Raw genomic sequence first — 72,089 nt, forward strand, 5'->3', positions numbered from 1 at the left:
GACTTTTCAATGAGCGATGGATCATTGATGTAACTAGATGGCATCCAAGAACTCTCCTCCTCCCTTCCCAGTCAAATGAGTACTGCATACCCTATCCACGGCACTGTGAATCCATCAAACAGTGCACCGGGTACAAAGGATGAACTTTCACCATACTAGGCTCTGGAAGTGCAGGCTCAGGTAGGCTAAGTGGTCTATAGACAACAGGCTTAAGGTAGGACACGTGGAAGGTAGGAGTGAACCCGATGGACAGTTGCTGCTGGAGATGGTAAGTGACTGGATTGATGTGATGGGTAGTCTTGAAGGGACCAATGAATGAGTGAGAGCTTGTGAGAGGGGCAGGTCAGAGACATTCTCCAGATCATAGTAGTCTGGCTGGGTGCCAGCCATGGTTGGCTTGGCTGCAGTGGGCACAGTTGGCAGCTAGGATGTTCTCTTCCAAGGATTCCAACAGGGGAGAACCAGGGCCCTGGTGAACAGAACCTTCACTGTGGCCTCCTCTGTGGAGAACAGCAGGATTTGGTAGCAATGAAGCACTTCAAAAGGTGACATATTGTAGCTGTGGCAGAGGAGGTGTGTAGGTTGTTGGACAGCTAGGCCCAAAGTAGATTCTTCTTCCATGTGGAAGGATTAGAGGCAATGAGGCATCACAGAAACTTCTCCATTTGCTAAATGAATCTTTCTGACTGACCATTGTTCTGTGGGTGATAGCCAGAAGACAAACTCACTGAGGTGCAGAAGAAGGACAGTGGACTCACTAGAAGTGGGAAATGAATTGAGGCCACTGGTCTGACACAATGTCCTGAGGGAAGCAGTGGAGGTGAACTGTATGTTGGAAGACCAGTTCAGCTGTCTCAATGGCTGATGAAAGTTTTGGGTGGGCAATGAAGTGGGCTGACACGAGGAAATCTGCAGATGCTGGAAATTCAAGCAACACACACAAAATGCTGGTGGAACGCAGCAGGCCAGGCAGCATCTATAGGGAGAAGCAATGTCGACGTTTCGGGCCGAGACCCTTCATCAGAATGAAGTGGGCTGCCTTGGAGAACAAGCGCACCATCATCATGATCACCATGGCCTCATCAGAATGTGGCAAACCTGTGTGAAGTCCATGACAACATGGCATCTTGAGTGTTGAGGCTGGCTGGTTCGATGAGTGAACAAGAATGGTGGATGAGAACCGGGTTTAAATAGGCTGCAGGTGATGAGACTGGAATGAGCAGTAGGTGAATCTTATTGGCTGGGTGGAGACTGGGAGGAGCCTGCATGTGCAGACGGTGGTGTCATCAGGAGATAGGCAAGAAGGCAGAAAAGATTAAATCCCAAAAGGAAAGAAGATAAACTGATGAGATAAAGTGGGGGAAATTAGTCTGGAGGAAATATAAAAGGATGAGCACAAAATGAGCCTGGTCCCATCAATGTTGCTCTTGTTGTTTCAGATACCCAGATTGTCCAACTTGCTGCTCACAGCAAGTTGGTCTTTTGTTAGCTGGTACTTTGACTGACTTAAACTGAGCCACACAGACGCTGGGAAATATCCATTATTCACACAACAAACCTGCTGGACAGAGTCCAGGAGTACCCAAGAGAATCTCACTCTCCTGACGTGATGCTTTAAATTTCACAGAGTCATAGAAAGTACAGCACAGGAGGACAAAGATTTGGATAACCCGATAAACAATTAACTACAATTTCTATTGTTACAGTCACCTACTTAACTTCAGCATTTTAATACAATTGGGCGCATTTTCAGAATTATGCTATATTTACAATGGTGACACATCACAACTAACAGAACTCCTTTGAATATTTTATACTGCTGTCTGTTCCAAAGCCTCTGAGTACAAACTGCAGACAAAATATACCCCTTCTGTTAAAGTGCTGAGGGATGATGCCATGAAAATACAACTAACCAGAGGGATAAGTGGTGAAATACGTCTGCCCTGTGGTCGAGATACACCTTTAACAATGTGCTAATAGTGTAAACATTCATCTACTGTCCTTGCCTTTGTAGTTTCAGTGGGACAGAATCAAAATGTCCCACACCCAACGATTGGTTTCACTAGCCACAAAGTACCAGTTGAAAGTTTAATTGTGCACAGGTTTGATTTCCTGAAGGCTGGTTTTCATTTTTGTTAATCCATAATTATGCTATGTATAATTTCATAACCCCAGCATGATTCCTAACAGTTGGATTGGATAAAAAAATTACATTATCCGAAAGTTTGGCATTAAGTTTCCTTGATTCTCAGTGTTCCCATTTTTACAATATTTCTCTTTGGTTATTTTCAGAATTTCTTGCACCATTCCAGTTTATCTACAGATATTTACTATCTTCTCTTAGATGTTCTGACTATTTAAACCAACGTAGATACAATACAATCTAAGAGGTGGTTAGTGCCATGCTTTACAGTACAGCAACCCAGGTTCAACTCCCACCACTGTCTGTAAGGAGCTTGTATGTTCTTCACTAGACAACATGGGATTGCTCCAGGTGCTTTGGCTTACATCCACAATCCAAAAGACGTATCAGTTGGTAGGTTAGTTGGTTGTTGTAAATTGTTCCGTGATTAGACTAGGGAGAATTGTTGTTGGGTAGCGTGGTTCAAAGGGTCGGAAGGTCCTAATTCGCACAGAATCTCAATAAATAAGTAATGTATGGCCTCCGTCAGTTGTGGTCGACCATGGGTACTGCACCTCTGGTAGTCACTGGGAGTGGCTTCTCCAGGGTGCAAGCCAGGGCAGAGTTGATGTGGAGATCCGTATGTTGCCCCTGCAGTGGGACCCCCCCCCCCCCACACCATGCTGATGACAGGTCCAAAGGAACGATGAAAGTCGATACAGTTTGGTGCCAGCAGCATCGCAGGAGTTGCCGTGCCGGTGCTGGGTACAGCAGTCAGCCGCTTTCGGGACTCCGACTCCGGATTTTTCTTCAGGGTTTACTCCCAAAGCCTTTCCCGTGAGCGGGTTTAGCCACAAGGCAGCAGAGGTTTATAATCAGAGTTTCCATCTCCTAAATGAGTTACCATCCATAGTTAACGAGCCCCATCTGCCCGGAGCAACTGGTTTTAAGGCGCCAGTGGTCCGCCTTTTCCCCTTCTCCTGTCAGTGACAACAGCTCCGCCAGGCATAAGAACAAGGTCAGGAGTTGGACTTGGTTGTCAGAGGCTGATTGAGACTCATGCCATGAAGAGTATTTGTTTAGCAGTGGGAGCTCGTCCCCACCACCACCCTTCGGCTATGACTACCCTTGGAGTAAATAATACATTGACAGATAAATAAATAAACCCAATCAAGCACATAAATAAGATATTCCACAGATGCTAGACATTCAAAATGCTGGAGGAACTCAGCAGGTCAGGCAGCATCTATGGAGAGGAATAAACAGTCAGTCTTTCAGGCTGCAATCTTCATCAGGACTGGATAGGAAGAGCAGTCATCCCTTCTCTTCTCCTTACCTGCCCACCTCCTCTTCCTGGTGCCCCACATTCCCCCCCATCAGATCCACTGCTCTCTCCCATTAGATTCATTCTTCCCGATTCCCCACTCCTCCTCCACCCATCACCTTCTAGCACCCCTCCCCCACACCATCATTGCTCCCTCTCATCTTGTTGCACCCATTACCTAACAGTTAGTACTGGTTCATTGATAAGAAATCAAATGTACACATGATTGGTATCTCATTCAACTCACTGTTAAGGGCTGTTTCACATATTTGAAGAAATATTTAAATGAAGTTCAGTAGTCTGCATTTAGTCGCAAGCTTACAAATTCCTCAGTGATTTCCTCATTTTGAAACATTACAATGATTAATGAGTGATTCGTCAGACATTTTCAAAGCATTTAGGGAAATGATAGAGTTAAACCATTTCAGCTGAATGGGGTGGAGAGCTGCAGGTGCAGAATCTAAGAATCAGGACTGAAGTTAGAAGTGACTGATAGATATTCACTTCTATCTCAAGTTCATTAAGCTGTGGACCTCTTCTGGAGGTCCAAGACACCAACTTCTCCAAAGAAGGGATCCGGATGCTCCATGACTGCTGAACTAAGTGTGTAAATGCAGGAAAAATAAATGTGCTGGGTTTCCTAAAATTGACTCCTTCTACCATAGGCCACGAACTTATCAATCACCCCTCGAATGTCTTTTTAGTTTATGGGAATTGTACCAGTGTTTTCGAAGTACTTAATTCTTTATGTTTGAGAAATCCTTTATGCTTTGGAAATGGTTTTTATTTTTTAAATGGTTTGGAATTGGGAAATGTTTAAGGTGGAAGTCTCTGAATTTTAGATGTGTTTTAAGAGAGCTGTGTGGATTTAAATGTGTATCACTGAAAATAAGTGAACTGTGTTTTAAACTACATTGTTGGCTGGAAGTATCTTCTCCTTGGTAGTGATGGGGTGAATAGTGGGTACTGGCAGCTAAACTTGCTGTGGAGAATAAAAAGGGAAGTGAACTAGTCTTTGAAAATTGGGTAGTTAAGTATAATATCACTTTAGTGAGAATACTTGTGGTTAATTATATCTGACTGGGCTTACAGTCTTTCAGTTTAAAACTCTGTGGTCCACCATCAAAACTGTCACATGCAGTGAGTGGCACAAATCTAAAGCATCTCTGCAAATGGAAGTTGTTGATGAGCTTGTGTTAATCTGAAAATAAAATATAGCTAAGCAAAGAACTGGAGAGGAAATGGAAAAAAAAAGACTATATATCCTGGAATCTTTAAATCCATGATTTACAAATATCTGCTCAACTCAAGAGATTAAATGGCATATACATTCCTATGCTCCCATGTTTCTATGCTGTGTGTCATATCCAGGTGTTGAGTAGAGTTTACTTATCTTTAAGTTATAATAATTAACAAGACACATTAGTAATAAGTACAACTCTATTGTCAGTATGGTAGCAGAACAGTTAGCACAACACTTTACAATGCCAGCTTTCACTGATTGGAGTTCAATTCCCACCTCTGTCTGAAAGGAGCTTGTACAGTGCATTCATCCTGTGACTGAGTGCTCCATTCCAAGGACATATGGGTTAGGGTTGTGGGCATCCTATATTGGCACCAAAAGCATGGCAACACTTGCAGGCTGCCCAGTGCAATCTTCACTGATTTGATTTGAAACAAGCAACATTTATCACTACTGTATATGTTCTGATGTTCGTGCACGTGACAAATAAAGCTAGTCTTTAATCACTGCCTCCTATGGAACTCAGAATGTTGCCATCATTTTCTGATGTTCCTGCCACTGGCCTCTTCTCTTGCAAGTAGGTATCTGCGTTTATAGGCACACTGGAAAGTTAGAACAATGTTGTTTATTGCCTTGATCTGCTCAAACCATCAGGTTACTCTCACATAATTCAACTGGCATTCTATTTCAGGATTCTTTCTTGATTACTCGTGCTACGTGATCCTTATTGAAAGCTGTAATTAATGCTTATTTTTATAAGCAAATTATTATACTTCCTTCCTTTGATTAACTCTGTTTCTGTTAGGATGCTCCATGAGGTTTGTGACATACCAAGAGCCAAACCTCATATTGTGAGGTTGGTATGTTTTTTATTTAAATATGCATAATGTGGTTAGAAGGTGGTGGGTTGATGATGACTGTAAATTGGTGATCAGTAGATCAAAGTCAATGTCAAAGCTGAGTTCATTGCCATCTGTTCAAGTACATGGATACACAGATGCAATGACAAATCGCATCCAGCAGAATCACAGATACAATGCTGCTTCTAAAGATTCATATAAGCAACAGTCACAGGATAAATTTAAATTAAAATAAATTATATGCAATTTTTACAAGAGAAAAAATGAACAAAAATTGGAACTCCATTTTAGTTCAATGTGGTCAGAGTGTTGCTAAACTGTAGCAATTAGGATTTTGCCAGTTGGATCAAGAACTTAATGGTTGAAGGGAGAACTGCTCTTTAACCTGGTGGTTTTGGACTTCAGGCTTCTGTATCTCCTGCCAATGAGAGCTGTGCAAAATGGTGTAACTGAATGTTGGGGATCTTTGATGATAGATGTTGCATTCTTGAAGCAGTGACTCCTGTTCTTACTACTGATGGTGGGGAGGGATATAACCATGATGTATTCAGTAGAGTCCACTGTTCTCTACAGTTCTATTTTTCTGATGGATAGTATTGCCACAGCAGATCATGATGCCGTAATGGTATTGGGTTTTCTGTCCACAAAGCTCGTAACTCAAAAGGAGATTTTAAGCCCAATCTGATACACTGCAGATGTAGCAAGGTTATACAGTATCCACCTACTTCCCCATTTAGTTTCTGTAGTGAGATCTAGCTGCCAATACAGACTGCTTGCATGGTGGGTCTCCCCTCCCTACAGAGGAGGAGATACTTCCAGCTATTGAAGCAGCTTAAATACGGTTTATCCTATTTGCAATGATACATATCTAAAATTAGATGAACAGTTCTTAACACACACTGACCACTCATAGAGGATTTCTGACTTATAAAAGATTTCAAAATTACAAAAGATTTGCAAACTACGTGGATTTCCTGACACAGGTACAATTTTTACTAACTAAAACAACATAAAAATAAGTTGCAGACGAATGAGTCATCTGTCACAGAAACTGAAGTTTAAGCAATGATTTCCAGTTCTTCTTTCTGTCATCCCATCTTTCTGACATTCACCTTGTCATTCCTAACAATCCACAACGCTTCCTAATATTTTTACAGTTTGATACTCATCTGCTCGTGATATTTTTCAAATACTTTTGCTGAGACAAAGTAATTTACACAGATGGTCTAAAAGTCTATGAGGACAATGCCACAAATAACTTAGTTGTAGTTGTTTGTTTTAACATAGGCTAATTAACATAACCCAATTGCCTTGTGTTTTGGTAATACAGACATGGTCACTTCAGTTGCAATCCACATCTCTAAACAGCCAGCCCAAAACTCCTTTTAACTTCAAACAGATCACTGCTTGCAATTTACATTAAGAACTGAAAATTGGTTCTTGTTTACAACAAGAAATTAAGCAAAGAATATTTTATAGAAGTTTGACTTTGTCATAAACAATTCTGACCCTTTGGAAATGTTATGCTGCTGTTGTAGAGAGCTGAGGTTAGCAATAAGCTTCTCAGGCTCTGGAAATGAATATCCATCACAATGCAACCAATCAGAAAATCATGTTCTCACTGAGCTTGCAGCTCAATCCTCCATCTTACTGATTGTATTTTGCAACCAGGAATTTCCTCTTGGCTTTTTGCTGCATTGAGGGTAGGCCATTGCTTCAAGGACATGTCATTACACTGGCAATCAAGCCACCCAGCCTGTAGAGAAGTTTACATAATACTGCCTAGATTAGAGGTCATGTGCTATAAGGAGAGATTGGACAAACCAGGGTTGTTTTCTCTTGAATGGCCAAAGCTGAGGGATGGCCTGGTAGACATTTATAAAATTATGAGACACATGGATAAAGTGGACAGCCTGTATTTTTCCCCTTGGGCAGAAATATCTGATACTGTAAGGAATGTATCTGAGGTGAGAGGGGGAGAGTTGAAAGAAGATGTGCAGGACAAGTTTGTTACACAAAGATTGGTGAGTGCTGGATTGCACTGCTTTGTTGGCAATAGAGGCAGGTACAATAGAGGTGTTCATGAGCATATTAGGTAAACACATGAATATGCAGAGAATAGGGGATATGGACTGTGTGCAAACAGAGAGTTTAAATGCCATTACCTTAACTAGTTAGTTACATCATTCTGGACTATGTACTAATTGTTCAGCCACTATCCTGTAAAGAACTTTATCATGGAAATCAGAGTCCAATGATGAAGTAATAAATGAGCAACTCATATGATTATGCACTTATGCTACTATTGATTTACAGATGCCTGTGCAATTTCAGAGATCACTGAAATAAGGGGAGTTTCTGCAATTTGAATGTGTATTTACACACGGCCGCTTCATATCTTCACTGACTTTTCAATTTCTTCTTTTATTTGATTAAATCCAGGACCAATTAGTTTTTTTTTTACTCTGGATGTTGTATGTAAGGAAGAGTAGATTGAAAGTGTGAGATGTGGTTTATAAATTTAGTATAATTATCACAATGCTAATAAGGTTAAACTATAAAGGAAAGTTGCCATAATTTCCCTTGAGTTATGAAGTTTAAGGGTCTGTACAGTTGTGGTGTTTAAGATTATTCAAGGTTTTGATGAGAAAATGTAAGTGGCATAACTTTAAAATCAGAACCAGGCAATGATTCTAGGAAGAACTTTGTTTCAGGAATGGACTACAGGACTGGAGCTCCCTCTCCTTAGAACAACTACGACTGGGAAAATTTCTCATTCCAGACGCACAAGACTTCTGTAGGTAGGTTAACATTAAATTGCCAAGAAGTTACATTTCATGTATTTTTTGAGTTGGAGAATGATGCAGCACAGAAAGAGAAACAGGCCCTTCAGCCCACTGAGTCCACGTGCACAACACAGGCATTCTGACTTGTATTCCCAGGTGAAATTCCTCTGTCTTACACATTGTGTGGCTGGGAACTTCATGAGATAAATCTGAGCATTTTGTGTCAATCGATTTGAATTAAGTATTTCTTGAAGACACATTACTACTTACATCCTGCTTTTCAGGCAGAGAGTGAAGTGGATAAGTTGAGAAGAAGAAGGCAGGTACATCGAGTTTCTTCCTTCTGCAAGAGTTTTGCTGCTCTGATTGTTTACTCATTGTAGCACTCAGTAAACTCACTCCTTACACTCGCTCATTCACTCCCACCCAAACATCGACTTGTCATTCTGCTGTCGTTGCAATATTCAATGTTTTCCCTGGTATATTCTCATAATTAACCCACTGTTTTCCCTCCGTGTTGCTGCATACATTCAGTCAGGCACCAAAGCTTAGCTTAATTTCACTCTTTATTTGTACAGTACTTAACTGGAAGTGTACAATTGTGTTCTGCTGCTTCATGCTGTCATTTCCCAGCAGTCACATGGTGTCCGCTGGGTCCTAAACTCAGGTTAGCTTTGTGGTGCCTTTCCCACCATACACAGCAGAATATTCCAGTTCATAAGTAGCAGGGATGGTATATATACCCTGCTTGTATACTGTATTTAAGTTAGTTCTGTTTATTTTGTAATATGATTGTAACTATATTCTCAGGTGCATTATATTCTAATTATTATATAGTCTTAAGTTAACGTTATTGGCAATTAAATATAGTATGCCATACTGCTTAATTAAAGAAGCTCATTACCCTCAGTATGACAGAGAGATACAGGCTTCCTGGAGTTCACACACAACAAGAATAAGTGTAAAGCTATTATCATATTTTCTTGAAGATAGCAGCATTTTTCTTTTCACTCATAAGTTTGATTTTTGACACACATAATAAACACCCTTGCACTAAAGTGCTAAGTGACTCCAGTCACTTCTTTTTTTCTTTGGTTGTAACCCACATTTCTAGCAAGCATGTTCAAGGGAGCTGCAAATCACCACAAGAGTGCAGGGTCAAAACCTGTCTGTAAAATACAGTGTACATGTTGCTTTATCAACGTGTCACTTTGGATTCGCAGTTTCCAGCAGCAACGTTGTTTATTCTCTCACCTCATGTCTGTAAATGTTTTAGCCTGTCGTCTGACAGCAAGTAACAAAATGTACCGCTGCTGTGCGCTGAAGCTTTGCCAACTTGAAAGGTGACCCACCACAAAGGAACCTTGTGGAATTTTGTTTACAGAAACATCTTAGAGCTCATCAATTTGAATGTTTAAATTACACGTGCAGTTCTATTTATTTATATCAAAGGCAAGGCTAACACTATGTAGTAAGATATCAGCTCCAGCTCCCGCCAAATGCTCCCCATGTACAGTTGAACTGAAATTACAGCTTGCTTGACGGTAAGTGCATTGATGGAATTTAACGCAGACAATCGCAAGGTGGTGCACAACAGTAGGACCAGCCGGGGTAGGTTTTACACAGTGAATGGTAGGGCACTGTGCAGAATGGTAGAACATAGCAATCTGGGAATACAGGGCCATAATTCATTGAAAGATAGGGTCATAAATAAAGCTTTTGGCAGATTGGCCTTCATACAAGGGGTGATTGATAAGTTTGTGGCCTAAGGCAGATGGAGTCAATTTTAGAAAACCTAGCACATTTATTTTTCTTTTTTTTTAAGATTTAAATTTTAGTGAGTTCTTCTACAAATTCTTCCTGAACCCTTGAGTCAGTGTTGAGTTATTAACTTCAAACTTCCTGCATGTTCCCTCTAAGAGTTGAACTGCATGTGCATGTAACGAGAGCTGTATAACTCATCTCTTTCTACCTAAGGCCACAAACTTATCAATCACCCCATGCTGTGGACCACTTCTGGAGGTCCAAGATGCCGACTTCTACAAAGAAGGGATCCGTATGCTCCACGACCACTGGACTAAGTGTGCAAATGTAGGAGGGGACTGTGTTGAAAAATAAACGTGCTAGGTTTTATAAAATTGACTCCTTCCACCTTGGGCCACAAACTTATCAATCACCTCGTGTAAATCAATGTATTGAGTGCAGGACATGTGATATTGTGTTGAAGTTGTATAAGACGTTGTACAGGCCTAATTTGGAGTGTTGTGCAGTTTTAATCACTTACCTACAAGAAAGATGTAAACAAGTTTGAAAGAGTACAAAGTAAATTTACAAGGATGTTGCTGGGTCTGGAGGACCTTAATTATAAGAAAAGATTGAATATGTTGGGACTTTATTCCTTAGAATGTAGAAGATTGAGAGATTTGATAGAGGTATATAAAATCATGAGTGGTATAGATGGGGTAAATGCAAGCAGGCTTTTTCCACTGAGTTTGGGTATGAATACAACCATAGGTCATGGGTTAAGGGTGAAAGGTGAAAAATTTAAGAGAAACATAAGGGTAAACTTCTTCACTCAGAAGGCTATGAGATAGTGGATTGAGCTGCCAGCACAAGTGGTGCATGCAAGCTCAATTACAAAGTTTAAGAAAAGTTTGGATAGGTACATGGATGGTAGGGGTCTGAAGGACCATGGCCCCGGTGCAGGTCAGTGGGTGTAGGCATTTAAATGGTTTCGGCATTGGCAAGATACGGCGAAGGAACTGTTTCTGTGCTGTACTTTTTTATAACTCTATTAAACTCCAGCCACTTCCTCATAGAGATGCCTGGAGTCTTTTATCTCATTCAGACCTCCAGCTGATGTTGATCAGTGTTTGCAGAACATCGATGCTTCGAACTGTTATAAAGGAGAAACGGGCATTATTTTCCAATGGCTGCTACACTGAAAAAAAACTTTATTTGCAGCTGCAGCAATATAAGGTCCTAGTCCTACAGAGAACTGGTAGGAAAATATCTATGTTCATTGACACAGTTGTATTCCATTTTGTCATTTACTGGAACTCCAAACCATTATTTATCCACTAAACAGCTCTAAAAACCAAAAACATGAGAGATTTTGTATATGCTAGAAACCCAAAACAACACACACAAAATGCTGAAGGAACTCAGCAGGTCAGGCAGCATCGATGGAAAGTTGCCTGAACATAGCAAGTTACATTATATATATTTTTCTCTAATAAAACACATGCATAAAAGAAAAAAAATCAACGACTTTAGTTACAGTCACTGCTGCAAGTGAAGATCATTGCCTCGAGTTAAAGCTTAAAAACTTAGACACAAACTAAGTGATATCAGTAATCTAGGAACAAACTGCATGATCTCAAACAAAAAACTGAAAATGTTACAAGTACTCAGCACACTAAGCAGCTTCTGTGAAAAGAACAATGTTAAATATTAAAGTCAATGGCATTTCATATGAACCAGATGTAGTTAAAAATAAAACATTGGAACATAGAAATCCAGAACAGGAGTGGGGCATTCAGTGTTTCAAGCCTGTTCTGATGACTTGTCTGCCATTGCTTTTTCTGTGGTGAAAAATTCCACATATTTGGTATCCTTGAATGAAGGAATTTATTTTTTTTAATGAGATATAGTGCAGAATAGGCCCTTCAAGCCCTTTGAGCCCAGCAATCCCCCAATTTAATCCTAGCCTAAGCACTGGGCAATTTACAATGACCAATTAACCTACCAACCGGTACTTCTTTGGACTGTGGGAGGAAATCGGAGCACCTGGAGGAAACCCACACGGAGAACATACAAACTCCTTACAGGCAATGGCAGGAATTGAACCCAAATCACCTGTACTTTAAAGCACTGTGCTAACCACTATGCTGCCATCTTTCTATCTGCATTCTAAATGTCTTAACAGTGTCCTGAGGTTGTGACCCCTTATTTGAGATCCACACCCTTGCATGGCTGGTTGCGGGGGGAGGGGGAATGATGCTTTCTTTTGGAATAAGTGGGGGAGGGGGAACCCTTTCATGGTTGGTTGTGGGAGGAGGGGATTTTTTGCTGCTACTTGTGCATGGGAGGAAGAGGGGGGCTTTGAGGTTCCAACATTTGCCTGTCATTTATTCTTTGAAGTTTTTCTTCTGTTTGCAAGGAGTAAGGATCTCAGGTGGTATACTGTATGCATTTTCTGATATTAAATTGAACCATTGAACTCCACCGTTCTAGTCAAGCTACTTTCAATAATCCATCTGCAGCAATTTATTAAAGTATTCAGTGACATAGGAAGTGCACAGAGTGCAAGGTATGTTAGAATGAAGATGAAGAAGAATTGTGATTATAATGCCAGTTGAGGGAATATGGTGAAGGCTATTAACACATGATATATTTGTAGGTCCTGTTTGTAAAGGATCAGAAAACCAATAATGGAACTGTGAATAAGCTAAAGAACATGGCAGTTTTCAAAAATCTGAAATAAAGAAGAAGCCATTATACTCCTCAATTTCCAGAGTCTAGTCTGACACCAATTTACACACATGCACTCAACTGAACACCACTCCACTCCCTTTGCAATTTTTGCTCATTTCTTTCTCAATTCCTGCTAAAACATTGTTTTCATTGACATTTACATCATTTATTATTATATTGTAATTTGCCCTTTACTGCATCTATTGTCTTGTTTATTAATTATTGTACTGTCTTGCACTGTTTTGTGCACTTTATGTAGTCCCGTGTACGTCTGAAGTCTAATGTAGTTTTGAGTTGTTTCATGTAGCACCATGATCCAGGAGGAACATTGTTTCGTTTTTACTGTGTACTGTACCAGCAGTAACGGTTGAAATGACAATAAAAGCGACTTGACTTGACTGGAATACTGAAAATACCCAGCAGTTTTGGTTGTACCTACAGAGAAAGAACTGAGTTATCAGAATAAATTGACTTTTTTTTAAATATATCAGAACTGTATTACAAGTGAAAGATGAAGACCTAGGAGAGAGAGAGAGACATGAAAAGATAAATAGAAGGAAGAACGGAGCACAGAGAGGAAAGAGGCAAAGATAAGAAAGTAGGAGACAGGTAGCATACAAAGTGAAAAACTCTGAACTGGGAAGAAAAGGAGGCAGTCAAGAGGGCAAAAAGAGGAAGGGTGAGGGAGGACATAGAAGTGAGGTATAGAGATCGAATGGGAGCCTTGAAATGACAGGGAGAGGTGGAAGCAAAGAGTAGAGAGGCAAAGATAAGCAGAAAGAGGGAGGGGGAGAGAGAGAATGAGATGGAAGAAGGATTAGCAATTTCACGGCATCTTTCAGAGCCAGAGAATGTTTCAAAGAAACTCAATGAAATTCAAGGAATTTGAACTCATATCAACATACTCATATACATATTGCAACAGAAAGTTTGCTCACAGCAGGACTTCACTAGGCACAGTGAACTATTGAACAGACAGCAGAGTGACATGTCCAAAAAAGGGGCAGATCCCTCCACACACTGAGGGTGGCAGAAATTTAGAACCCACACTTTAAAATGGCTGCTGATACCCAATCAAACTTGAATCTAATCTGGGTTTGAAAAAAATCCTAATAAGTAAAGGGTTTAAATGATATGTGATAAAGATATGGATTAATAGATTTAGATCATCCGCAACCACTTTAAAAGATGGAAAGCTTCAAAAGGGTGAATCATCCACTCCTCACCTTTCGGACCAGTTTTATTGATGTTGACTGAGTTCCGAATGTTGAGCAAAAGAATGTGGAGAAACTGCCCAACTCCTCTCCCCATTGAAGCATGGGATCTTTTAGGAAGTACTGAACAGGAAGTAAGAGGAAAGAAGCTGAGGACAGTTAGCTGAAGAAACAGAGAGAAGATGAGTAGAAATGTTTTTCAATGACCTTGTTCTTCTCTAAAGATTTCTTTCATTACTCACAGCAAATTAATCCTTTAAATCTTCACCTGTTCAATCATTACTCAATGTGTTCTCCTTCTTTATTAATAAGAAACTTCTTTCGGTTGGCATCTGGGCTTTGACAGTAAATGTTTGGTTAACGGCATTGTTTCTTGCTAGAGCCAGGTACACATGTGATCAGCTTACTGCAGAATTTCAGATAAATCTTCAAAAAGAGGATCTCTGAACGATCCATCTCACCCTGACTCCAAATAGCTTCATAAAGGAAGATGAGAGTCCTGTTCTTGATCATTGTCCTGCTATTGGCACAGTCCAGCAATGCTGAAAAGACACTCTACTCAAGATATTTTCATTCAAGTAAGTACCTTCTGCAGGAACCAAAATGTAGAGTTGTTAGGAGAAACTTCATATTCTTACACTTAATCAGGTGACGGCTTATTTGCAGAAAGCACGTTCCAGCACCTTTGATTCTGTAACTATTGATCTCCTTTCCTTGCAAATTCCTTTTTTATTATTGCTGCTCCCAATCCCAACCTGTCCTCTCTATTCCTATTACTGCCCTACCTCAGTGATATTGTAAGGAGGAATGATCCAGTTTTCTAATCCGTGCGACTTTAGTTGAATTGCTTTGTGACATCTCCTCGAAGTGCCTTCGATCTCATTTGAATTTTGCACTCTTGATTGGCATTTCCCTAGCAGAGGATGCAGTTACTCTCATTGTTCACCTAATAAACCTTGATCTAGTTTCCACAACAGTATGGAATGCAAGCCAAACCTGAAAAATAGTTTCAATTTAACCTTTTTTCGCCCAGTATTGCTTTGGATGAATTTGAGTCTAATGCTAATGGATACTTGTAGCGGATGAGATTAATTTTGAGATCAATAGGATGGAGTTGGAGGAAAATAGACATCTAGAAGCTTTGTACACTAGTAACATTTTTAATAGTGAGTGAAGATCAAAACCTTGCAGAGCTATGAGTCTTGAGTAAAAACAGAGGATGGTGGAAACTCTCAACAAATTAAGCAGTATAGGTGGGAAGGGGAATGGTGATAGGGTTTCAGGGTGAAGACTCTATCAGCTCTGTACTTATTTTTAATAGTAGAACTTGATTCTGAGTCTGTAGATCAAGATCATTTGGAGATAAATTGAGCAAACTAGAACAAGGTTCTGGTACCCTGGCTAGAGAAGAGCAGAGGAAATAGAAATTTGACTAAATACCCATTTATAGAGAGCAGGGTAGAGTGTTTGGGAGGATGGGAGAACTATGTAGTGGTGGGAGAAAAGATAATGATGAAGGTGGATATTGTCTTATAACTACAAGCCGGATTCTCGAAGTGTGTTGTCTGTCTGCCTAGTAATGTTTATCAATCCGATGCTTTGTTTCACTTTCAAGATTTAATGCAACATATTTATGTCTACAACTATGGGCACCTATATTGGTAAACGTAACAGTATTAAATAACTTACATTGAATAAAATGAACCAATGCTTAATGGTCATAATCTGTTCCCTGAAACATCAGGAACATCAGGAATCCTAATGAGGGATTTTTACCTGCCACCTCCCCTAAGGTCTGCAAACTCTCTTCCATGATGAATCTGATCCCACTTCAGTAGGTAACTAACTTAACATTGGTTAGTGTGTGGAAAAGGAGAAGATTTCAGATTAGTAGTTACAATGAGAGATGCCAAAAAGGCAGAAAGGTCAAGGGCACCTCATGCATTTCTATCAATGAAAATTAATTGTGTGAATAATCACACAAGGGCAGGTTCTGATATACTTGTCCAAAGTCACAGCATGCCTACAGTGTAAGGTGCCTGTAAATTATTGTATCATTTTCATTGAAGATGATTCACAAGATATTACTATGGCTTAAATGAACTTACAAGCAGCATAGAAATGTAGTCCCACTGATCCACACTGACTATCAAGCGTCCATTTTATACTAAATCTACCCTACCCTTTTTCTTAATCTCCATGCATTCTCATCAACTAATAAATGGAGACACCTCTATTTTCCTTATTAGGGAGAGGGAGAAGGAGAGGGAGGGGGGGGGGGGGGAGAGAGAGAGAGAGAGAGAGAGAGAGAGAGAGAGAGAGAGAGAGAGAGAGAGAGAGAGAGAGAGAGAGAGAGAGAGAGAGAGAGAGAGAGAGAGAGAGAGAGAGAGACACTGTGGTATGTCGAATTACCGCATGAACGAGTAGTCTTTGAGGTACTGCAAGTCTGTGTCTTCACTGATGCTTTGCTTCACACCCGAGTGCTCAGTGGTGGGTGCCGATGATTTTGCTGGTGGTGGGGGGGGGTGTTGTTGCCTTGTTGCTGCTTGTGTGTGGGAGGGGGGAGCTGGAGGATGCTTTGGGATTTTAACATTTAACTGCCATTCATTTTTTGGGGCACTCCTCTGTTTTTGTGGATGTTTGCAAAGAAAAAGAATTCCGGGGTGTATATCGTATACATTTCTCTGATATTCAATGTACCTATTGAACTAACCTCCACGCTCCACCCTGCTACTACTCAACTCGGGAAATTTGCACCTACCAACTAGCGCATATGAGGGTGTAGGAGGAAATTAGGACATTCAGAGGGAGAACTTGCAAACTCTGCACAGGGAGTACCAGTCATCATGTCTGAAGTCAGGGCACTGCAGCTCTTTAGTGTGCTGTCTCCCTTTAAAAACTGATTGCAAAGGTTGTGACTGCTACATAACAGACTGATGACCATGAGAACGTGCAGTGTGTCAGTACAGAGCATCTCACGGGAATGAACAATGACATTTGCAGCACAGACAAATACTACCATGATTTGTTGTAAACAAAGCGGGGAGAAGCCTTTTTGATTCATCGGCCTACAAACTAGTCCACAACATCTTTTTGGCCTTAAAGAAACATTAGGGCTTAGCATAATATTTCCTGTGAAAGTTCTGAAAGTTCTTCTCTTCACAACTTTCACAAACAACATTATGTTAACACCTAATGTCACTTTAATGCCAAAAAGATGTTGTGAAGTAGTTCTCAGATGCTGGAAATTCTGAGCAACACACAAAAAACAGGAACTCAGCAGGCTATGAGTCCTGATGAAGGGTTCTAGCCTGAAAATATCGACTGTTTATTAATGTTCATAGATGCTATCTGACCTGCCGAGTTCTTCCAGCATTTTATGACTATTGACTGTTGCCACCATAGATGTTGCCTGATTTGCAGAAATTCTCTGGCACTTTTTATGTGCTGCTCAAGCTTTCCAGCATTTACAGAATTTATTGTGTCTTTGCTTTGATGCTCCACTGCAAAGTCTCCCCAAGGTATGCCTACCCTGAAGAAGTTTTCCTCCATAACTAATAAAGGTCTTGCCCCAAACTGTCTACATTTTATTTCCTCCATTGCTGCTGCCTGACCTGCTGAGTTCTTCCAGCATTTTGTGTTTCTTGCTTAGGTATCAGACAATTTTGATTAAGGCCAAGTTTATAAACAGGCAACATGGACAGGTAACATTAATGAAAAATAAACAAGGATTTCCCACTGATTGCATTGTTTCTGACAGTTGTCAATCCCAGTGTGGAACTTTACAATGGAATTCACAGACAATGATGGAGGTTTCCTTTGGCATTCTGAAGATGAAATTCTAGTATCTCCACCATTCTAGGACATACTGCAGTATACTCCAAACTTGTGCAGAAACCATATCTTTGCTTGCTGTCAGCTACAATAGTGTATATGCATTGAACAAGAATCTGACATAATGCAGCCAGGAGAGGACCTACCGCTATCAGATGAAGAGCAACGAGGGCTTGAGGAAAAGAATAAGCAGGAAGCCATGAGGTAATGTTGTAGTCAATAAAACTCTTGTTAGTCCACCCTTGGAATATTGTGTTCAGTTCTTGCACCTCATTAAAGGAAGGATGTGGAAGCTTTGGAGAAGGTGCAGAGGACATTTACCGGGATGCTGCCTGGATTGGAGAGCATGCCTTAAGAGGAAAGGTTGAGTGAACTAGGGATTTTCTCTTTGGAGTGAAGGAGGTTGAGAGGTGGCTTGATAGAGATTTACAAGATGATAAGGGTTATAGCTCGAGAGCCAGCCAGCCAGATTCTTTTATTGCAGAGTGGCAATGGCTAATACAAGATGGCATGATTTTAAGGTAAATAGAGGAAAGTATGGGAGATGTCAGATGAAGGTATTTTACACAGAGAATGGTGAGAGTGTGGAATGTACTGCTAGGGGCGGTGCTAGAGGCAGGTACATGAGGTGCATTTAGAATAGGTAATAGATGAAAGAAAAATGGAGGGCTTTGTGGGAGGGAAGGATTAGATAGATCTTAGAGTAAGTTAAAAGATCGGCACAACATCATGGTCTGAAGGGCCTGTACTGTTCTATGTCCCATGTTCATCTGAGTATTCACAGGAGGAAGGACTCCAACTACATGCACTGTCAAACTGTTTAGTAAGCTGACCATTTTCCATAACATACTGCACAGTAAGACTGTTGTTTTCTTCAAAAACTTACCCCTTGTCACATACACACTGCGTTGTGTGCCTATTGATGTCAATGAATCAAAAGGATTCTAGGGAAAACATCTAGCTAGCTCTTCATTTCTCAGATTATGTTGGAAGAAGAGGTGGATCTCCTGTATCCACTTCAAAGTATTCTGATCAATCTGCTTTTTCTGCATATCTCTCACCTATATGTCACTCAGTCCACTTGGTAGAGCTCATAGACACCTCTCCTGGATATTCTTTTAACATTAACCTGGAATGTTATTTCTGTTTCTCCCTCTAAAGCAGACATTCAACCAGCTGGCTATATTCAACATCTTGTCCTTCCAAATGTTAAATATGCAGATATAATTATCCCAGAAGATCCATGGAACTCACATAATAGTTGACCTAAAGCAGCAGTTGACAAGTCAGCATTCAGATCTATTCAAAAGGTTAAGGTACTACAGTATTGTGTGATCACAGACATTAAAGCACTAATGCAATGGTATGCAGATGCAGAGCTCTGCCTGAGTCATGTTCTTAAAGTAATTGATTCAAATAATACCAGTCAAAATCATAATGGATACCGAATGACCCAGGTTCTACTCGATTTCATCAATTATTACCTTCCCCAACATTGAGGATATTTTCAAGAGCTGGTGCCCCCTTCTCATTACTACCATTACAGAGGAGGTACAGAAACCTGAAGACTCACACTCAATGATTCAATAACAGCTTCTTCCCGTCCACCATCAGATTTCTGAATGGTCCATTAACCCATAAACACTACCTCATTATTCCTTTCCTGCTCTATCTATTTTTTGTAATTTATAGTGATTTTTATGTCTTCCAACCATCATGCAGCTGCAAAACAACAAACTTCACTTCAAGTCACTGATAATAAACCCGATTCTGATTTCTGAATTATCAGTCTGTCTCAGCACAGATTTCAGGGTCATGGAGATTTTCAGCATCAGATTTAATTTCTCAACACTGAAGACCTTACAGAACTGTGACAAAGCATTAGAGCACCATAATGAAGGATTTCAAATAGAGTCTTATTCTCAAAACAGAATCTTTCAGATAAGGGCTACATTAATACACTACATTAGCTTTGCATTCAAGAGCTGGAAAATAGTTTTCTCTATAAGAAACAATGTTAAAAAAAAGGGTGTACCAACTTTTCAGAAACTTACCTGCCCAAGTAGGTAATAAAAGAAAATCTTGGAAACACTTCGAAGATTTGGCAACATTGATGAACAGAAATAAATCTGAAGTTTTGGGTCAAAAGATATTTCATCAGAATTAATTTTTGATTTTCATCTACTTGGGTATGTTATTGACAATGTAAAGTATTTTCATATGATTTGGAGGAGTGAACACAGAGTTTCCTAAGTACTTGTTTTTTCAGCAAGAGAATGTATTGTCTCTTAGTGATTTCCAGTCAGATCAACACTGATGCATTTAAGATGTAACTAAATCAGAAAAGAACACAGTACTATGCAAAAATCTTAGGCACATATACATGTATATATCACTAGGGTGCACGGTACTGTAGTAATTTTATATGTTGCACAGTACCGCTGCCACAAAAAAAAATCATGATATATGTGAGTGATGGTAAACCTGATTTTGATATGGGTTTCTATTGTGGACTGAGGGTGGGAAGGGGGCAGGGAGAGGGGAATCATGATTGGGAAAAGAGGAAGGGAGAGGGGAAGGAGTGGGAAGAATCAGAGAGACATTCTGTATTGATCAATAAACCAATTGTTCGGAATTAAATCACCTTACACCCCCACCATCCCCTGCCCCTGGCACCCCTTCTCTGCCACCTGTCCTCCACGCCAGAATTACCAACTTGCTCTCCACTCCACGTTGACAAATACAGTACTGTGCAAAGGTCTTAGGCACCCTAGATATATATATGTGCTTAAGACTTTTGTACAGTGCTTTATAATCCATTAGTTAACATAATCTGTACTTTTTTCCCTTCACAATGGTCTGTAGCAACGTGATTCATCAGTTTCCAGCATGGTGTATGGAAAGGAACAAAACAATATTTTAAGAATAAGCTTCAGCAGATCATTATATAATGTATAGATTACCACATTCAGGTGCTCACCAAGGCAGAGGTCACTACAGTAAATTTTGATGCATTAGTATAAAAAGACAATATCCGAAGCATTTTATTGGTGATTATAGGAGTGAATTCCCATTACATCTGAGGAGCTGCATCAATATTTTTCTGAATAAGTATCATTTGAATGATTATAGTGTTCCCTAGTTTGATATTTCAGCACCAAATTCAGTTTTCCTTTCCATTATTCAAACCTGGACCATCATTCCCACTCAGAGGAATCAGGTTCAATATCACCAGCATATGCCGTGAAATTTGTTGTCTTTATGGTAGCAGTACAATGCAATATGTAATAATAGAGAAAATAGTTAAATAAGTAATGCAAAAATATTTTTTTCTTTTTAAAAAGCAGTGAGGTCATGTTCATGGGTTCAATGTCTATTCCGAAATCGAATGGCAGAAGAGAGGAAGCTGTCCCTGAATTATTGAGTGTGTGCCTTCAGGCTCCTGTACCTCTTTTCTGAAGGTAAAAAGAAGAACAAGGTACAACCTGGGTGATGGAGGTCCTTAATGATGGATTCCATGATAACAATGCAGCATCAAATGCAGTATGGAATAAATGCAGTATCAAATCACATGGCTAAAGTAGTATTGATTAATAGGTTGAAGACACGAATGAAACATTATGTTCACAGATTCTTCCTAGAAAAATACCCTGAGGATGTGAATTTAAGATTAATTCAATGGATACCTGAGTCTGAGTGTAGGCATCTATCAGCTTTGCACATCCTGACGCTGTAATTTTTCCCCATTCTTCTTTACAAAACTGCTCAAGCTCTGTCAGATTGTACAGGATCGTGAGTGAACAGCCATTTTCAAGTCCAGCCACAAATTCTCAATTGGATTAAGGTCTGGACTTCGACTTGGCCACTCCAGGACATTAACTTATTTTGTTTTTAAGCTTTTCCTGTGTAGCTTTGGCTTTATGCTTGGGCTCATTTTCTTGCTGGAAAACAAATCTTCTCCCAAGTCTCAGTTCTCTTGCAGACTGCATCAGGTTTTCCTCCAGGATTTCCCCCTATTTTGCTGCATTCATTTTATCCTCTCCCTTCATAAGCCTTCCAGGGCCTGCTGCAGTGAAGCATCCCCACAGCATGATGCAGCCACCACCATGCTTCACAGTAAGGATGGTGTGTTTTTGATGATATGCAGTGTTTGGCTTATGCCAAACATAGAGTTTAGTCCGATGTTCATAAATCTCAATTTTGGTTTCATCAGACCTTTGAACCTTCTTCCAGCTGACTTTAGAGACTCCCACATGCCTTCTAGCAAACTCTAGCTGAGATTTCATGTAGTTTTTTTATGAACTGTGGCTTTCTCTTTACCACTCTCCCATAACGCTGTGACTGGTGAAGCACCCGGGCAACAGTCGTTGTAAGCGCAGCCTCTCCCATCTCAGCCTCTGAAGCTTGTAACTCCTCTGGAGTTGTCACAGGTCTCTTGGTGGCCTCCCTCACTAGTCCCCTTCTTGCACGGTCACTCAGTTTTTGAGGACAGCCTGTTCTAGGCAGATGTACAGCTGTGCCATATTCTTTCCATTTCTTGCTGATTGAATTAACTGTACTCCGAGGGATATTCAGTGACTTGGAAATTTTCTTGTATGCATCTCCTGACTTGTGCTTTTCAATAGCCTTTCTGCGGAGTTGCTTGGAGCATTCTTTTGTTTCATGGCATATTTTTTACCAGGATTCTGACTCACCAGCAGTTGGATCTTCCAGCTGCAAGTGTATTTTTACTACAATCAATTAAAACACTTTGTCTGCACACAGTGATCTCCATTTAATTAATTATATGACTTCTAAAACCAATTGGCTGCACCAGTAATGATTTGGTGTGTCATATTAAAGGGAGTAAATACTTACGCAATCAATTTTTTGCGTTTATATTTGTAATTAATTTAGATCCCATTTAGAGATTTATTTTCAGTTTGACACAAAAGGGTCTTTTTCTGTTGTTCGGTGTCAAGAAAGTCTAATGAAATCCATTGTGATTCAATGTTGTAAAACAATAAAACATGTAAACTTCCAAGAAGATGAATATTTTTTATAGGCACTTTGGTTCAAAAGCCTGAAGGTTGAGGGGTAGTACCTGTTCCTGAAGCTGGTGATGTGAGTCCTGAGGCTTCTGTACCGTCTTCCACGTCTCTAGTTCCTTGCCACATTCTGAAGACCCAGGGGTTGGTCCGATAATGGGTAACAGAGGTATAATTGGGTGCCACGGCTTCTCTGGGCCTGTTACAGAGCCTTAACCGTAAATGAATTAATAACTAAATTATCCTGCAAAACATCATCACTGGCATCTACTAGCTTCTTCCATGGTAAATAGCCTTGATAATTTCACAATCGCTCCCCCCCACAACCCTCACCAGAGCTAATCAATAAACTCTGTCATGTTTGATTACAGTGAGACAAGATGAATGCACTCGCATGGGAGGAAAATGTATTCGGTACTGGTGTGATGGTGAAGTGGAACGTATACATGTCTACTGTCACCATGGAGCTATCTGCTGCTACCCATCTTGGAAAGAGAATATCTAGACTGATGTTGGATACTTAACCCAGGTTGCTGATGGAAGCTAACTTTCACTAAATGGCCCACAATCATTGATCACTTTGTTTCACTCATGTTCCGGTTGACAGTGCTTGGAAATAAACTTGCTGCTTAGTCAAGATTTCACCTTCATGTCCTTTTCTTCTTTAGGATTTTAGCAAGAGAGATTGGAGAAATTACGGTCTCCAGCCCCTTCCTCCCTGTGATCTCTGGGAATGACTATGTTCCATGGTGGCTTTATTAGGCAGTTCCAATATGGAATAAAGTGGCCACTGAGTGTATGTTCATGGTCTTCTGCTGCTGTAGCCCATCTCAACGTTCGACATGTTGTACATTCAGAGAAGTTCTTCTGCACAGCACTGTCGTAACATGTGTTTATAAGACCAAAAGACATAGGAGCAGAATTAGACCACCTGGCCCATCAAGTCTGTTCTGCCATTCAGTCATGGCTGATTTTTTTTTCTATCTCCTCCTCAACCCCAGTTCCCAGCATTCTCCTTGTAACCTTTGATGCTATGTCCAAACAAGAATCTATCAATCTCTGCCTTAAATACACCCAATGACCTGGCCTCCACAGCTGCATGTGACAACAAATTCCACAAATTCACCACACTTTGGCTAAAGAAATTTCTCTGCATCTCTGTCTTGAAAGGGCGCCTCTCAGTCCTGAAGCTATGCCTTATTTTCCTAGACTCTCCCACCATGAGAAACATTCTTTCTACATCTACTCTGTCTAGGCCTTTCAACATTCGAAAGGTTTCAATGAGATCCCCCCTCATCATTCTGAATTCCAGCGAGTACAGACCCAGAGCCATCAAATGTTCCTTGTATGATAACCCTTTCATTCCTGGAATCATCTTTATGAACCTCCTCTGGACCCTCTCCAATGCCAGCACATTGATTCTAAGATGCAGAGTCTAGTACTGTTCACAATACTCAAGGTGAGGCCTCACCAGTGTCTTATAAAGTTTCAGCATCCCATCCCTGTTCTTGTATTCTAGACCTCTTAAAATGAATGCTAACGTGGCATTTGCCTTCCTCACGACCAACTCAACCTGCAAGTTAACCTTCAGAGTATTCTGCGCAAGAACTCCTAAGTCCCTCTGCATCTCAGATTCTAGGATTTTCTCCCTGTTTAGAAAATGGTCCGCACATTTATTTCTACTACCTAAGTGCATGACCATGCATTTTCCAACATTGCTTTTCATTTGCCACTTTCTTGCCCATTCTCCTAACCTGTCTAAGTCCTTCTGCATCCTACCTGTTTCTTCAACACTACCTGCCCCTCCACCAATCTTCGTATCATCTGCAAACGTGGTAACAAAGCCATCTATTCCATCATCTAAATCATTTTATACAGCTTAAAAAGAAGTGGTCCCAACACCGACCCCTGCGGAACACCACTGGTCACTGGCAGCCAACTACAAAAGGATCCTTTTACTCCCACTCACTGCCTCCTACCAATCAGCCAATGCTCTAACCATGTTAGTAACTTTCCTGTAATACCATGGACTCTTAACTTGGTAAGCTGCTTCATGTGTGGCACCTTGTCAAAGGCCTTCTGAAAGTCCAAATATACAACATCCACTACATCCCCTTTATCTATCCTATTTGTAATCTCCTCAAAAAATTCCAACAGGTTCATCAGGGGCTTTTTTTCCCCTAAAGGAAACATGCTGATTTGTACTATCTTATCCTGTGTCACCAAGTACTCCATCAACTCGACCTTAACAACTGACTCCAACATCTTCCCAACCACTGAGGTCAGGCTAACTGGTCTATAATTTCCTTTCTTACACCTTCCTCCTTTCTTAAAGAAAGGAGTGACATTTGCAATTTTCCAGTCCTCTGGCACCATGCCAGAGTCCAATGATTTTTGAAAGATAATTTGTAATGCCACCATAATCTCCAATGCTTCCTCTTTCAGAACACTAGGGTGCAGTTCATCTGGTCCAGGTGACTTATGTACCTTTAGGTCTTTCAGCTTTTTGAGCACCTTCTCTCTTGTAACAGTAACTGCACCCATTTCTCTTCCTTCACACACTACAACATCAGGCATACTGCTAGTTACTATCTGAGATGCTATCACCTTCCTGTCAGCTTGAACCAGCCTGGCCATTCCCCTCTGAGCTTCCTCATTAACAAAGCATTTTTGCACACTGAATATTTCTATATTTCCTGCATCATCCTTTGTAAGCTCCAGAAACTGTTGTAAATCTTGAAAATCAACAGTTCCTGGGATAGTCAGACCAGCCTGTCTAGCACCAACAATCATTCCATGGTCAAACTCGCTTAGACCATATTTCTTCCCCAGTCTGATGTTTGGTATGAACAACAACTGAACCTCTTGAGCATGCCTGCATGCTTTTATGCATTAAATTGCTCCCACAGCCACATGACTGGCTGATTAGATATTTGTATTAACAAGCATGTTTACAGTGCAGGTGTAGCATACACTGAGTGTATGCCCTGGGAATGGCTGTACATTTGAGAATGAGCCATAGGGAAGTCATCTGTCTGATCTTTACTCACAGGAATGGTTGCTGAAAACCAAACGAGGGAAAGATCAGTGCTGGACTTCCCACAGCATACCTCTCCCCCTTCTTGCTAAGGCCATGGATTGGAGACTCTTCTGCAGTTGTCAACAACTAACATCCAATAACGAATGCCACATTGCCACGGGTATTTGGAAAGAGATGCTATTGGACACTATTGGAGATGTTAGTACCCTGAAAAGTACCTAACTCCCAACCAACATCACTAAATGAGACGAGTGTGAGCTTTAGAGAAGGAGAAGCTAAAGTCAGATGTATCAGTATTACAGTGGAGTAAATGGAATTACAGAGGCTTGAGAGAGGAGGTGGCCAGAAGTGATTGGAAATGAACACTAGCAGGGATGATGGTACAGCTGTTTCTGGAAGAAATTCAGAAAGCATATACATTTTAAAAAGGAAAAAGTATTTTAAAGGAAAGATGACACAACCATGGCTATCAAGAGAAGTCGAAGCCAACATAAAAGCCAAAGAGAGGGCATATAAAGAGGATACCTAAAGTTTCTTCAGATACATAAAAAGTAACAGAGTAGATATTGGACCATTGGAAAACCATGCTGGAGAGGTAGTAATGGGGGACAACAAAATGGCAGGTGATCTGAATAAATATTTTGCACCAGTCTTCATGGTGAAAAACACCAGCGGTATGGTGGACGTTCCAAGTGTCAGATGCCATGAAGTGTATGAAGTTACCATTATTAGAGAAAAGGTTCTTGGGAAACTGAAACTTCTGAAGGTAGATAAGTCACGTGGACCAGATGGTGTACACCCAGAGTTCTGAAAGAACTGGCTGAAGAGATCACGAAGGCTTTAGTAATGATCTTTTGAGTATCATTAGATTCCAGAATGGTTCCAGAAGACTGGAAAAATGCAGATGTCATTCCACTCTCAAGAAGGGAGAGAGGCAGAAGAAAGGAAATTTTAGGCCAGTTACTCTGACCTCAATAGTTGGGAAGGTGTTGGAGTCGATTGTTAAGGGTGTGGTTTTGGAGTACTTGGAAGCATATGTTAAAATAGGCTGTAGTTAGCATAGTTTCCTCATGAGAAAATTTTGCCTGACAAATCTGGCAGAATTCTTTGAAGAAATAACAAGCAGGATAGACAAAGTAGAATCAGTTGATGTTGGGTATTTAGATTTTCAGAAGGCCTTTGACAAGGAACCACACATGAGGCTGCTTAACAAGCTATGAGCCCATGGTATTACAGGAAATATTCTAGCATAGATAAAGCAATGGCTGATTGGCAGGAGGCAAAGAGTGGGAATAAAGGGAGCCTTTTCTGGTTGGCTGCTTGCGATGTGCTTTAGTGGTGTTCCACAGCACTAAAAGTGTTGGGACCAATACTTTTTAAGTTGTATGTCAGTGATTTGGATGATGCAATTGCTGGTTTTGCTGCAAAGTTTGCAGATGATACAAAGATAGCTGGAGGGATTTGTAGTTTTGAGAAAGTAGAGAGGCTACAGATGGACTTAGATTAGGAAAATGGCAAAGGAAAGGCAGATGGAATATAGTGTTGGGAGGTGTATGATCATGCACTTTGTTAGAAGAAATGAAAGAGTTGACTATTGTCTAAATGCAGAGAAAATACAAAAAAAAACTGAAGTGCAAAGGGACTTGGGAATTCTTGTGCAGGATTTTGTAAAGATTATTTTGCAGGTTGAGTCTGTGATGAGGAGAGGCAAATGCAATCTTAGTGTTCATTTCAAGAGGACTAGAATATGAAAGCAAGGATGCAATGTTGAGATTTTATAAAGCACTAGTAAGCCTCACTTGGGAGTATGTGAGCAGGCTTAGGCCCCTTAGAAAGGATGTGCAGTAATTGGGGAGGGCTCAAAGGAGATTCAGAAAAATGATTTCAGAATTGAATAGCTTGTCATATGAAGAGCATTTGATGGCTCTGGAATTCACTGGAATTCAGAAAAATGAGGAGTGACCTCATTGAAACCTATCGAATGGTGGAAGGCCTTGCTGGGGTGGATATGGAGAGGATGCTTCCTATGGTGGTAGAGTCTAGGATCAGAGGACACAGCCTCAGAATAGAGGGGGGTAATCCTTGTAGAACGGAGATGAGGAGGAATTTCTTTAGCTAGAGAGTGGTGAATCTGTGAAATTATTTGCCACAGGCAACAGTGGAGGCCAAGTCTTTATGCATATTTAAGGCAGAGGTTGATGGATTCTTGATTGGTCAGGGTATGAAGAGATATAGGGAGAAAGAAGGAGATTTGGGCTGAGAGGAAAATTGGATCAGCCACAATGAAATGGTGGAGCAGACTCAATAGGCTAAAAGGCCTAGTTCTGCTCCTAAATCCTATGGTCATGGTCTTAATTTAGCCTTACAGATTATGATGATGTGCATTTCTGCTGTTGATGGTCAGTGGATGCCCAATTTTGAGATTATTTCTTTTAACACAATTATAATGCTACATCATCCGTGCAAAATGTACTGACAGGATGAATGGGGTTTATATTAGTGTTTGTTATAGACTGCAGGATTTCATCACTAACAATAAAACTGCTGCATTTCAAGACCACCCACATCCACCTACATCACCCGAAACATCGAAGATTCCTTGCCTCCCACAGAGGATGCCCTACTCTATTTTCATCAAGCAGATTGTTTGTTGCGTCAGATTCCAGCACCTTGCAGACACTTGTATCTTTAGGTTTTATTCATGATTCTTCATGCTTTGCAATATTCCAATAACTTGGACAACAATAGATGTGATTCTGGGATTCACACTTAACTCTTCTCTCTTTCTTCTCCCCTCCCTCCTCTTCGCTTGACTCCTTAGCAGAAGTAATATGCACCCTTTTTTTTGTCATCTAGCTTCAACCCTTTCTCCTAAACATGTAGAGATTGAAACTGTCACATGTGGGGACATAACAAACCATAGATGCTGGAACATGGAACAAAAGGCAAACCACTGGAGAAACTCAATGAGTCACGGTGCAACTGTGGAGGCAAAGTTGTGATTCAAGATGTTGACCATTTGCCTCCACAGATGCTGTCTGACACTCTGCATTTCACCAGTAGTTTAATTTGGTCCATTGTAGTGAACATTGATTCTGTCCTCATAAACACATACAAAGTATCTCTAATTCTGGTTGAAAATGAATGTCACACAAGAGATCTTAATGAAGCACTTGTCCGGAGGAGTCAGGACAACAGCGGGTGTACAAGTGGATTGAAGGAGATTGCCTGACGATTGGGCAAATTCATTTCAGAGTCTCCTAAATAAAAATGGAAAAAGCTGAAAATTCTGAGCAGGTAATCGAGCATCTGCAGAAACAGGGGAAAACAGTTACCAGTGCAGATATTTCATCCATTTCCTTTCCTACATTTCCTGAGCTACTCAGGTAAAATTTAAAGGTATTTATGAACATTTTACTTTCATGCAAAAGATGTACTAATTCTACCAAATGAGCACTACCAGCATCTAATCAGAAATCTTCAGCTTCAGCACGTTAATATTCAAGCATGTTGCTGTTGAACCTGAGCAGAAGGCTCATTGAGTTCTCATTTTAATTTCTCCCACCTACTCCAACCATACCTGTTCTGGATACTAACTCGCCCCACAGTACACCTCCTATTGAGGAATATTAGACACTGTGGTCGCGGTGGCGTCATGCTTAAGCTCAAGGACCAGACTGCAAACTTCTGCACTGTTTATCAGTCATATTAGTCTGAATCCCATAATAATTCAAGTTGAATTTTGGTTAGGCCACCCTTGGAGTATTGTGCCTCACTACAAGAAATGTAGGAGACATGTATCTCTTCTCTATCTGCTTTGTATTCTGTGTTGTACGCTTATTATGGTAACTAGGCACGTGAGTGGGGGCCTGGTAAAGGAAATAAATTGAACACTCCTGCTTACTTTGGGGCAGTTTGTAGCTTAGGACTGGCAGAGGTCGCATCTTTTCCTGACCTCTTAATATCAAGTATGTTTGGTGGTTGTTAATAAAGTATTCTGCTCTTTGGAACAATCATGTCATTGGAGCTGAGGGCACATCATGCAAGTATAACAACTCCATAGTGGCAGCAGACTAGCTGTAATTGTTTTGTTTTGGTTTCGATCTAGATTTGCCACTATAGGAAGGATGTGAAAGCTTTAGAGAGGGTGCAGAGGAGATTTACCAGGATGTTGCCTAGATTGGAGAGCAAGGCTTATGAAGATAGTTTGAGTGAACGGCCTCTTTGGAGCAAAGGAGGATGAGACATGACTTGATAGAGGTGTACAAGATGAGAAGAGGCACAGGTCAAATGGCTATCCAGAGGCTTTATCCCAGGATGGAAATGGCTAATATGAGCTATTAATATGGTTGGAGGAAATGTATGGATGGATATCAGAGGTAAGGTTTTCACAAAGAGAGTGGTAGATGCGTGGAACATGCTGCCAGGAATGGTTGTAGAGGCAGGTTTGTTAGAAACATTTAAGAAACTCTTAGATAGGCACATGGATGATAGAACAATAAAGGGTGATGCAGGAGGGAAGGGTAGATTGATCTTAGAGTAGCTTAGAAGTTCAGCACAACATTGTGGGCTGAAGATCCCATACTGCACTCTACTGTTCTATGCTCTATGTTACTTGACAACTTAAAATAAAAGGTAGTCTTGATAGATAAATCTCAGTGACCATAAATATAGAAAATTCTTTTAGTATCATAATCAGCGGAGAAAATCTACTGGTGTTACCTTATGCGTAACTCCAGCCTGGGCAAATTGATAAATACTGAAATGCCTCTTAAGTTGAGGGTAAGTTAGGAATGGACAAGTCGTGGCATTGCTAACTATACCACATCCTGTGAATGAAAAAGAACAGAGAAAGATGGCCAACGTCTTTCCTAACTTAGTGGGCGCCATGCTAGCTTAGCCGTTAGCACAACGCTATTACAGCTCAGGGCGTTCCAGAGTTTGGAGTTCAATTCCAATGCTGTTCTGTAAGGTGGCTCTGCATGTCCTCTCCATAGACTGTGTGGGATTTCTCCGGGTCCCCCTGTTTCTTCCCACAGTCTAAAGCCATACTGGGTAATTTTAATGGTCATGTAAATTGTCCTGTGATTAGGTTAATCAGGTTTGTCAGGTGTGCTGGGCAGCATGGCTCAAAGGTGGGTTCATAGATCTTGTCCTATGATTAGGCTAATCAGGTTTTTCGGGGGTACTGGGCAGTATGGCTCGAAGGGTCAGTAGGGACTACACTGCGTTGCTAAAATAGAAATAAATAGACATTATTGCAAAAAAGGCTGAGAAAGGCCAAAGTTGCATTTACTACATTACATAAAATACTCATTGCTGTCTGTTTCTAAAATTAGTCTATCTTTTTATATTCAAATGAGTTAATATAAACTGTTCCCCTTAACTCCATTGGGAAGCTGTTCTATAGGTAAAAAATATCCTCTGGAGGTATGGAAGAGAGATACACAGCAGATGTACTAACTTATAAAACATGTCCTTTATTGTTTTAACTGAGAGCAATTAACATAGTATTTAAATGATTATAATGGTGATCAGATTCTCAAGGATAACATGGTGTAACCAGGAATTTGCACCTTCCCAAAATGACAATATACAAGTTCCTTGTTTTGCAGCAGTCACTAGTGACTTCAAATTCAAAGTCTAGTTAGTTAGTTTAATTCAAGTGTTCAATGAAATTTGCCATAAGCATGATGACTCTTACAATATTTTATGGTTGCCCCACTAAAAGCATCTTATCCGGGTGCATCACAGCTTGGTACAGCACCTGCTCTGGATGAGACCACCAGAAACTTCAGAGTTGTGAATGCAGCTCAGTGCATCATTCAAGCCAACCTCTTCCCTGATGCCTTGTCTATACTTCCCACTGTCTCAAGAAAGCAGCCAACATAATCAAGAACTCCTCCTACATCAGATATTTTCTTTACTCCCTTTGGCAGAAAACACATACCACCAGACACAGGGACAGCTTTCTTCCTGTTGTTATCAGACTCTTGAACATCCCTCTCATAGACTAGTGATGAACCCTTGATCTCTACCTTGTCATAGCCCTTGCATTTTATTTATTTCTGTGCTCTGCACTTTCTGTGTAGCTGTTATATTCTGTATTTGGTTTTCTTATTACGACCTTGATGTACTTATGGACAAGATCTCTTCTCATTGTTACCATCAGGAAAGAGGTTCAGAAGCCTAAAGGCACACATTCAGCAATTCAGGAACAACTTCTTCCCCTCTGCCATTTGATTTCTGAATGGATATTTGTGGTAACTTCTACTTTACAAAAAGACCACTCGACAACTTGATGGCCAAAAGAGCATCTTTATCTGGGATGGCAAATGGTATTTACAATACAGAGGCTTCCAGGTACCTCGTGCGGCATGGGTGGAGGAACTAGGTCTCTTCTCATTGTTACCATCAGGAAAGAGGTTCAGAAGCCTGAAGGCACACATTCAGCAATTCAGGAACAGCTTCTTCCCCTCCGCCATTCGATTTCTGAATGGATATTGAACCCTGAACACCAACTTACTACTTTTTCATATTTCCTATTTATTGCATTACCTATTTAATTTAACTATCTAATATATATGTATCTACTGGAATTCCTTTATCATGCATTGCATTGTACTGCTGCCACAAAGTCAACAAATTGATATTAAACCTGATTCTGATTCTGATATGATCTGTCTGGGTGGCATGCAAGCAAAATCTTCTTAAGGAATCTCATTACACTGGACAATAATATCAATGTTACAAAAGAAAACTGCTTGTCTCAAATGAGGGTTAGCCGTGTTTGTGTCACTGAGTTAAAAAAATCTGTGAACAGACTGATTACTCTTTTAATTCCAAATATGTGCATAACCAAAAACACTTCTGTTTTGCTCTCTGATACCCAGTACATGGACTATACAATACAACTAAAACTTAATCAAAACCTGAGTTTAGAATTTTCTTTGCCAGAATTCTCATGTGGTGGGCCTGTTTGAAGTTCATTCTGCTTGGAGGTGAAGTGTCAATCACTGACACTGCATTTTGGGAAATGTGCGTTCTCGACATGGCGCACTGAATGAATGGCAATGTTTATCAGAATGGGATTGAGCTATGATATAACTCATTGCCCTTGGGCCAGAGAATCAGCTACTCTACAGCTATAGACTTGCCTAACCTATAAATTACAACTTTTTGAACATGATAGATCAACGTAAAGAGAAAGTCTCTGGAGAATGCCAAGACTTAGCTGCTTTAAGATGCATGTCAGAGCAAACTCTTCAGGTGTATTGCCAATAGGGGAATTTCATTGGAAAAGGAGATGGGAGATAAAACCTAGAACAAAATTATCTACTTCTTCCACAAAGTATTTTGACTTGTTTAAAGGCAGCGTTCTTATAAGTCAATAAAGTTTATCCACATTTTTGCTCAGAGATTTTAAATATTATTTCTATATCCACACCATGAAATAAATGCACACTCCGTGGCCTCTTTATTAGGTACACCTGTACACCTGCTTGTTAATGCAAACTTATATTCAGCCAACCACCTGGCAGGATCTCAATGCATAAAAGCATGCAGATAGGGTCATGAGGTTTAGTTGTTGTTCAGACCAAATATCTGAACAGGGAAAGAATGTGATCTAAGTAAATTTGACCGTGGAATGATAGTTTGTGCCAGACAGGGTGGTTTGATTATTTCAGAACGTGCTGATCTCCTAGGATTTTCACACACAATAGTCTCTAGAGTTTACAGAGAATGGAGCAAAAAACAGAAAGCATCCAGTGAGCAACAGTTCTGTGGGCGAAAATACCTTGTTAAGGAGAGAGGTCAGAGGAGACCAGACTAGTTCAAGCTGACAGGAAGGGGACAGTAACTCAAATAACCATGTGTTACAACAGTAGTGTGAAGAAGAGCATTTCTGAATGCACGACATGTCGAACTTTGAAATGGATGGGTTTCAGGAGTAGAAGATAACAAACATACAGGTACATGCTGTACCAAATGAAATGGTCTATGAGTGAATATTTAAACAATAAGACAACAATAAGTGACACAAATAACAATACTATTCACTTACCTTGATTTCATAACCTATCTGAAGTTTATGGACAGTTCTAATGTATTCCAGCCTAAGGAATCAACCATCAAAAAGAATAAATAAAGAGCTTTTCAAAGAAAACTTTATATATATAAAGTATTTACAAAGATAGCTTACTAGCAGTGCATGTAACACAATTCAATTCAGTGACTCTATTAAACATTGGTGTAGCGGCCAATTCTAACAGATCATTGCCACTGCTGGCGACCTAGCATGGGTTGTTACCCTTGTATGACGCAACTTCCAATCACTCCCATAACGTTGTTCCAAATTAGCAATTTGCAAAACTTACAGTCTTGAAGCAATGAAACTTAAGCATAATGAAACAGTAATGAAACAGGTCAGCAGGCAATCAGGAAAGCAAATGGAATGTTGGCCTTCATTGCTATAGGGATTGAATTTAGTAGCAGGGAGTTTATGCTGCAACCATACAAGGTACTGGTGAGGCCGCATCTGGAGTACTGAGTGCAGTTCTGGTCTCCAAACTTGAGGAAGGATGTACTGGCATTGGAAGCAGTGTAGAGGAGGTTCACCAGTTGATTCCAGAGATGAGGGGGCTAGACTATGAGGAGAGATTGAGTTGCCAGGGAATTCAGAAGGATGAAAGGAGATTTTATAGAAACATATAAAATTATGAAAGGTATAGATAAGATAGAGGCAAGAAAGATGATTCCACTGGTATGTGAGATTAGAACTAGGGGCATAGCCTCAAGAATTGGGGGAGTAAACTTGGAAGGAGATGAGGAGGAACTGCTTTTCCCAGAGAGTAGTGAATCTGTGGAATTCTCTGCCCAATAAAGCTGTGGAGGCTACCTCAGTAAATATATTTAAGACAAGGTTGGATAAATATTTGCGTAGTAGGAGAATTAAGGGTTATGGGGAAAAGACAGGTAGGTGGAGATGAGTCCATGGTCAGATCAGCCATGATCTTATTGAATGGCGGGGCAGGCTCGACGGGCCAGATGGCCTACTCCTGCTCCTATTTCTTATGTTCCTAGGTTATTAAGTGTAACTAAGCAGTCATCAAAAGGGGTGACATCCATTGGTCCCCAGCTCCAAATTGCCAAGGACAAAGCAGAAATATGTAACTTATTCCCTTCACTTCTACCACACTCACCACCCCCACTCACAAGACTAGTTACCATAGTGCACGTAGTACACGTGGTACATGTACTACAGAATACAATGCAGTCAGAAAGCAGGTGCATGGCTCTTACACATTGTCAAAGGCACAATGTGATGTTTCATTCCCATAACTCTGTGAAGCAGGGGTAAGGGAAATCCATGTGGTGTTCAGTGTTAGCATAAAAGAAAAATTCATGTTGCATCCAGTTTTGAAGAAATACAACTTGTTACGTCACACCTCGTTTTAAAGAACTACAGATTTCCTTTTGAATTGTCAGATTTTACGGTTCTTTAAAACTAGGTGTAAGTATTTGAGAATAAATAATCTAAAACATAGAACAGTGTAGCACGTAATGCTAAATCCCTCCATTTACTGTCTCTGTTGTACCTGCCTCCACTATCACCCCTGCCTGCATATTCCTGGCACCCACCACCCTGTGTAAAAAAAACTTGCCCTGCATATCCCCTTATCACCTTAAATGCACTCTAGCATTAACCCAATGCAAAAGATATCAGATAGAAAGATAGATGATAGCATATAGCCTCCAACCCGATAGCATGAACATCTGTTTCTAGCCTTTCCCCTTTCTTCTATTCCCTTCTTTGCCCCCCCCACCACCTCTTCTTTGTTCCTCACTTGTCTATTGCCTGCCCCTGATGCCCTTTCTCCTTGCCCTTCTCCCATGGTCCCCTCTCCTCCCCATCAAATTCATTTTTATTCAGCCCTTTATCTTTTCCCCCTAACAACTCCCAGCTTCTTACTTCATCCCCTCCCAACCCCATCCACCTGGCTTCACATATAACCTTCTAGTTTGTACTCTTTCTCCTCCCCCACTTTCTTAATCTGGCTTTTTCCCTATGTCAGATAGTCTATGTTATATTGAATATCCTGTTGTTCATAATATTTATTATAAATTACTATAAATTGCACATTGCACATTTAGACAGAGATGTAATGTAATGATTTTTATTCCTCATGTATATGAAGGATGTAAGTAATAAAGTCAATTCAATTCATTTCAATTCTTTGGACCTCATTAAATTGTTTTCTCTCATATCTGAGGTTCAGTAAAATGCTTATCTCCATATTGATAGGAACATTATTGCAATACTGGATGAAGGCAAGTCTCTTTAGACCAGGGGTTCCCAATCCTTTTCATACCACGGACCAATACTATTAAGTAAGGGATCCGTGGAGCCAAAGTTGGGAACTCCTGCCACAGATGATCTACCAACAGAGGATCAGAGAGAGGCGAAAACATTCACTGTACTTTTAATTATGGTAACACATTGTCTTTTCAAAATCCTATCTTTCTCCATAGCCTTTAATACTGCTTGCCATTGGAACCACCTTTACATAGACATTTGCACACATGTGGAAAATTGTTCTCTTTTCTGCAGCTGGAGAAGTGGGCAAACTCCTCTGACATGCTTATAGTTCCAACCAGCATCACGTGTCTTCCAATAAAGCTTCAGCAAAGTCCTCCCAACAACTGGATGTTGCAGTGAGAATTACGATGAGTGAATAAAACTATCTGAGGTCCGGCTCAATGTCCGGTGGTTTATCCGCTTGTATACTGAATAAGTTTTTCCCTAGCACAGTGGTCTCCAATCTCCAAGCCGCGAAGCATGCAGTGGTACAGCGGCAGCCGGGCCGCACCCAGCACATCTTTAAGAAAAAAGCCGAAACTAACAAGCTAATTAATTAGGTGCTGCCCGGCACAGAAACGTCGGCCCAGATCAGAGGCGATTGCTGATTTCACTTGCTCTACGCAACTGGTAATCGCCTCTGATCTGGGCCGATACTTACATGCCGGGTGGCACCTAATTAATTAGCTTGTTTGTTTCGGCTTTTTTCTTAAAGATGCGTTGCGGCTACCGCTGTACCACTGCATGCTTCATGGCCTGGAGGTTGAGGACCACTGCCCTAATAGATTTGTACAACGGAGTAGCTCTTCAATCCATTTGAGAATGCAATTAAGAGTCAACCATCTGGAGTCACATTCTAGTTGGATGATGAAGGACAACAGACTTTCTTTCCTAATGAATATATGTGAAACAGCTGGGATTTTGCAATAGACTAGGAATTTCATGTTGGGCATAACAAATTCCAGTATTATACTCCAGATTATTTTTTGAATTTAAATTCCTCAGCCTCAGGGAAAGAACTTCCCTGCAGATCACTAGTCCAAGGCTCTTGGTTACTATTCTGGTACCATAGCATGCTGTCATTCTAACACAACTATACACTCAACACATTACCAGTAGGTGTCAATTGAACACGTGCTAACACACACATCACTGTGGCACATGGTAGCACAAATGTGCAGGAACATATAGTGTACTAAATGAAACCAGCCTTGTAATACTACAGCTCCAAATTCTGTTGTCCATAAATACTTTAGCACTACTCTAAAAACCACAAGCATAACCAATGGTTTGATAAGGGGAGGGGAAACACAGTCAATTTAGTCCTATAATCAGCCAGTGATTAGGTTGTTCACAGGAGACGTTCAAGTAACAAGCGGTCTTCCAGCAGGACATTGGTTGGCAGTATTTTCAACAGCAAGCCATTTAAAAATGTATATATTTCTCAAGAGTGGAGGACACAAAGACTGGAATAATATGAACTGTGTGTAAGTACAATTGTCAAGGAACTTTAAACCACTCTGTTCTCATTGTTTACTATATATTGACTCTCTGCTACTCTGAATACAGCTGCTTGGTGAAATATTGTTTTGAAGAGCCGACCATCTGATTCTACTTGATTATAGGCTGTCTCTGAGGGTATTATAAATGACTTTTTTTATAACTGGCTACACCCACTCAAGTGTTTTATCTACTAAATGACAGCTTTAAGCATCCAAAGTTAGGTGAGGCTGTTCAAATTAAACATGCAAGCAGGATGTTCAACTCTGCGGTCAATGTCAGTGAAAAATGTAGAAAACCTACAGTACAATACAGGCCCTTCGGCCCACAAAGTTGTGCCAAACATGTCCCTACCTTAGAAATTACTAGAGTTACCCATAGCCCTCTATTTTTCTAAGCTCCATATACCTATCCAAATGTCTCTTAAAAGACCCTGTCGTATCTGCCTCCACCACCATTGCCGGCAGCCCATTCCATGCACTCACCACTCTCTAAACTTAACCCTGACATCTCCTTTGTACCTACTCCCCAGCAACAAGGAGTGTAAATTTCAATACAAGAAGCATTATTGTCATGTTATACATGAATATATGATTAGTAAAAGGGAGGAATAATATTTTCTCCAAAATTCAGTCATTTATGAAGGCATCCAGCAGCATGCATCAGGTAAAGCAGGCAACAAATAAAAATCAGAAGGAATAAATAGATAGATAGATACTTTAATGATCCCAAAGGAAATTACAGTGTCACAGTAGCATTACAAGTGCACAGATATACAAATATTAGAAGAGAATTAAATAATAAAAAGTAAGTTACCTTAAAATAAAATGTACAAGATTTATAAGTTTTACAAGAGCTCTTCAGAAAAAAGATCTTACTGGGTTTGGAAAATTAATAATGATAATGAAAGGGAAGGGATTTTATTTAACTTTTCACAACTCTAAATATTCTGAAGCTTTTCATCATCAATGTTGAGCATTTAAAGTTCATTCACTGTACTACTTGTCCAAATCACAAAATCAGGACAATGTCCCAAAAGCAAGCTTACTACAAGTTATATTCATCCAATGCAAGATCATGCAAAGATTAAAATATTATTCCCAAATATAGCTAAGAATAGTGTGTGATACTCTAAAATTACACATACAAGTTATTCAGCCACAGCTTCTGACCATCGCTCAGTCAAAACATTTCTCATTTTATCTTTCAGCATTATAAACATATATTATCAGCAATACTTCCTCAGAAATAATGTCAATTGTTTACAGAAAGCTACCTTTAGCTACGTTCCACATAGCCTGCTTCCATAAATCAGCAACTTTATCTCATTTTGTGTTCTGATTTATAATAAAGGTTTAAATATTAAAATTTGCCCATTTCCATTTTGTGACTGCAGTGTGACCAGACAACAGTTTCAACCTTACATCTCATATATGCAAGGTGATGTATAGCCTCTGGGAACACTAGTCCATTGTGTATCGGAGGGGCCAACTCAGTGCCTTAGCCCCAGTCTCAACAGAGAAGGCAACCCAGTTTAATCTGCCAGGAGCAAGCAATTACCTTTGGTCAATTGCTTTCCCTCATGGAGGAAAATGGCAAGTGCACGAACTTTACACCTGGTCTTAAACAAATAAAAAGCGGGGGTTAACCCTTTGCTCTCCATGCACGGAGGCTTAACAGGACGAGAAGCAAATGCAGTCAGTGCAGCAAATAAGTGATTCTATCATTTATTGTTTAATTACACAAAAAGCAGTAAGATGTTAATATTACTAGTTTAGAACATTTTCAGTTAGTCTCATTTCAGAAACATAAGGATGAGTTCATGATGATTCGTTACAGTACTAAGGCAGTGCCACACTATCAAATGTGCCAGCTTTTCAATGATGCATTAAGTTGAACCTCCTTTTGATTACTCATGCAGACTGAAAAGATCGCATTACAAAATAGGGCTACTTGTCCCACACATTTATCTCTCAATTCAACTAACCCTAACCGCATCAGGGGTAAATTCGGTCAGCAACACACACAAAATGCTGGAGGAGCTCAGCAGGCCAGGCAGCACCTATGGAAAAGAGTAAACAGTTGACGTTTCGGGCAGAGCCCCTTCTTCGGGGCACTTCTACTCTTTTCCATTGATGCTGCCTGGCCTGCTGAGTTCCTCCAGCATTTTGTGTGTGTTGCTTTGGCTTTCCGGTATCTGCACATTTTCTCGTGTTTGCAAATTCAGTCAGTATTTACCACTTTCGAATTGACCATGGTGTTTTGTCCCTTGAAAGAGTGGCTGACCATGGTTTAAAAGTATTTCATTGCTTGTATCCGAAATTCAGGACAGACAGTATTTAAATAAAAATACCTTTCTTTTCATAAAATATCAGTCTAAATCTATCTCTTGATTTCAGGAAGATTTGCAGGCAAATTTTACCTTCTGCCTCTATTCTCTTATGCCGTACAGAATATAAGCTATAAATTAGCATTAATTTATAACCTCTCCTGATATTCCAAATATTCAGGATTTTTCTGCATCTTATTATTTGCTTACTGCCTGATAAAACTCCAGATGGCCAAACATAGGGAAACCTGGCATAGGTTCACTAAGTACAACAAAGGGTAACTTCAGATTAACATGGAGCCAAGAGGGAAAACGTGTACAAAAATAGCAATAAAATTGAATTGGTGAGGTTATGTACCATGACATAAGGTTTACTGGAGGTTTATTGTTAGTGGGCATGTTCAGTGTGAAATAGTACCAGAAAGTAGTCAGTCATAAAATTTTAAATCCATATGAGACTCTCCAGAAACCACTTAGACTAGTAATGGAACACTATAATTCGAGGTATCCAGTCGAGATCATCTAGTGATGTGGAAAACAGGTGGGGTTAACTTGAGTTATTCCTTGCAAAGCACATTATGCACTAATGATGTAAAAGTCAGCAAGAGAATTCTGTCACGGCTTTACGCTGCAGTCCTCCCAGATGTTACACATCATACAAAAATTTGTGACCAACACAACTCAGCATGTTTTACATTGTGGAGGCATTAAAAGCTCTTACCACCACTGCCTACACACTCTGTCGTGGACATGATATATTTTATTTTAAAAGATCAATACTCTTCAGTAGTCCAAGTGTGAATTGATTAGAGGGTTTATGGGAAAGTTATCTAAATGTTTTAAATATTATATATTGTTAGTCTCTGCTTGTACTTATGTCTCTGTCTATCTCAGCCATCGGTTGACAGGGCCTCTCAGTAATCATGCCATTGGCTCTTGGGGTTTTTATCCTGTGTAAATTGTTTACGATCAAATCCACTTACGAGATAAGTAAGTGTATCTGTTGTTGAACAGAAATCAGAGATTCTGAGCTATCTTCATTCCCAGCTTCTCTCCATCCATTAACTTTTATCTGTTAAAGTCTTGAGGAAAAAGTATGCATGCATTACATTTAGGGATGTAAAAGCTTCAGAATATTCTGTTGATCTCGTGCAACTTGATGGACAAAGAGAACTTCCAAGTAGAGTCACAGAACCAGAGAGCACGTACAGCACAGAAACAGGCTCTTTGTCCCATCTAGTCCTTGCCCAACTGCTACTCTGTCTAGTTTCATTGACCCCTACCTGCACCATAGCCCTCCATGTGCAACACTCTCACCATCCTCATATTCCCCTTAAGTATCTCACCTTTCATCTTTAACCTATGATCCCGTCTTCTAATCTCACCCACTCTCAATGGAAATAGCCTGCTTGCATTTACCCTATCTGTACACTTCATAATTTTGTATACCTCGATCAAATTCTCCCTCAGTTTCCTACGCACTTAGGGAAAAGAGCTCTGCCACAGGTAAGCGGCATCCATCATCAGGGTCTCCCACCATCCAGGCCCTGCTCTCTTCTCACTGTTATCACCGGGAAGAAGGTAGAGGAGCCTCAGGCCCCATACACCAGGTTCAGGAACAGTTGTTATCCCTCAACCATGAACCCAGAGTGGATAACTTCTTTCAACTTCACTCAACCCAAAAATGAACTGTTCCCTCAATCTGTGGACTTATTTCACAGACCTATTCTATCCCACATTCTCAATACTTATTGCTCATTTATTGATTATTGTTTTATTTGTTTTTGTTTCTCCTTTGTGTTTATAGCTTCTTGGCTTTTGTACATTGGTTACTTGCCCATCTTGTGCACAGTTTCTCAATGATTCTTTTGTGCTTCTTTGGGAGTCTTTGATGATACGTGCTGCTTTCTTTGTGGCAGTGCTCCAGGTAAATGTGCTCAATAGTGGGGAGGGCTTTCCCCACCAGACTCCAATACAATCTTTAGATTCTATTGGATAACCAGCATCTAATACAAGCCCACAGACTCCCACAGATATCTTGACTACAATTCCTTCCACTCAGCTTCTAGTATAGACTCCAGTTTCTTTGTCTCTGTCAGTCCCTTCATCTAGAGTAGATCATTTCAGACATCTTTCTCTCTCCTTTCTTCATCTCTTTCTCAAGAGAGAAACTATCCACTCATACTTACAACAGACCTCAAGTCCAGATTAAGTTACTGAACCCAAAACAACATTCTGGAGAGAGTCCAGAGGAGGTTCATGAGAATGATCCCAGGAATGAAAGAATTAATGCATGAGGAGTCCTTGAAGTTCATTTCCTTCCACAGATGCTACCTGACCTGTTGGTACCTCTGGCAGTTTGTTGTTTTTTTTATTACTTTAGATTGAAACATGTGCAGTTCCTTCTGTTTCCAATGATACCAGAGCTAACTGAATAAACTATTACTCTTCATGCTGTATGGACCATACTTTTAACTTGTTTTCCATATTAGATCTTCAAATATGCATTGGCATGCAGTTTTGTTTTATGCTTTGTGGGTAATGGGCAAAACGTAGCCTGTTCTTTTCTCCCAAAGCAATTCCTGAGAGCCTGGTGGAAACCAGGTACTTATATTAAAAAAAAGTACAGTTACTTATGGTCTAATACTGACAGGGCCATCCAACTATAGTCTGGACTATTTTATAAACTCAAAAGATGTATGAAATACCAAATAACCCATCCTTTCATCCCTCATCTGATTTTATTTGTTAAAAAACTCTTCATTTTTTTTATCAGAGGGCATAGGTACAAAATTAAGGTGGGGAAGTTTAGGGGGGACATCAGGGGTAAGTTTTTTACGCAGAGTGTTGTGAATGCCTGGAATGACTTGCCAGGGATGGTGGTGGAGGCTAAAACATTAGGGGTATTTAAGAGCCTCTTGGACAGGCACATGGATGAAAGAAAAATGGAGGGTTATGGGGTAGTGTGGGTTTAGTATTTTTTTTAAGGATTATATGGGTCAGCACAACATGGAGGGCTGAAGGGCCTGTACTGTGCCATAGTGTTCTATTTTCAGCATTTGTGCATTTTCTTTGCTATTTTTCATGATATAAAGGAATTATCAGTAGGCCTATGGAAAATGATGCAAAGGGACTTGGGAGTTCTTGAGTAGGATACCCTAAAGGTTAACCTCCAGGTTGAGTCAGTGGTGAAGAAGGTGAATGCAATGTTGATATTCATTTCTAGAGGTATAGAATATAAGAACAGGGATGTGATGTTGAGGCTCTGTAAGGCACTCGTGAGACCACACTTGGAGTATTGTGTGCAGTTTTGGACTCCTTATTTTGGAAATAATATGCTGACATTGGAGAGGGTTCAGAGAAGATTCACAAGAATGATTCCTGGAATGAAAGGGTTACCGTATGAGGAACATCTGGCAGCTCTTGGGCTGTATTCCCTGGAGTTCAAGAGAATGAGGGGGGATCTCATATGGCAAAGTTCTTTCCCATGGTAGGGGAGTCTCGGACAAGAGGAGTATGACTTCAGGATTGAAAGACATCCATTTAGAACAGAGATGCAGAGAAATTACTTTAGTCAGAGGGTGGTAAATCTGTGGAACTTGTTGCCATGAGCAGCTGTGGAGGCCAAGTCATTGGGTGCATTTAAGGCAGAGATAGATAGGTTCTTGATTAGCCAGGGCATCAAAGGGTGTGGGGTGAAAGCAGGGGAGTGAGGATGACTGGAATAATTGGATCAGCCCATGATTGAATGCTGGAGCAGACTTGATGGGCTGAATAGCCTACTTCTGCTTCTGTATCTTATGGTTTTATGATCTCTTGTGAATTTTTCATACTATAAATCCTATGTACAAAAAAAACTCAATAGTCCAGCACCCATATTAAGAGATTTTCTTGTCTACCGGATGCTACTTCTATTAATAGTCCACAACACTTTTATTCCACAGCTACCTGGACTATACCTCTTCCCTCCCTGTCTCCTATAAAAATACTCTTCCCCCTTCTCATTCCCTTCATCAATGCCACATCTATTCTACTGTAGGATATCAAAGATGTCCTCTTTCTTCAAAGAACAGGGTTTCCCTTCCTCCACCATTGATGCTGTCCTCACATGCATCTCCTCTATTTCCCAAACATCCACACTCACATCATCTTCCCACCGCCTTTACTGTGATAGTTCCTCTTTCATTACCTGCCACCTCATGATCCTCCACATCCAACAGATCAATCTCCACAATGTCCGCCATCTCCAAAGGGATTCTACCACCAGACATACCTTTACCTTCCCCCCTCTCCTTGGTCTCTGCAGGGTTTGCTCCATCCATGATTCACTTGTCCATTTGTCCCTCCCAACACTTATCCCTACGAGCGGCCTAGGTGACCTGCCATTCACCCCCACCCTCAGAGCCCGAAATGGTCTTTTCCAAGTGAGGCAACATTTCACCTGTGGATCTATTGGGGTCATCTATTGCATCCGGTGCTCCCGATGCAGCATCCTCTACATTGGTGAGACTTCTTGTAAATTGGGCGACCACTTCGTTGAGCAACTCTGCTACATCCGCGAAAATGGAACTTCCTGGTGGCCAAGCATTTTAATTCCCAATTCCCAAAGCTGGTCCACGGCCTCTTCTTGTGCCATGATGTAGCCACACTCAGGGAGGAGAAGGAACATGTTGTATTCATATCTGGGCAATATCCTCCCACATTTCCCCTCTTTATTACTTGTGCATTGTGATAGAGATGCCAACATAAAGATTTTTACATTGATGTAAGAAAAAATTAATCAATTGACCAGTTGTTCTGAGTAGTCTTCAACCTTATGGCATGAATATCAATTTTTCCTTCTGGCAAAAAAAAATCCCTCTTCCTCCTCTCTTCTTCCATTTCCTACTGTGGCCTCTTAACTCTTCTCATCTGCCTATCACCTCCCCCTGCGTCCCCTTCCTCCTTCCCTTTTCCCAATGGTCCACTCTCCTCTTTCATCAGATTCCTTCCTGTCCAGCCCTTTACCTCACCTGGCTTCACCTTCTAGCTATCCTCCTTCCCCTCTCCCAGCCTTTTGATTCTGGTATCTTCCCCTTTCCTTTCCAGTCCTGAAGAAGGGTCTCCACCCAAAATGTTGACTGTTTATTCAATACAATAGACAACAGACAATAGGTGCAGGAGTAGGCCATTCTGCCCTTCGAGCCAGCACCACCATTCAATGTGATCATGACTGATCATCCACTAACAGTACCCCGTTCCTGCCTTCTTCCCATATCCCTTGACTCCGCTATCTTTAAGAGCTCTATCTAACTTTTTCTTGAAAGCATCCAGAGAATTGGCCTCCACTGCCTTCTGAGGCAGAGCATTCCATAGATCCACAACTCTCTGGGTGAAAAAGTTTTTCCTGAACTCAGTTCTAAATGGCCAACCCCTTATTCTTAAACTGTGGCCTCTGTTTCTGGACTCCCCCAACATCGGGAACATGTTTCCTGCCTCTAGCATGTCCAGGTGATACTGCCTGACCTACTGAGTTCCTCCAGCAGTTTGTGTGTGCTGCATTGGATCTTCAGCATCCACAGAATTTCTTGTGTTTATTCCACTTTTTTTTGCATGTAATAAATTGCACAGTAAACTCAGCGAGTTTCACTCACTGTGAATTCCCAGTGAACTCACTGTTAACTCAAGGTTTTCATGACCTGACTCTGTTCTCTGTATAACCTCACTGCTTTCGGGTGCTACAGTAATGTAGCAGTTAGCGTGGGCATTCTGGAGTTCAAAGTTCAAATACAGCACCATTCTGTAAGGACATCTTCCTCGTGGAATGCATGGTTTTCCCTGAGTACTCTGGTTTCCTCCCCCCAGTCCGATGACATACCGGGTGGCTTAATTGGTCATTGTAAATTGTCCCGTGATTAGGTTATGGTTAATCGGAACTGTGAGGTTACTGAGTGGCATGGTTCAAAGGGCCAGAAGGTCCTACTCAGCATTGTATCACTAAATAGTTTAAAGAGAGCAGGAAATATACGTGGACCTCAGCTCCAACTGCATTCCTACACCCGGAGCCAACCTTGCCTTCAGTGAGTCACTCTGCCCAAAGTGCAGACTGCAGCCCCAGCCCCACTCTGGACACTAACTGTCACTCCAGACTACTGAGTGAGCCACGTGCCATACTGTCAGGATTTCTGAACAACTGGATTTCAGCCTATTGGAGCCTTACAGTGTTTCCAAGGTCATGACTTGCCAAGCAATATGTTGGCTTGAGGCCTTAACTCCATTTCTCTCAGCATTCTTCCCATGTACAGCAAACTTGAAAACTAGTCATAAGATTTCTGTCATGTGCACAAGTATGAAAAACTTGCTCAAAGTAGATTCAAGCAACACACGAAAAATTAAGTATACATAAACTGTACAGAAGCTATACTGAACAGAGAAAAGACATTGCAAAACAAGACACTAGTATGAAACAAAAACATGTCCAAATAGTGCAAGAAATTTCAAGTGTTTTAAGGTGTAATTAGTGCTGCACAGATGGTTCAAGAACCTTTTAGCTGTTCCTGAACCTGGTGTTGTGTGAGTTTGGGCTTCTGCACCTTTTGGATTATGGTAGCAACAAAAATAGATCCTGACCCGGATACTTGGGATCCTTAATAATAAATGCTGCCTGTTTGAGACAGCATCACATTCCCACATAGCAGAGGGAGTTCTGTGGTCTATAAAATTCAATCCGATACTGAAATCACAGTTTCTTAACTTGCACCCTGCGAACAATGACATTTGCCTTCAGTCCTTCTGACAATGGAATCTAAATTTAAAATTCAATTTCTAGCTTTCTCAGGGATGTTAAATTCTGTTTGAAGAAGACGTCCTGTAGTAGGCATAAGTGTATTTTTTTAATCAGTATTTCCATTCTGAAATAAAGAGAGAGAAATGTTGAAAATCCTCATCCATTCAAGCAGCATTTGTGGAGAGAGAAACAGCTTCAATAAAGCATATGGAATTTTTTAAAAAATTGATTCATTTGAATACTGCAAAAAAAAGTTCTAGATGGTTCAAACTTAACTACAGCCTATCAACAGTTCTCGCACTATATCTTCTAAGGTTAAAGCCCTCCAAACCAGTCTTTTTCAAAAATAAAAATACATTTTAAAATAAAGACTTTCCGTGACCATCAAATCTTCCAATTTTATCAGTCTTTACACCGCGAGACACTCAAACCATTATAAGTCATTCAACTTCAGGCTTCAAATTCGTCGTCATTGAAATATTTGCACAGAAGAAAAAAAACACCATCTTTAAATTGTCCAGTTTTTCTTTAAAACGTAAGAAAATCCAGGTAATTACTTAAAAGAAGCTTTACAAAAGCATACGAAACATTAAAAAAACAGTCGGTACATTTAGATGCTACAGAAAAAAAAAGACTAGATGGTTCAGAATTATCTATGATCTTTCAACCATTGAGAAACAGCTAATGTTACAGATTGACAAACTTTCATCAAGCCGGGGAAAAGTTTAGAAATGAAATATACCTCAACTTGCAGGAACAGGAGAGTGGAGTAGCAGGAGTAAAAGACAGCCAAGAACAATATGGGTGATACAAAAAGACATTAAGTCGGTATGTGGCTAAGAAAGGATGTGAGTTTAGAAGAATGAGGGGCGATCTGATTGAACCCTACCGAATACTGAAAAGCCCAGGTAGAGTGGATGTGGAAATAACATTTCCTACGGTGGTGGAGACTAGGACCGGAGGGCACAGCCTCAGAATACAAGGACGCCTCTTTAGAACAGAGATGAGGTGGAATTTCTTTCAGAAGGGAGTGGTCAATCTGTGGAATTCATTGCCACAGACGGCTGTGGAGGGTATAGTTAAAGCTGAGGTTGATATGTTCTTGATTTGTAAGGGCGTCAAAGGGAGAAGTCAGGGGAATGGGGATGAGAGGGTTAATGAATTGGCTATTATGGAATGGCAGAGCAGACTTGATGAGTCAAATGTCCTAATTCTGCTCGTATGCCTTATGGTATTGTTAGAGATGAAATAGTGAGCGCTGCAGTTGGAATTGTCCCTTCACAGTTCAGAAAGGGAAAGTAATGAGGATGTAGTTATCATTAATGTGTATGTGTTTTCAGTAGTGCACCTGTAAATATAGCATATTTCCTAATAAGAAAAATCTCCAGTATGCAAGAGCTTCATTAAAGGGCATAGCAGCGCATCCTGTCCTACAATATAATATGGATTTTACTGTATATAAAAACTTGAGTTATTTTCATCTTCTAGGTGCCACCATAAACTAATTTATAAATTGTAAGTGAACCTGCATTTGACCCAGAACTACCTCCATGTTGACATATTGTCAATTCAATAAAAAGTGACAGCAGCTTTAGTTGTATTTCTCGAGCCATGCAATACCCAAGAAAGCTGGTAACATTGTACAGGACATCCTAAACCTAATGATAGAAGATTCTGTGCAGCTTTGGCCACCATTTTTTGTTGTTAAATGTGGAGAGTAAATTTACTAAGGGGCTTACCAGAAAAAGGATTATGAAGAAATTGGAGCTTTACTCATTACAGGACAAAAGGTTAAGGGATCAAGGAGTCTGAAGGGTTTTGATAACAATTCCTACTGGATACTGGGATTATAGTGAACCATTACAGGTTTATCATCTGTTTGTGTCGGCTGTTAATGCAAACAATGCATTTTACCCCATGTTTCAAAATGCACGTCACAAGTAAACTTGAATCTTTAATTTTTCTTTCTAGGAGACAAAATTTAATTAAAAAGTGTGTGTTTCAATGAAGAAAATGAGCTAAGAATCCTCGCTAGGTCAAGTAGTGAATAAAAAGACACAGTGACTCTCTGAGACTAAACAACTTCAAGTATACAGGGTGTGGACTGATCAATGTCTTTGGTGGACTTTTTCTGGAGTGATATAATATTTACTGTATATGCTCAGTCTATTCTAAGCTATGTAAATGTTTATTTTTCTCCTCAAAGCTATTTAAACATGGCAGGATTCCACCAGCTCACGACACCTGCAAGGAAAATATTGGTGAATGCATTTTAGTATCATGTAAGTTACTGCATACTCTTGTCAATGACAAATATGACATGACCAGTGACAGATTTAATTGAAGGTTTGTTTACTGAATTTAAGGTTTATGGACTGAAAAGAAAATTGTGTTAGCTTCAGCTTCCAAATCTGAATCAATGTACAGCCAGATTCACGTGGCACCTTGCTGTCGTGAATAGACTCCCTGCTTCATTGCTCCAGGGGTCCTGGTTTAACCCTGACCTTGGGTTCTGTCCTTGTGGAGTTTTCACATCCTCCCTGTAACTGTGCATGCTCTCAGATACTCTGGCTTCCGCCATGGACCAGTTGACAAGTCAACTGGCCACTGTAATTTGTCACTGGATTTGTAGATGAGTGGTGGGATCTGCAGCAAGTTGACAGGAAATTAGAGAGAATAAAAGGGAATGGTGTAAATAAGTGATTGATAGTCTGTGAGGACTGAGTCAGTTGAAGGAATTGTTCTGTGACAAAGTAACCTCAAATATATGAGAACAAAAAGATCCATCTGACAGCTGCTCAGAAAATAATGTTCCCCAGCAAACATTTGAAGAACCATTTACTGGAATACGACTTATATTCCATCTAGGTAATGTTACGAATGCAGCAACAATAAATATTAACTGAGTCAGGGTTTATAAACAAACAACAATATTTATTAACCTCTACTCATTACTTAGAAAAGTAAACAAACAAAACAGCTTAACTGGAAGTTAACTGCTGTACGGCAATTTAACAAACCACTGGACTTAGGAACAGTTCTTAAAGTGGTAAATTCGAAGACAGTCTTAAAGTGATCAGTTCGAAAGTCCAAGTGATTTATGATGTAAGTGAGAAGAGAGGGAGACTTCCTGAAATGACTGTTTAAGCGATTTACATAAGAACATAAGAGATAGAAGCAGGAGTAGGCCAATCGGCCCCTCAAGCCTGCTCCGCCATTCAACAAGATCATGGCTGATCCAATCTTAACTCTAGTTTTCACCGAATCCCACAAGGCAACAGTGCCAACCAACAGGGCACCATGCCGCCCATTTTATTTTATTATTTATCCCGCCCAAACCCATGTGATCACCCGGGGAAAAAAAACCGAGTTGCCAATTGAGGAGAAAAAATCTGGAAAATTCCTCTCCGACCCATCCAGATTTCTTTGAAGAAACGACATATCTGCCGATGCAGAGTACAGCCGGGAAATACCTTCTCTGAGATGATCACGAAGAAATAAAGCTTCTTAAAATAACTGACCTTTTGATGGAGTGTTCATCGCACAAACCTCCCAACCTTTCAGGGGTTAATTCAAACGTGCGTGCCACTATTCACGAACGAATCCAACATGTCAGTTATTGCAAAGATGAACCATATGTCATTGACTTTGCCCAAATCCTTTCGTTTCTGTGGCATTGTCGATGTCTTCACTCCCACTCTCTCTCAACGGTAAAACTGTGTAATCAAAAACCGGCAGCAACTCTAACCACCTGGTAACAAACTCTATGCAGCGGAATAAAAATATAACTGCCCCAAATCATGGCGGCCTTTGTTTTTTATACCATTTGGAACATGCCATCACGTGACATAACATCACCCAACAACCATGAGACAATTATGTCATCCCACTGTCCCAGGATCGAACTGTAGGCATGTAACAGCAGCCTCCGACCTGATGGCATGAATATCAATTATTCCTTCTGGTAAAAAGAAATTCTCCCTCGCTCTCACCTCTTCTTCTATTCCCCACTCTGGCCTCTTACCTCATTCTCAACTGCCTATCACCTCCTCCTGAGTCCCCTCCTCATTCCCATTCTCCTGTGGTCCACTCTCCTCTCGTATCAGATTCCTTCTGTTTGTGTACTCAAAGAGTCAGCCTTCACAGTATTAACTATGGGTGTTTGGGATCTCTGTTGCCAAAAGCTTTTAAGACCATCTGTGTTAATTACTTCGTCCCAACAAAGGTATCTGGAAAACATCACATGCAGGTGATGTCATGTAGTAGAAAATAATATAAATATCAGAAGCATTGGGGATTGTTAGGAAAGACAAGGAGAATGACAGAAAAACAGGGTGAAAGAAAATAAATTAATTTCTCATCCTTTGGTTTCTGTGATGATGATGCATTTATCTGCAAATCGTTGGCCTGTTCTTCTAATTCTTAAGAATTGTATCTGTGCTTGGAAATCATTTGTAGTTTGTAACTCTTTTGTAATCTGTAAATCTTTTATAAATCAGAGGTCCTCTGTGAGTGTTAAAGGTGTGCTAATAATTTTTTGTCTAAATTTAAGTATGCATAAAAATAATGTTTAAACTATTTTGTTAGCTGGAAGTATCACCTCCTTGGCTGGGAGGGGGGAACCACCACACAGTCTGTCTTGGCAGCTAAACCTTACCACAGAGACTAGACAAAGACTAAGCAATCCTTAAAGATTAATCACCCTATAGTGAGGGTAGCTGTAGATTTCTGTATTGGTTATGGCTTAAAATCTTCTTTTGAGTTTACGCTGTGAGAACACAGAACCCAATACCATCACAGTTTTAAACATCATAGGATAGTTTGCTTCCTGTGTGGAGATGCACAGATCTTGAAAATGGTGAAAAGTGTCAGAAATGGTCCAAAAGAATCTTGACTGGAGGGTATGCGGTAAAAGTGATGAAATTGACAACTTCCACAGTGGTGAAGGAAACAATACTATTGCAGTCATCTGATGTAGCAGAGAAAGAGTTGAGGAGTGGTACCAGAGAAGGATTGGAACAGAGGCCGCTCCATGAGCCAACAACAAAAGGACTGACATAGCTGGTGCACATTGCTACATCTAGGATGTGAACAAAGTCAAAGGGGAAGTTGTTCCGGGTGAGAACAGGTTCAACCAGGTGGATGGTAATTGGTAATTGGACCATTATTTTCATCTGTGGTGAGGTACAATAAAAAGTTTTGTTCTTTATGCAATCCATACAAATCATTTCACCACATCAGTACATTGAAATAGTACAAGAAATAAGCAATAACAGAATGAAGAATTTCATGTAACCTTTACAGAGAAAGTGAAATTGCAAGCAGACATTAAACTGCAAGGCCATGATGAGTTAGATTATGAGGCCCAGAATCTATTCTATCATACAAGAGGTCCATTCGGTAAAATAATAACAGCGGGACAGATGCTGTCCTTGAGCCATGCTCTCAGTCTTTAGTACCTTTTGCTTGATGGGAGGGTGGAGAAGAGAGATTGTCTGGGATTGGCGGGAGGTTCTTTAATTGTCTTGGCTGCTTAACAAGGCAGTGAAAAATGTAGACAGAATTCATAAAGGGGAAGTTGTTTCCTGTGATGTGCTGAGCCATGACTATAGATCTTCGTTGTTGATGGGGGTGGAAGTTTATGTAGACTAGACATCAAAGGTGACGATGAGGAATTGGAGAGCGAGGGAATCAGAAGTTGTACAGTTCAGTTCAGTTGGCCACACTCACTTTGTCACAATGATGCAATTTAAGCTCATGAGCTAAGATAAACAAGGCAATAGTTGCACAAAGGCCAACAGAGCTTTGTAAGAGCTTCCATCACATAGATAAAATATCAAGCTGAGCATTCGCCTGTTTCATAGGCAAATGTTCAAGGGCAGCAGAATGTAAAGTGGACTTTAACTATCCTGGTTAAGTGGTTCACCTCGGCTGAAGTATTGATGAAGCGATGAATGATTCCTTCTTCAATCAACACCTCCAGAAAATGGCTTCTGGTCATATGCTATCATTGAGTATTTGCCACATACAATTTGGTTGCAGCATTGTCTGGTTAGCAGCAACTGCACCACAATCAAATGTCCCACAATTGTGAAAAAGCTTGAATTGTAGAGGCATACAGCACAAGGGGCACAGTTTGGTCAATGTAGAGTCCCTATTAACTATAAAAACTGCTGTCCCCAAGTAGCCTGTTGCTAACCTACAATCTGCAAGTTTCAGCCCATGCCTTTGCCCTATACAGAGGTATTAAAAACTAAAAAAAATTCTGAGCAGGTTGTGAAGATCAACCTTCAAAGTGAACTCAACTGAGTGCCACTTTGTTTTCAATATCCGTTTAGTTTGAACAATATATTACAATGATGGCATGATTTAAAACAATTTTTCATTGTGACATTACAGTGAAATAGATTTTTTAAAAAGTGAGTATCTTTTGTTTAACCAGAGCTGTTAATCTAAATGTGAGAGACTTTTAGCAATTGAACCATTTTTACAGCCTGGTGGTTAGGAGAGAAAAAACATTTTCTATTTCAATATGATTTAACCAAAGATTGAAACGATCATATTCAGAAACTTCTTGGTTCAAATCAAACCAAATGTTTCAAATTAATTTCAAAGAATGTATACAGTATACACCCTGAAATTCTTACTCTTCATAGAGACCGTTACGAAACAAAAAAACCCAGAGAATGAATGAATGAGATCAGAAATCCAGTGCCGCTCCCACAAACAAGCAAAAGCACAAGCGTTGATCCCCCCCCACCACTTGCACCATCAGAAGCACAGAGACCCCCCATCTCCCCTCCACCCCCCATGCAAGCAATAGCAAAAGCCCCCAAAGAGAATGTGATCTAAAGTCCATCAGGAACTCTAGTCCATAACCCATGGAAGAAGTTGCTTGGGTCTACAAAAACCTCTGGCGCCATGGCAAAATAAAATTTGAAATAGTTTATTTTAGGCCCTATTTTGTTTTGAAGCAATTGTAATACAGAATAAAAGCCAAAAGGGGGCACATAATAGAGAGAAAATTAATGGGAAATTAGAGGATTGGGAAGCTTTTAAAAACCAACAGAAGGTAACTAATAAAAGTCATTAAGAAGGTAAAGATGAAATACGAAAGTAAGCTAACTAATAATATTAAAGACGATACCAAAAGCTTCTTCAGAAACATAAAGCGTAAAAGTAAGACAAGAGTGGATATTGGATCACTGTAAAGTGATGCTGGAGGGGTAGTAATAGGGAACAAGGAACTGAATACGTGGAAAACCCCAACAGGATGATAGAAGTTACAGGTGTCAGCGCTCATGAAGTGTGTGAAGTTACCATTACTAGAGATAAGGTTCTTGGGAAACTGAATGTTCTGAAGGAAGATACGTCATTTGGTCCAGAAGGTGTACACTCCTGGGTTCTGATAGAGATGGCAGAAAAGGTCGTGGAGGCATTTGTAATGATATTTCAAGAATCACTAGATTCCGCAATGGTTCTGGAAATTGCAAATGTCACTCCACGCTTCAAGAAGGGAGACAGGCAGAAGAAAGGAAACTATAGGCCAATTAGTCTGACCTCAGTGGTCAGGAAGATGTTAGAGTCGATTATCTAGGATGAGGTCTCAGGGTACTTGGAGGCCCAGGATAAAATAGGCCATAGTCAGCGTGGTTCTCTCAAGAGAAATTCTTGCCTGACAAATTTGTTGGAATTCTTTGAAGAAACAACAAGCAGGATAGACAAAGAAAATCAGTTGATGTTGTGTACTTGGATTTTATGAAAGCCTTTGACAAGATGCCACACATGAGGCTGTTAAACAAGCTACAGGAAAGATTCTGGCATAGATATAGCAGTGGCTGATTGGTAGGAGGCAAAGAGTAGAAATAAAGGGAGCTTTTTCTAGATGGCTACCAGTGACTAGTGCTGTTCCACAGGGATCTGTGGTGGGACCGATTCTTTTTACATTGTATGTCAATGATTTGGATGATGGAATTGATAGCTTTGTTGAAAAGTTTGTTGAAAAGATAGGTGGAGGTGGAAGGAGGCTACAGAAGGACTTGGGCAGATTAAGGGAATGGACAAAGAAATGGCAGATGGAATATAGTGTTGGGAAGAGTGTCGTCTTGTACTTTGGTAGAAGAAATGAAAAGGTTCACTATTTTCTACATTGAGAGAAAATATAAATATCTGAGATGTAAAGGGACTTTGGAGTCCTTGTGCAAGATTCCCTAAAGGTTACTTTGTAGGTTGATTCTGTGATGAGGAAGGCAAATGCAGTGTTAGCGTTCATTTTGAGACTTTATAAAGCTTTGTGGAAATCTCACTTAGAGTATTGTGAGCAGTTTTGGGCCCCTTATCTTAGAAAGGATGTGCTGCTACTGGAGAATGTTCATGAAAATGATTCCAGGATTGAACGGCTTGTCATATAAGGAGATTTTGATGGCTCTGGGCCTGTATTCACTGGAATTCAGAGGAGTGAGGGGTGACTTAATTGAAACCTACTGAATGGTGAAAGGTCTTGATAAACTGGATGTGGAAGGGATGTTTCCTATGGTGGGAGAGTCTAAGATCAGAGGACATAGAGAGGTGTCCTTTTAGAAAGGAGATGAGGAGGAATTTCTTTAGCCAGGAAGAGGTGAATCTGTGTATGTTAATTCTTTGCCACAAGTAGCTGTGGAGGCCAAGTCCTTATGTATATTTAAGGCAGAGGTTGATAGATTCTTGATGGGTCAGGGTTTGAAGGGATATGGAGAGAAGGCAGGAGATTGGGGCTGAGAGGAAAAATGGATCAGCTGTGATGTAATAGCAGAGCAGACTAGATGGGTCATAGGGCCTGATTCTGCTCCTAAACCTTATGGTCCTATGGACTTAATACTTACATATTTTCAATGCAAATTTAGAAGTGATGTTAACAGAAGTAGTAATTCTATATTCATTATCTTTGCTTTGCTTACATACATCCTTAAGCCAGATTCCTCAGACTTCATTATGTTCAGGACCAGACTACCTGGAGAATATTTGTATCCAATAAACCATTTGGTATCCTGTGAATATAATAGAAGATTTAAAAAGAAGCAAAGAACAAGTATGAAGCTACTACATATTTATGTTTATCAGTGGCCTCCTGATATAAATTCTTAATTTAGTAAGCTATTTTCTATTCCAAACACACAAGGAAAAATAAGTCATATTTCTAGAAGTCAGTTAAGTACAGGGAATTCAGTTTCAGCAGCCTTTGTAACCTATCAAAGAGACCAGATTCATTCCAAGATGTCGACCAATGCAAAATGTATGTTTGTGGTGCGAATTGCGCAGATTGTCCTAATGGGAAGGAAATGAGAGTTTGTGGAGTCTTTCAGAGTAGGATAAACAGCAAGACCATTAGTATGCCCTAGTGATCTGACACAAGACCTGCCAAGTTGGTACAAACAGAATTAGAATCAAAGTAAGTTTTTTTTATCACTGACATATGTTGTGAAATAGGCTATTTTATGGCAGCAGTATAGTGCAATACATTAAAAAATCACTGTAAGTTTCACTAAAAAATATGAAATATAATTGCATAGTGCAAAAAGAGGGTTAGTGTTTATGAATTTATAGTCCATTCAGAAATCTTATGGTGGATAGGAAGAAGCCATTCTTAAAATGTTCCATGTCTGTCTTCAGGCTCATGTTCCTCCTCTCTGTTGGTAGCAATGAGCAGAGGGTATGTCCTGGTCCTAAATGATGATAACACCCTCTTGAGGCATCGCTATTGAAGATATCCTCGATGGTGGGGAAGCTCGTGCCGATGATGGAGGTGACTGAGCTTATAAACCTCTGCAGCTTTTCCCAATCTTGTGCAATGGTGCACAGTTCTAAAAAAGCTCCTGCAAATGGCTTATTTTAACCTCCCAGAGCTGGACATGGGTTCGACAGCAGTGACAGCTCCTCACCAGCACTGTTGCAGAGATCTTAAACCACCCACAGACTAATTCCTGATTGATTTCTGTTGCTTCAGTTCAACTGATGTTTGATATATCATGTTTTAAAGTTCACAAGAAATAAAGGGCTTTCACTTAACTCAAAGTCGCTGCCACAACTGGTTGCTTCTTGATATTGCCATATTTGTAGGCACTCCCCTGATTGGCAGAATCAGTCGAGGGCATGAGGAACATAATGAAGAGTCTGGAGGGAGGAGAAAAGGGAAAGGGCTTTCAGTAAGATGCCTTAACCATGCAAGGTGTTCAGGAAGGAGTTCCACCTTGGCACAAAAGTGATGTATTTCACTGAAATGGTGGTGCCATCACTGAAGTACGTTACATGCTCTAGCTTTAAGCTCATTGTTATAGTCAAGTCAAGTCAAGTTTATTGTCATTTCGACCATAAGCTGCTGATACAGTACACGGTAAAAATGAAACAACGTTCCTCCAGGACCCTGGTGCTACATGAAACAACACAAAACTACACTAGACTATGTGAGACAGCACAAGGCTACACTAGACTATGTAAAACAACATAAAAACTGCACTGGACTACAGAAATGCACAGGACTACATAAAGTGCACAAAACAGTGCAGGGCAGTACAATAATTAATAAACAAGACAATAGGCACAGTAGAAGACAAATTACAATATAATAATAAATGATGTACGTGTCAGTCTAGACTTTGAGGATTGAGGAGTCTGATGGCTTGGGGAAAGAAACTGTTGCACATTCTGGTCGTGAGAGCCCGAATGCTTTGGTACCTTTTGCCAGATGTCAGGAGGGAGAAGAGTTTGTGGGAGGGGTGCGTGGGGTCCTTCACAATGCTGCTAGCTTTGCGGGTGCAGCGTGTGGTGTAAATGTCTGTAATAGCGGGAAGAGAGCCCCCGATGATCTCAGCTGTCTTCACTTTCCGCTGCAGGGCTCTGCGATCCGAGACGGTGTAATTTCTGAACCAGGCAGTGATGCAGCTGCTCAGGATGCTCTTGATACATCCTCTGTAGAATGTGATGAGGATGGGGGGTGTGGGAGATGAACATTTCTCAGCCTTCACAGAAAGTAGAGATGTTGCTGGGCTTTCTTGGCTATGGAGCTGGTGTTGAGGAACCAGGTGAGATTCTCCACCAGGTGAACACCAAGAAATTTGGTGCTCTTAACGATCTCAACAGAGGAGCCATCGATGTTCAGTGAAGAGTGGTCACTCCGTGATCTCCTGAAGTCTCTTTTGTTCACATTCAGAGACAGGTTGTTGGCTCTGCACCAGTCCGTTAGCTGCTGCACCTCCTCTCTGTAAGCTGACTCGTCGTTCTTGCTGATGAGACCCAGCACGGTCGTGTCACCGGCGAATTTGATATTGTGGTTCGAACTGTGTGTTGCAGCACAGTCATGGGTCAGCAGAGTGAACAGCAGTGGACTGAGCACGCAGCCATGGGGGCCCCCGTGCTCATTGTGATGGTGTTGGAGATGCTGCTCCCGATCCAGACTGACTGAGGTCTCCCAGTCAGGAAGTCTAGGATCCAGTTGCAGAGGGAGGTGTTCAGGCCCCTCAGTTTCAGCTTTCTAATCAGTTTCTGAGGGATGATTGTGTTGAATGCTGAACTGAAGTCTATGAACAGCATTTGAACGTACGTGTCTTTTTCATCCAGGTGGGTTAGGGCCAGGTGGAGAGTGATGGCAATGGTGTCGTCTGTTGAGCGGTTGGGACGGTACGCAAACTGCAGGGGGTCCAGTGAGGGGGGCAGCAGGGTCTTGATGTGCCTCATGACGAGCCTCTCGAAACACTTCATGATGATGGATGTAAGTGCAATGGGATGGTAGGCATTTAGGCAGGACACTGAAGACTTCTTTGGCACGGGGACGAAGGTGGCAGCCTTGAAGCACTTTGGAATGACGGCGCTGCTCAGGGAGATGTTGAAGATGTCAGTGAGAACATCTGCCAGTTGGTCTGCACATCCTCTGAGCACTCTGCCAGGAATATTGTCTGGTCCAGCAGCCTTCCATGGGTTGACCCTGCATAGCGTTTTCCTCACATCAGCCACGGTAACACACAGCACCTGGTCATTGGGAGGAGGAATGGTCTTCCTCGCCACCACATCATTTTCTGCCTCAAAACGAGCATAGAAGTTGTTCAACGCATCTGGGAGGGAGGCATCAGCCGCACAGGCAGATGATGTTGCCCTGTAGTTGGTGATGTCCTGATGCCCTTCCACATGCGCCGCGTGTCACCGCTGTCCTGGAAGTGGCTGTGGATTCGCTGGGCGTGTGCACGCTTTGCCTCTCTGATGGCCCGGGACAGTTTGGCCCTCGCTGTTGTTAGGGCTGCCTTGTTGCCTGCTCTGAAGGCGGAGTCACGGGACCTCAGCAGTGCACCATGACTTTAGATGTTGTATTCCTTCTTTGCTAAAATTGGAGATATAAGCCAAATCTTGTAATTTATATCTACTGATGCATAAGGAAGGCTACAAGAAGTGTCTATTCCAAAACAGCTGAGTATGTTTCCTCTTTCCTTGCCAGTAAACAGTAGACAGATTAAACACACTGCTTTATAAGCATTTTTATCCTTTTTATAGGGTGCTGGTAGTACCCATGTCACATTTTGACTAACACATCATTAGCTCACAACATATCACAGCTTAGAAGAATTCTGTTCATGTCCAAATTGGATTTGATCATACACAGTACACTAAGTTAAGTCACTGCCAGAGACTGTGAAGATGCCTTGACTCTGCAACAATCCATTGGCCCAACTTTATTTGTACCACTGAGGTGGCTACTGACAACACAGAAAATAGAGGTAGATCATTCAGCCTTCAAGTCCATTCAAAATGATATCGACCGATCCCCTATCTTGATACCGTATTCCCACTCTCTCCCCATGATGCCTTTTAGTGCGTAGAAATCAATCCACATCTTTCTGAACTATGTTTAGCAGATTGCCTTGCTTTCTATGGTCGTGGATTCCATACGATCACTGCCACCTGAGTGAAGGCATTTCTCCCCGTCACAGTTTGAAATATCTTACCCATATCCTGAGGTGATGATCTTTATCCTAGACTACCCGTCCACCCATCCTCCACCCATGGAAACAAGACCAAGTCTGTCTGTACCTGTTGAAATTCAGCACCTTCCACTGAGATCACTCCTCCTCCTAATTAAACACGGCTGGATGCAGATATACTTCACCCAATGTTCCCTCATGAGTCAGTTCTGCCATCCCAGGTATCAACACAGTGAAGTATCTCTGCACTACCGCTATAACTGGAGTGGATGTATCCTTTTCTTAGGATTATCTTAAGAGTCATGCACTTATTATATGACCCTGAGATGAAAGAACAGCACAATTTGTATCTAAACATGTCATCCTAACAGTATTGTGCACAGTGCTATTACATGTCTCGTGAGGAAACGTTGAGCTCGCTAAGGGTTTTCCCTTTGGAGGAAAAGAAACTGAAACACGACTTGATGCAGGTGTATAAGATGATAAGGCATAGGCAGAGTGAAAAGTCAGTGCCTTTTATCCACAGATGGCAATAGGTAATGCAAGAGGTCATACTTCTAATGTGAGAGCAAAAAACACATAGGGGGATGTCCGAGATAGTTTCTCTTTACAGAGTGTGACCAGTTCATGGAATGCCATGGGTGGGGGAAGAGGCAGAAATATTAGGGACGTTTAACAGATTCTCAGACAGGCGGATGGACAACAGAAAAATGGAGGGCTATGGAAAAGGGAAGGGTTTGTCAGATTTCGGTTGGCATAACATCTTGAGCTGAATGGCCTGCACTGAGCTGTAATTTTCTATGTTCTATATTCAGTATAAAGGAGAAGAAAACAATTGATGAGACCACTCAATGTGTTCAATGGTTGAGAGGGCTTTATCATCTGCATCTTAATGTAAAAAAGACTAAGGAGCTGGTGGTGGACCTGAAGAGGGCTAAGGCACCGGTGACCCCTGTTTCCATCCAAGGGGTCAGTGTGGACATGGTGGAGGATTACAAATACCTGGGGATACGAACTGACAATAAACTGGACTGGTCAAAGAACACTGAGGCTGTCTACAAGAAGGGTCAGAGCATCTCTATTTCCTGAGGAGTCTGAGGTCCTTTAACATCTGCCGGACGATGCTGAGGATGTTCTACAAGGCTGTGGTGGCCAGTGCTATCATGTTTGCTGGTGTGTGCTGGGGCAGCAGGCTGAGGGTAGCAGACACCAATAGAATCAACAAACTCATTCACAAGGCCAGTGATGTTGTGGGGGTGGAACTGGACTCTCTGACGGTGGTGTCTGAAAAGAGGATGCTGTCCAAGTTGCATGCTGTCTTGGACAATGTCTCCCATCCACTCCATAATGTACTGGTTAGGCACAGGAGTACATTCAGCCAGAGACTCATTCCACCGAGATGCAACACTAAGCGTCATAGGAAGTCATTCCTGCCTGTGGCCATCAAACTTTACAATTCCTCCCTCGGAGTGTCAGACACTCTGAGCCAATAGGCTGTTCCTGGACTTATTTCCACTTGGCATAATTTACTTATTATCATTTAATTATTTTATATTTCTACTCTATTCTTGGTTGGTGCAACTGTAACGAAACCCAATTTCCCTCAGGATTAATAAAGTATGTCTGTCTGTCTGTATTTGTGATGAACCAGGCTATATCCACTGCTTTTTATGGAAATTTTAATTCTAGGGCATTGACATTTCCATACCAGGCTGTGATGCAACCAGTCAATATATTCTTCACCACAAATCTATTGATTTTTGTCAGAGTTTTAGATGTCATGCCGACTCTTCACAAACTCCTAAAGTAATAAAAGCACTTCCATGCTTTCTTCATAATTGCACTTTTGTGCTAGGCGCAGGACAGGTTCTCTGAAATGATAACCCTGAGGAACTTAAAGTTACTGGCCATTTCTACCTCTGATCCTCGGATGAGGACTGGCTCAAGGTCTTCTTGTTTCCTTCTTCTGAAGTCAATAATCAGCTTCTTGGCCTTACTGACAATGAGTGAAAGGTTCTTTTTCTGACACCTCTCAGCTGTATTTTCAGCCTCCTTCCTATATGCTGATTTGTCACTCCCTCTGCTTGGGCCTCTAATGGCGGTGATGCCAGCAAACTTTGAATACGACATTGGAGCTGTGCTTAGCCACACAGTCATAGGTGTAAAGGGAGTGGTGCAGAGGTCTAAGCACACGGCCTTGAGATGCACCTGTACTGACGGTGATTGTGGAGGAGATGTTGTTGCCAATCCAAAATGATGGGGTCTCCAAGTGAGAAAATAAAGGATCCAATTGCACAAGGAGGAATTGAGGCCAAGGTCTTGAAGCTTGTTGATTAGTTTTGAGGGGCTGATGGTACTGAATGCTGAGCTGCAGTCGATAAAGAGGATTTTGATGTATGCATCTTTGCTGTCCAGATGTTCCAGGGTTGAGTGAAGAGTCAGTGGGATGGCATCTGCTTTAGATCTGGTGTGCTGGTAGGCAAACCGGAGTGGATCCAAGTCATTTCTCGGATAGGATTTGATACTTCTCCGTCATTGAACTCTTCTTATGAGCCATTACTAAATAATTGGATGGTTATTGCTGCACCTTGACAGGAAAACTTCAAAAGGGAAAGATTGGTGTGATGAAACAAGATGCATACTGGCACTATTCAGGATCTATAAATCAGAAGCAATTTTGGTGTTTGGAAGGTGGATTATGAGAGAAAAGGCTGTGTGTGTACTGCTATGTTCTAAGGTCTGAATGGAACAGTTGGCAATTTCTGTAAAAGTCAATCCAAAACAGCCTGCATGCTTTCTTCCAGAAAAGTGAGGGACTGAAGCTATGCCTGTTTCCTGACAATATTTTGCTGCTGATCCTAGCTATGAGCCAGAAGAGAATGTGGATGTGTCACAAACCAATGCACATTTTCTCACACTGTTCAGTTTAGCTGTACTTTGATCTTAACCTTATTACCACAGTTTAATGAATTTACACGACTTACTACCTGAAAGGAAAAGGTTCTCATGGTGAGAGAAGCTGAGAAGGGAGATGTGCATGCTTGAAAATCAGAGCAAGTTATGGGGAATGGAGGTCACAGAATGTGTTGAAATAAGGACATCTTCTACGGACTCTGTAGTAGGACTGGACATGGACACAGTAATGGCTCTTTCAATGATGATATGAAGTCTTTTTTTTATAAATTTCGCATTGTTTAGATATCAATTCCTGTTTTCATAATAAACTGTTGTTATGAATAATAAACGTTGAGGCAGCTGATGCACCATCAATAACTCTCTCTGAGACGTGAAGTCGAGATATCGGCTTTTATTGACTGGAAGAAAGATCAAGCCGTAGTTGACTACCATACTACATCCTGGAGAATGAGGGCCGGGCTCAGGCCTCAATCGCCTTTATACCGGGGTCTGTGGGAGGAGCCACAGGAGCAGTCAGCGGGGGGGCGTGCCCAGACAGGTATATGTAGTTCACCACAGCAGCACAGCATCGTAGCAGAACTATTACTGAACCAGCAACCCACATTCAATTCCAGCACTGTCTGCAAGGAGTTTCTACACTTCCCCATCCACTTGTGGGTTTCCTCCAGGTGCTCCGGTTTCCTCCCACATTCCAAAGATGTATCAGGTAGTAGGTTAATTGGTCACATGGTTCTAATTGGGATGGAAGGGTCCTGTTACTATGCTGTATCAATCTATCGATAGATAGATAGATAAATAGATTAATAGACAAATAAATAAATCACTTTCAATCTTACCATACATTTCTTATTATGATCACTCTTCCCTACAAGCCCCTTAACAGAAAGATTGATGATTAATTTTTTCCTCACTACACAATCTAGATCTAAAGTGGCCTTTTCTCTCATTATCTCAGCAGCACCATATTGTAGAAAATGAATTTGTATGCTTTCCTGGAATTTGCCTTCGACACTGTGACTGTACATAGACAGAAGTCTCACATGATTATAAACACGAGAAAGTCTGTAGACATTGGAAATCTAAAGCAACGCACGCAAAATGCTGGAAGAACTCAGCAGGTCAGGCAACATCTATGGAAATGAATAAACAGCCAATGTTTTGGGCTGAGACTTTTCTTCAGGACTGAAGTGAAATGGAGAAGATGCCTGAATAAAAAGGTTGAAGGGGGAGGGGAAGGAGGCTTGCAAGATTCCTTCTTCTCCAGCCCTTTACCATTCCCACCCACTTGGTCTCACATGATTACTGCTTTTTACTGTTTTTTCTTGCTAAATACATCTCTAGTTCCATAATTTAAACTGTGACTTACATTATTACTACTACCAGTTGGTCATACCAGTGTATGAGTTCGCCTTGAAAGTGGCAGTATTCTGGTTTTAAAAATTATATCAGAAATAAAAAAAAACATAAGTGCCATGACACAAGAAAAGTTTTTTTTACAATTCTGGTGCATGCAGAGAAATAGTCATGTTGAATCTAATTTGTCATCAGAGCACGATTTGTTAGATAATCTGTTATGTAATACGCCTGCCTGAAAAGATGTTAATGATATCATGTTTATAACACAGTCTTAGAATCGACACCTGCTGTTGTGGTAACAGTTTCAAAAAGGATAGGGCACGTAATGTGGTCTTTATCCCATTGATGAAACCGCAGTGGATGTCTGTAAAGAAATAAATACCTAAAATAAAATCTCCTTTGGCAAGAAAAGTTTATTTATGTGGTTTGACACATGGAAACACTTTTCTGGTCTTCAGACAGTGGAATGCTCACAATCTGCTTCAAATTTGCGATCCTTTTTGCACACATAAAATAATATTCAAGACGATATATAATATGACAGATACAGACTATTGAAAATAGTTTGAAAAGTAGTATTATGTGATTTACCAAAGGAAGATGTTTCAATCAGCATTCATCAGCATGAGAGAATATTTAACATCAATTGCTTAAAAAATGATGCAGTATGCTATGCAAAAAAATCAGACAACTGAAATCAAAATTCTTCAATATTTCATCACTTAACACTTCTGTCGGAAATATTTTCTTCTTTTTCCCATTCTTTAATCCCTCAGTGGGTCTGAACTTCCCTTCAGTCTTCTGTCATTCTTCTGCCATTGATTAGCTTGGTAAATGTTTGCTATAACCATATCATTTGTCGATGGACTTCATGCTTCCTTTGATTTTTGTTTCTTTAATTGAAAATGCTTGACTCGCAATAATAATAATTACATAGTATTACATAAAATACGAAAAAGAAATACGTCTTTGTGTTCAACCGTTCCTTACAGGTGTTTATGATCTGCCCACATCTCCTTGCATCTCTTTCATATTTACCTGTCAGCATTTGCCTCCATTCCATTCATTTTTTTTCTCCCTTTAATGTCTCTGTCCTACTTCATTTAACCACTGCTGTTGTAGTGTGTTCCACATTCCTGCCACTCACTGCCTGAAACATTTTCTACCAAATGTTTTCTTTGATCTTTTTGTGTACATCTTATATTTCTAGCGCAACACGCACAGAATGCTGGAGGAACTCAGCGGGCCAGGCAGCATCTATAGAAAAGAGGGAAGTTGACGTTTTAGGCCAAGGTCCCTCATTAGAAGATCCCTCATCTTCTCAAGAGCAATAACTAAAGAAAAACCTGTCAATATTTTGGAGGTTAGGTCACACCCACAACTTTTTATTTTATTTATTTATTCATTTACGGGATGTGGCTTCGCCAGCTAAGCCAGCATTTATTGCCCATCCCTAGTTGCCCTTGAGAAGGTGGTGATGAGCTGCCTTCTTGAACCACTGCCATCTCTGAGGTGTAGGTACCCCCACAGTGCTGCTAGGGAGAGAATTCCCTGATTTTGACCCTGCAACAATGAAGGAATAGTGATATGTTTCCAAATCAGGATGGTGAGTGACTTGGAGGGAGATTTCCAAGTGGTGGTGTTCCCAGGTATCTGCTGTTATCCTTCTAGATGGTGGTGGTCACGGGTCTGGAAGGTGCTGCCTTAGGAGCTTTGGTGTGTTGCTGCAGTGCATCTTGTAGATAGTACACACTGCTACAACTGCTCGTCGATGGTGGAGAGATTGGATGCATGTGGAAAGGATACCAATCAAGTGGGCTACCTTGTACTGGTTGATGTCAAGCTTCTTGAGTGTTGGTGGAGCTGCAATCATCCAGGTGGGAGGCGAGTATTCCATTACACTCCTGACCTGAGCCCTGTAGATGGTGGACAGGCTTTGGAGAGGCTGGAGGTGAGTTACACACCACAGCATTCTTAGCTTTTGACCTGCTCTGGTGGACACAGTGTGTATATGGCTAGACCAGTTCATTTTCCTGTCAGTGGTAACCCCAGGATGTTGATAGTAGGGGAGTATAAGATTACATGAATTACAGTGAAAATTTTCTTGGTCTCCTTAACATACCGGGATTTCATCTGATTCCATGTGCTATCCAGATCATTTGCTAGTGCAGCTGCATATTGAAGTCCGAGAGAATGTACAAGAAGCAGCTGCAACTTCTTCCCACATTTGGGAAAATGCCTTGCCTATTTTCAAAGCATTCAGTTCAAGGTAATATCCCAGCCTACACTTCCTACCATTCCATCCCTCAAGCAGCCATTCTCTAATCATGGCACAGACATACGCTCAGTCTCAAATAAATTCCATAAGGTCTTTAGACCAGAAAATCCAAGCAACACACACAAAATGCTGGAGGAACTCAGCAGGCCAGGCAGCATCTATAGAGAAGAGTAAACAGTCAACATTTCAGGCCAAGGCCCTTCGTCAGGACTCTGTTGAAGGGTCTGGGATGAAAAAGTTGACACTCTTTATTCTTTTCCCTAGATGCTGCCTGGCCTGCCGAGTCCCTCAGCATTTTGTGTGTGTTTCATGAGGTCTTTAATAACTTATAAATTATCAGGTGCAGTCATGTTCCAGTGCCAACAGAGTATGCCCACAATGCTTGGCAGAACAGCATAGAACATGACAAGTGACAAAGCAACAACAGAAATGAAGTCCCATCTCTCCATCCAAGCCATACCAATGCACAGTCCTATATTCCCAAAACAATCCATATTCTTCAGTCTCCAACAGAACTAGATTTGGACTTGGACTCAGCCTCAGACACACAAGCATTGGGCCTTCAAGTACACTAATGGACTCATAGAAATTCTCAGACTGAAGCTACCGGGCCTTGACTTCTGTATTTCCAATTCAACCCTTGGGCCTTGATCCTCAGCATCCGCCACAGGACCTGTCAAAAACTGAATACCAAGCCTCGAATTCTTTGTTCCAATTAGTAAAATAATCATAATTAAAATTACAAACTTCAATATACGGTCAGAAATTCTTTAATGTGAATTTTTTCGAGTCCCTCCGATAAATTAGCGGTTGATATTTTGTCACAAGATGGAAAATAAAATCCGTTCGACCTTGCACCCAAGGAAATCTGAGCTGCCGTCTCTGAAGAATTCGTCATAATGGATCTTCTCAGCTCCCTGGAAATGAGCCCTAATGTACGAAGAAAGGTGGGAGATTAAAATGGAGTGGGAGAGGATCTGCTCCGCTTTGCACTAATCAGCCATTAATGAGTTGTCCGTGAAACAGAACTGGTGACCTTCAAGGATAAACCACCTATCTTCCTTTCTGAGGAGGATGGTCTGTCTTATGGGATAGAGAAGTCCAAAAGCAAGTAATTAAAAGAAAGGGAGTAGTATAATCAAAGGAGACATAAAAACGCAGTAAACTCCTGAGGGTTTAATAAAACAGGCTGCAAACCATCTTCTTTACCTAAGATATGCAGCTACAAGGAAATCATGTAAAATGCTCTGCCTTTTTTTTCTTTCGGTTCAGTCACAATCAGATAAGCTTTTGACAGATGCCATAATAAATGGAACAGAATGGCAAACTTTGCACTTTCAAAGCCATCTGGAAATTTACTTCTGCTGCCAAAAAACAGCTGATTTGTTTAATGTGCAGCTTTCTCTTATAGCTAGACAGCCTGAATAATCATGGTAGATAAGGGTGTTACTGGAGTGAAAGTCATGTTGAAAAGAGGTTATGATGATACCAATTTCTTTGCAGCCATATTTAACCTTGTTTCCAGCACTCTCTCTATATATAGAAATCAACATTCAGGTGTATTATCATAATGTGAACTTCTTTTTAACTCTAATGGGAGCAGTATTATTATAAAAGTCATAAAATAGGAGAACAGTTTCACAGGCAGAGTGCTAAATTCAGTATTGCCCCTTTCTCAAGCCAAGTCAAGTCAAGTCAAGTCACTTTTATTGTCATTTCGACCATAACTGCCGGTACAGTACATAGTAAAAATGAGACAATGTTTTTCAGGACCATGGTGTTACATGACACAGTACATAAACTAGACTGAACTACGTGAAAAACAGCACAGAGGAAAAAAAAATCTACACTAGACTACAGACCTACCCAGGACTGCATAAAGTGCACAAAACAGTGCAGGCATTACAATAAATAATAAACAGGATAAGATGTCAGTCCAGGCTCTGGGTATTGAGGAGTCTGATAGCTTGGGGGAAGAAACTGTTACATAGTCTGGTTGTGAGAGCTTGAATGCTTTGGTGCCTTTTCCCAGATGGCAGGAAGGAGAAGAGATTGTATGAGAGGTGCAGGGGTCCTTCATAATGCTGTTTGCTTTGCGGATGCAGCATGTAGTGTAAATGTCCGTGATGGCGGGAAGAGAGACCCCAATGATCTTCTCAGCTGACCTCACTATCCGCTGCAGGGTCTCGTGATCCGAGATGGTGCAATTCCCGAACCAGGCAGTGATGCATATGCTCAGGATGCTCTCAATACAACCCCTGTAGAATGTGATGAGGATGGGGGGTGGGAGATGGACTGTGCTCAGCCTTCGCAGAAAGTAGTGACGCTACTGGGCTTTCTTTGCTATGGAGCTGGTGTTGAGGGACCAGGTGAGATTCTCTGCCAGCTGAACACCAAGAAATTTGGTGCTCTTAACGATCTCTACCGAGGAGCCCTCAATGTTCTAGAAGTGTCCATAGTTTTCAAACATTTTTTATTTTGGGGATATTGCTCAAAGTTCAAAGTACATTTGCTATCAAAGTATGCATGCAGTATACAACCCTGAAATTTGTCTTTCCCACAGACAGTCTCAAAACAAAGAACCATGGAACCAACCTGTTCAAGGTAAAATATCAAACATCTAACCACACCCCCTCCATCCCACGCACAAAAAATATCACACGAACAGCCACAAAGAAAAGTACAAGCTTAAACACAGTATATAATACAAAAGGCACATGTAATGTAAAAGCAACACACACACAAAATGCCGGTGGAACACAGCAGGCCAGGCAGCATCTATAGGGAGAAGCACTGTCGACGTTTCGGGCCGAGGCCCTTTGTCAAGACGAAGTAATGTAAAAGTAGCTCGAATACATTGTTACTCATCGGGGTTAATTATTTGCATTAATGTTGACTTTAGAGAACATAACATCGAACAATACAGCACAGGAGCAGACCTACAACCCATCTTGTTTGTGCCAAACCTGATGCAATTCTGAAATAATTCCATTTCCCTTGCATATGGCGCTTATCCATCTACTACACATTCTGTGCCTGTGTTAATGCTTCTTAAACACTGCTGATATATCTTCTTCCACCACGTCTCCTGGCAACCTGCTCCAGGCAACCACTGCTTATTGTGTAAACAACTTGCCTCATAAGTCTCCCTTAAATTTCCCTTCTTAATTTTAACTTATGCCCTTTAATATTTGGTATTTTCACACTAGGATATAGCTGCTGACTATTTATCCTGTCTGTGCCTCACTTAATTTTATAAACTTCAATCAAATCATCTCTCAGCCTCTGAGACAAAAAAAAAATCCAAGTTGTCTAACCACTCTCTTTGTAGATAATCTGCCTCAATCCAGGCAACATCCCGGTGGACTTCTTAGTTACCCTCTCCAAAGACTCCACATTCTCCTGTAATGCGACAACCAGAACTGCACACAATTTCCAGAAGTGGCAAAACCAAAGTTTTATGCACTTGTAACATGACTTCCCAAGTTATATACACTACACTCCATCTACTATCATCTCCACTTTAAATATACCCAATGACTTAGCCTTCACAGCCATCTTGGGCAATGAATTCCACAGATTCACTACCCTCTGGCTAAAGGAAATCCTCTTCATCTCTGTTCTACGGGACATCCTTATATTCTGAAGCCATTCATTCTGGTCATAGACTCACCCACAATAGGAAACATCTACTCCATGTCCACTCTATCGAAGCTTTTCAAAATTCAATAGGACCCAGTGAGATTTCCCCCTCCCCCCCCACCATGTCCAGATCTACAAAACGGTCCTCATATGCTAACTCTTTCATTCCCAGGATCGTTCATGGACCCTAGCAAATCCTTTCTTAAATAAGGGGCCCAAAACTGTTCACAATACTCCTTGCAGTCTGACCAATGGTGTATAATGGCTCAGCATTATGTCCTTGCTTTTACATTCTAGTGCTCTCAGAATGAATGCAAGCATTGCATTTGCCTCCCTTACCACCAACTCAATCTGCAAGTTAACCTTTGGGGAATCCTGCACAAGGATTCCCAAGTTTGTTTGCACCTGTGATTTTTGAATTTGCTCCCTGTTCAGAAAATAGTTTATGCCTTTATTCCTTCTACCAAAGTGCTTGTCATACACTTCCGGACACTATATTCCATCTGCCACTTCTTTGTGCATTCTCCCAATCTGATAAGTCATTCTATAGATTCCTTGCTTCCTCAACACTAACTGCTCCTCCACCTATCTTTGTATCATCTACAGACTTGACCACAAAACCATCAATTCCATCATCCAAGTCATTGACATAAGTTGAATCCAGTGTTTTAAGTCCTAGGTCCTTTTGGAATTCAAGAAGGTGGCACAGAATGTGTTGCTGCAAGATTGCTTATTAAGCACTAGTAGATCGAAGAGAATTGGACTCAGGACTCACACCACCAGATTTAGAAACAATTATTTGCCTTCAACCATCAGGCACTTGAACCAAAGGGAATAATTTCATGCAACTTCACTCCATTACTGAAATGTTTCCACAACCAATGGACTCACTTTCAAGGACTCTTCATCTCATGGACTCGATATCTACTGCTTATTTACTCATTATTATTATTATTGTTTTTCTTTTTGCATTTGCACAGTTTTCATATTTTGCACACCGGTTAATTGCTCATGTTGGTGCAGCCTTTCATTGACTTTATTATGGTTATTGTTTTATTATGGATTTATTGAGTATGCCCAAAAGAAAATGAATCTCTGGCTTGTATAAGGTGACATATCTGTATTTTAAGAATAAATTTCTTTTGAACTTCGAACTTTGGAAACATAGCGTTGCAAAAGTCTAGTAGCTAAGTAAAAGACCAAAGAACAAGTGAAAAAAAGAAAGAAAATAAAGATGAAAGATGATGGAAGAGCAGCTTCTTCCCTTCTTATATTCCAAAGATGAGAAACCTTCCATTCACGTTTGTAGATAAAAATTAACAAATCAGATAGCCCCGGTTCAAATCTTGTGATATCAAAAGAGACTTCCAGAGCTTTCCAGAATGGTACAGAGAACTGCATCCATTAGGGGACACACTGAGCAATTGCATATACATACTGTGACCATTAGGAATCATATAAACAGTTATATGTATGTAAATAGTTATGTAAAATACTAGCAGGCATAAACTGTTAAAATGTAGAGACAGCAACAATTATACAGTCTAATTCAACACATATAATGTGAAAAGAAGCAGTTCGAACAACAGGACCTGCAGAACACCACTAGTCTCCAGTAGCCAACCAGAGAAGACCTCCTTTATCCCCACTCTTAGCCTCCTGCCAATCAGCCATTGTTCTATCTGTGCTAGGAGCTGGTGGTGGACCTGAGGAGGGCTAAGGCACCGGTGACCCCTGTTTCCATCCAAGGGGTCAGTGTGGACATGGTGGAGGATTACAAATACCTGGGGATATGAATTGACAATAAACTGGACTGGTCAAAGAACTCTGAGGCTGTCTACAAGAAGGATCAGAGCCGTCTCTACTTCCTGAGGAGACTGAGGTCCTTTAACATCTGCCGGACAATGCTGAGGGTGTTCTACGAGTCTGTGGTGGCCAGTGCTATCATGTTTGCTGTTGTGTGCTGGGGCAGCAGGCTGAGGGTAGCAGACACCAACAGAATCAACAAACTCATTCGTAAGGCCAGTGATGTTGTGGGGGTGGAACTGGATTCTCTGACAGTGGTGTCTGAA

The 72,089-nt window shown here is 40.8% G+C and overlaps 1 long non-coding RNA gene across 1 annotated transcript; it reads left to right on the forward strand.

Annotated features, from left to right (window-relative positions):
- Nucleotides 1–14,422: 14,422 nt before the first annotated feature.
- Nucleotides 14,423–23,523, forward strand: LOC140719669 (uncharacterized). The gene is made up of 2 exons (XR_012096976.1): nucleotides 14,423–14,603; nucleotides 23,258–23,523. It is a non-coding gene; the product is annotated as an uncharacterized lncRNA (long non-coding RNA).
- The last annotated feature ends 48,566 nt before the right edge of the window (nucleotides 23,524–72,089 follow it).

Source organism: Hemitrygon akajei, chromosome 32, assembly GCF_048418815.1.
Source record: "Hemitrygon akajei chromosome 32, sHemAka1.3, whole genome shotgun sequence".
Classification (NCBI taxonomy): domain Eukaryota; kingdom Metazoa; phylum Chordata; class Chondrichthyes; order Myliobatiformes; family Dasyatidae; genus Hemitrygon; species Hemitrygon akajei.